The sequence below is a fragment of the Phocoena phocoena genome, chromosome 9 (genome assembly GCF_963924675.1).
Source record: "Phocoena phocoena chromosome 9, mPhoPho1.1, whole genome shotgun sequence".
Taxonomy (NCBI): Eukaryota; Metazoa; Chordata; class Mammalia; order Artiodactyla; family Phocoenidae; genus Phocoena; species Phocoena phocoena.
This window is the reverse complement of record NC_089227.1, coordinates 83,818,166-83,885,247: the sequence shown is the minus strand read 5'-3', so window position 1 is coordinate 83,885,247 and position 67,082 is coordinate 83,818,166. Positions and strand designations below refer to the sequence as shown.

Here is a 67,082-nt window from a genome sequence, read left to right as displayed (position 1 = left end):
GCTTAATGACTAAACTACTATTATTTGGTCTCCTTTGACTATTTTCCTTTGTTCCTGCATGTTCTCACTTCTCTGATTAAACTTATTTTTTGGCTAAAGTTTTTCCACAGACAAAAGGCAGGCAGAGGACCGGGGGGGACAAAGACCAAAGGGTCCTGCTCCGTTTCACTCAGTGTCAAATTCTTTATCTGCACACGCTCTAAATCCCTGGGTTAAAATTTTCAAGTACCTACTTTACGGGTGTTTCTGGTTTTTTCATTCTCTTGGGTGTTGGGGAGAAGAAAGAAACCAAGAGGCAGAGACCATAATTCATCCTCATGTCCCCAGCACCTATCAAGTAGACAGTAGTCATATGAATTGAAATTAACATACTTCTGGAGAGGGCCTGTGCACAAAGACCCAACACAGCCAAAAATAAATAAATAAAATAATTTTTTAGAAAAAAGAAAGAAAGAAATTAAGGTACTTGCAGAATCAGTAAAAGCTTCTCGGAAAAGACAGGCAGATAGGATTTGCTGAGGAGAGTGTGGATTTCTGGTGGTTTGGAAACATGAGAAAGGTAGAGAACTGGGGGAAAATGGTACACGATAGAGTTGGGAGGAAATTCGCCCCACTTGGGCAGACCTGACCCTGGGCATGGTGGAGAAGGTAGAATATGAAAAGAAGATACGAGAAGGTGATAGAGGGCCTCACAGTTCAAGCAGAAGACTTTACACCTGATGAAAGGAGCAAATGTAGAGCCTCAGAAGGTTTCTGAGCTGGTAAGTGACTGCAGTCTTGAGAATGGTGAATCATGCACAACCGATGCTTTAAGCAGGAAGCCAAGCAAGGAGCTTCCTGGAGAAATCCAGATTTTTAAACGATGCATCTGGGCTGGATGGTGGCTGGGAATGCATGAGAAGGGCTCCAAGAGGCATTTCAGTGGAAGAATCAGAGTCCCTGGTAAGTGACTGGTGCCTGACTGGGCATAGGAGAAGTCAGGAAAAGGGTATATACCAGTGGGTTGGAAAGGAGGGGCAGATAGCCACCTCCACAGCAGCCTCTGAGCATTTCCTCACCCAATTGTCACAGTGTGTGAAGTTCCACTGTAGGAATTTGTTTTATCTCCCTTACAATATGCTTTCAAAGAGGAATTTTTGCTGAGAGTTACTACCCAACGAGTTGAGTTCACTGTAAGTGTTAGGGACATGACAGCTCTCTTCTCTTCCTGAAAAAGATAGTGGGGATGAGCCTAGAGCCACATTGGGGATCCAACTGAAGCTTAGACCCCTTGCTCCTGAACCTCGGGCATTCCAAAAATGAGTGAGGACTCAAGGATGATGCCTGAGATGAACAAAATGAACATTTCCTGGAATGGATGAAATCAGTAATTTTTTTTAATGAATAGAAGAAGTTGGAGGAGGAGAAAGCACAAGCCTTAGTAGGAAGCTGTAGGGAAAACTCCAGAAATCACTTGTTTCTCTCTGCTACTGACAATATAAACAGATGCTTATCAGAAAAGAGTATCATCCTTTCTACTGCCTCATCATTCTGAAAGCTGGATAAAATGTTCTTTTAGATAGCTATATCGAGATATACATGACATACAATAAACTGCATATACTTAAAATATGCCATCTGAAAAGCTTTGACATATGTATATACCCATGAAACCATCACCACAATCCACATCATGAACCTATCCATCAACTGCAATAAAATCTGTTTTTGAGACTCACTGAGAAATCTCCAGATGGAAAGAAACCACTGAAGACCCCTTGCTTTGCAGATGAGGAAATGAGGCCCCAAAAGGGGAAGTGACTTACACAAATCCCCAGGAGTGATCAGGGGTAGAACAGGCATCCTCAGACCCTGGGTCACTGCTCCAATACTCTTGGCTGTCCAGTCATCCAAGGTATTTCCACTCAGTTCTAGGAAAAGACCATTTTAGACCAAACACCTCTTTATCAACCTATCCCTGGGGAATCTGTAATTCAGAAAGAGAAAGATGATAGCTGTCTTTAGAAAAGTGTTCTTGGGACTTCCCTGGTGGCGCAGTGGTTAAGAATCCGCCTGCCAATGCAGGGGACACAGGTTCAAGCCCTGGTCCGGGAAGATCCTACATGCTGAGGAGCAACTAAGCCCATGCATCACAGCTACTGAGCCTGTGCTCTAGAGCCCACGAGGCACAACTGCTGAGGCCGTGTGCCACAACTACTAAGCCCACGTGCCACAACTACTTAAGCCCACGCGCCTAGAGCCCATGGTCCATGACAAGAGAAGCCACTGCAATGAGAAGCCCACACACAGCAACAAAGAGTAGCCCCTGCTTGCTGCAACTAAAGAAAGCCCACCCACAGCAATGTAGACCCAACACAGCCATAAACAAATAAATAAATAAATAAATAAATAAATAAATAATTTTTTTAATGATGTATAAGAATACTAAGAATATGATGTTTACAGAATATTAAGGTGGTTTTTTTTTTGAATCCACTTACAAAGCAAAACATGCATTCAAAATAATGAATAGGAAGGAAATACACCAAAAATTTAAACGAGTGATTTGGCTATACACTTCTGTGTGGTTAACAGTAACTTTAATTTTCTTCAATTTGCTTATAATTTACATAAAAATAAAGAAAGAAAAGACCAAACCTCCCTCTAAGGTGGGATGGGAAACCACAGGTCCTGGCATCTTTCCTTATACCTTGGTCCCAACTGGGTTTGGCATCCTTCCTGATGCTGTGCTTTGTAGCCTTGGCTTTCCTTTTGGTCTGTGAGTTCCTGATTTGGGTTCACCTTAATACTTCATTTTCCCACCTACCCATACCTCGGGGCTCCTCAAAGCTCACGACCCTGGTGGTTCTCTGCTGCCCTCACCTGCCACCAGCAATCACCGTGTTAATCCAGTGGGACCCAGTTTACACTGGGCCCTGGCCTTCTTCCAAAGACAGCCTCTATGCTTGCTTAGGTCTAAAAGTCCATTACACAAATTCTTGTTTCTATTAAGTCAGTTGGGAAGAACAAATAAAATTCATAGATCATTTGCTGTTTGCAACACCAAGCTCAAAAAAACTCCAGTACAATAACTATTTGTCCTTCCTCAACTGGAAGATAACCACCCAACACCATATTGTGAAGATCTGTCTTCTCATCCTTCTCTGTCTGCATCAGGTTCCCATTTATGATCACCCCAGCTCAGCTTCCATGAATGGATCCCTCATTTATGGAATACCTACTATGTGACAGGCACTGTTAAGTTGTAGGACTCCAAAGATGAACAAGATTTTATCAGTCAAGAGCTCAATGTCTAGACTAGCACTGTCCAACAGAACTTTCTGCAGTGATGGAAATGTTCTATATCTGCACTGTTTCAAGAATGTAGCCACCAGCCACATGCGGCTATTGACCACTTGAAATATGACTAGTGTGACTGGGGAATTGAATTTTTTAAATTAATTTTAACTCAAATTTAAAAACTGAAGCAGTGTAAAATATTCTTCCTTTAAAAACAATGTAATGTTTTGGTAGGACATTTTAACTGTTGAAATTTAGCATCCAAATTGAGATATACTGCAAGTATAAAAATACACACTAGGGCTTCCCTGGTGGCGCAGTGGTTGAGAGTCTGCCTGCCGATGCAGGGGACACGGGTTCGTGCCCCGGTCCGGGAAGATCCCACATGCCGCGGAGCGGCTGGTCCCGTGAGCCATGGCCGCTGAGCCTGTGCGTCCAGAACCTGTGCTCCGCAACGGGAGAGGCCACAGCAGTGAGAGGCCCGCGTACCACAAAAAAAAAAAAAAAAAACAAAAACAAAAATACACACTAGATTTCAAAGACTTAGTATGAAAATTAGAATGTAAAACATGTCATTAATAATTTTTATATTCATTACACGTCAAAATGATAGTATTTTAGATATATTGGGTTAATAAATTATATTATTAAAATTAATTGCACCTGTTTCCTTTTACTTTTTTAAATGTAGTTATTAGATAATTTAAAATGACACATGTGGCTTGCATTAAATTTCTATTGGATAGCACTGATCTAGAGAAAAAAAAGTGATATCTAAATAAATAGTCTTCAACTAAAATACATTATACATTCCTGGAAATGTATACAAAAGTCTAATGCATAAAAGTTAAACAATAGATTTACCTGATATAACAGGGTGGGGTAGTTAATTCTTAAGAGCTAAAATATATTATAAAATTCCTAATTTCAATATGCATTAAATAATAGTCCTTTATTCCAATTGCAAAAATAATTCATGTTGCTCATTAAGAATTGACACATTACAGAAATAACTCAGAAAGTTAAGGTATCCCTAGAGATAATTAACAGTTTGAGCTATATAAAAACATACTGTTATTATTGGTTACTTCTGTAAGTGTGAGATGATACTATATTTGGGCGAGAGCTAAATTATATTCCATGATATGGATATATTATAATTTATTTAACCAATCCCTTGTATATGACATCCAATTTTTCACTATTTCAAAGCATATTATAAGGAACACTCCTATATTGCCTTTGTATACTTTTAACATATTTTTCTGCTTCTAAAATAATATTCTCATAGTAAAAACATTCAAATATTGCTGAAAATTATAGCAAAAATATGACTACCTCTCATGTTGCCCCCTGCCCTGTCCCAATCTGTATCTCTGATGATTATTACCAGTTGGGTATATACATCTTATCAGAAATTTTTTTTCTGTGTATATATTAATCAGCTTATTTTTTTCTTTTCCAAAATTTTAGACAGACTATACATACTGTCGAACTTACTTTTTAACTTAAACATATATTTAGTAAGCAACAAGGATATACTGTATAGCACAGGCAATTATACCCATTATGTTGTAATAACTTATAATGGAGTATAATCTGCAAAAATACAGAATCACTATGCTGTACACATGAAACAAACACAATATTGTAAATCAACTATACTTCAATTAAAAAATGAGAAAAAAACACATAAATTTGCACACACACAAAGGCGAAATCATTATTTTTCTCAACTCATAAGGAATATCAAGGGTTGAAACCTCAGAGCGCAGGCTTGGCCTTTATAAGTCCCTGGGCTTAGTGTCCAATCTAGCCTCAGACATAAGTTCTAAAGGTTTCACTAAAACAAATACTTGCTACATTTACTTTTCCACACTTATTCCTATCATATGTGGAGAAGACCAGGCTCAGGGGAGATGCCATATATGCTCAAACAAAACATGCAGTGTTGTGGGCTATTTCCCCTGAGAAAATCCAAATCCAAAAAGATGTGTTTTTAATTTTTTGGCTAAGCTCTCATCTATATTCTCTTGATGAAATTGTCAAACGATGGTAATAGGTATGTAATTTTTAAAGCTGTAGAATTTAGTGGTTGCTTCATTTGTATATAAAGTTTACAGAATCAAAAATTTTAAAAAGATGACACTGACATTACTTGCAATTAGAAATTTCCTTTCAAGATCTTCATCAAGATTTTTTTTTAAATGTCAAGAAACTTTTTTTCGAAGAATAAAAAACCTCCTGATTTGCTAAAAAAAATTATTACTTGGGCAAAGGGGGCCAAAAGGTAAAAAGAAAAAAACTATAGTTGACGTAAAAGAGACAGAAATTTTGAATCATATTCAAAATTTAATGAATTAAGTAAGTAAAAGAGTGGATTGCTGGGGCAGAGGGTAACTCTTATGTTTAACTTTTTTAGGATCTGCTAAATTGTTTTCCCAAGTGAGTGCCAAACGTTTTTATAGGCGTTTTGGAAAACACAGAAGTGAAGATAACCCCTCATTCCAAAGAGCTTACAATTTACAGTAGATGGAGAGATGCAATTAACATGTATACATTAAAAGTATAATTATAATATAGCTTATAATTCAGAGCCAAACCATGCAACTCTAAATTAAAAGTGGATCTACACACAGTCATACATTTTTAGAGCTGGAAAGGAAAAGAAATATATATACATTCTATATATATATATAATTTGGACACCTTTCCGTGTCCGTACATATACTTAGGTTACCAATAAATGCTCATTGATAAGAAACTCATTCAACAAATTATGATAGAACTATACAATGGAATACTATGCAACCATTAAAAAGATATGATATAGGTCTTTATGAACTTACATTGAATGATGTCAAAGTATATTTATAAGCAAAAAAGGCAAGTTGTTGAATAGTGTATATTAATTTTTTTTTTTTGGCCGCACTGCATGGCATGTGGGATCTTAGTTCCCCGACCAGGGATCAAACCCTCGCCCCCTGCATTGGAAACCTAGAGTCTTAACCGATGGACCACCAGGGAAGTCCCAATGTTCCCCTTATCTTTGGTTGGTGTGGATTTGTTCTGTTTAACCAGTTGACAATTAGAAGACACTAGGATTTTTCTAATTTTTCATCATTTGAAACAATATAAATACTAGGTAAATCTTTGTGTATATCCATGATGATCTCCTTAGAATAAATTCCTAGAAGTAGAATAGTAGGTGAGAGGGTCATATCTGTAAGTTTTTGGATTTGAATTGCTAAATCCTTCTCTTGAAGGTTCTAACAGTGTACACTCTTCCACTAGTGCCCAGGTTTCTGGATTTTATTTGTACTGTGCTTGGAAAAGTCTTCCCTACTTGAGATTAGGATACTTTCTACTAGTGCATTTTTCTAGTACTTTTATGGTTTCCTTGTTTTATCTTTCAATTTTGTTCCATCTGGAATTAATTTTTATATAAGGAATTAGTTCACATCACCTTTCAGATATATTCTTCAGGAATATATTTTCCAGCATTTTATATGTGTTCTTTAATTTTGATCTTTTTTTTTCTACAAATGAGCAGAGTCAACAGGCTTAAGTCCAAATATGTAATTGATGCTAAAATGCACCCCTTCCAGCATGTCTAATGATTTCCAGCTTTGTCTCAAGTGAACTAAATCTATAAAATCTATTCTTCTTATCACTAACATCGACACATTCATTTTTCCATGCATAAATGTCAAGGACTAACTATTCAAATAGATGTACAAACACCAGTGAACAAAGATATTGATGCCATTGAAACTAAACAATACAGTCATGTGAAATGCTCATTCATGAGCTCAAGTACAAAAATCCAAGTTCTGGGGTTTAGGAGTGTCAATGCATAATGTCCAAAAATCCAGTTTTTGAACATCAAACCTAAGAGAGGAAAGATTGGGGGTTCATGATAGCAAGATATGATGGGCTACAACAGGGATCTCAACTGTGGGAACCCAACTTTCCTGGGAGATCCACAGAAAATGTTAGAGGGGTGATCTTTGAGATTGGTCTTAAAATTGAGGAGTGGTTCAACATTTGAAGAGTCCAACATTTGAAGGTTTGGTGACTGGTGTTTCAGGCAGAGGAATCAAGTGTGGGAAGGTGGCAAGGCTTGGAAGGGGCTTCTTAAAGTCCTGATACCATCTTTCTCCACCCCTCCCAACTTCCCCTCTTCAAAAGGAGGGAAGGATATGATGCCAGACCTACTGATTGATTATTTGACCTCATTCGCAATAAATGTATTACTCCAACCCTGCATATACATTTTATACCTTCTTATCTTATCTTTAATTGTGTAATAAAAGGTTTTTCCCTCTTTAAAGGAACTTCAGACAAAAGCAAATCAGGTCAGGAGATTTTACAGATGATAGCCAAATGACCTAATTTAGTCCTTTGTTGGTGTGGTGGCCTGGGGTACCAGGTAGCCTTGGCTTCTCACCCCTAGAATGCCTGTCTTCACCTGCAGAAGGTGATATTCTCCTTTTTGTCAAGGCCTGGACCCTGCCCTCACAAAGGCCACCTTCTTCCCCATCTTTCCAGCTACACTCCCAGCCTCTTTCCCTTCCTCAGTCCAAGCTCCCTACCTCCCACCTAGTCCCAATACACCCAAATCACTATAATACTTTTTAAAGTTTTTTTTCAATATTTAAGAACTTAATCCTACTTCCTCTATTCCCTGAGTCCCAAGACTCTGCACATTTAAAATTAATTAAAAGATTTTAATACCGGAATTCCCAGCTTAGCAGCCATCAGTGTATATCCTTGAACCTCCCACTTAACACAGATTTTCTGAAAAGCATGTTGTGTGTTGTATTCTTTTTGTGTGTGTGTGTGTGTGGTACGCGGGCCTCTCACTGTTGTGGCCTCTCCCGTTGCGGAGCACAGGCTCGGGACACGCAGACTCAGTAGCCATGGCTCATGGTCCCAGGCCGCTCTGTGGCATGTGGGATCTTCCCGGACTGGGGCACGAACCCGTGTCCTCTGCATCGGCAGGCGGACTCTCAACCACTGCGCCACCAGGGAAGCCCTGTGTGTTGTATTCTTTAGGCAGTGCTGGAGCTGTCACAGACCAGCTCACCAGAGCCACTATGCTCATTTCTTCCCAACTCAACGTTCAGTGATGTCACTTTGTTAATGTGAAATAAGCAACAGTGGGAGTATTTATATCACAGAAATCAGCAAGTGCTACAAAATCAGGGCTTTTAACAATCAGAGCCGATTGTTAAACATTTACCAGCACACCACTGTTTTAAGGATTCTTTTGGTTTCCAGTAATAGATATTCACTTGAGTTAGCATAAGCAAAAAGGGGAACTTACTATAAGAGCCAGCGAGTGAAGTGTCATGATGCCTATGAGAGGGTAAACAGATTGGCCTTAGGAATTAACTGGAACGAGGGACTTGAAAACCATCAGAACTTTCCATTGCATCTCTCTGCCCTTCTTTGCTTCATTCTTTTGTTCTTGTTACAACTTGCTTTCCCTGGTTTCCAAATCTATATGAAGGGAAACGTGAAAACCTACTCTGCTCTAAGTCCAGTCACCTCAGGAGACTGATCTCTTTCCTGGTCCCAATTCCAAATTCTCAGGAAGGAACTTTGATTGGAAGAAAGTCTTACTGAAATCAATGACTGGACAGGGTGAAGGGATGGAAACAGGCGGGATCACACTGTAACAACATGCATGAGAATCAGGGAAAAAAAGAGGCTCCTAGAAAAGAAAAGAGATGAGGCAGTCAACCCAAAAAGTCCACGACATTTATAAAGACCTTTTCTCAGCTATTAACAGCTCTCACCATCACCACCACAGGCTCCATCAAAGGAGTACATGTACTTACTTAGTATTTATTTAACGTCTGAGCACCTTATAATAGGCAAAAGGAGCTGCTCTAGAAATTATAGAGGATAAAAGATGATTAAGACTCCATAACGGCTGCAAGTAAAAGAAAAGCCAACTTAAAATGATTAATAAGGGAAATTTTCTTGCCTAACAAAAAGTCCAAAAGTAGGATGATTCCAGAATTTCTTAATTTAGCAGCTCAGGACCCAGACGTTTCCATATTTTCACTTTGATATGTTTAGACTAATGTTCTATGGACACAGGTACCTGTCACAGTTGAAGTCATCAACATCACCCGCCAAATGAAAAGGGACAATTTCGTCCCAGTGCAGGTCTTTTTTAAGACTGAAGAGACTTTTCTCAGAATGCCCCCACCAGCAAACTTCCCTTTCCAGAATTAGATTACATGCCCATGCATGAACCACTCACTGACAAGGGGAATGGCACCACCCTGGTTGCCTTAGACTGACTGGGACCTAATTCCTATAAGGGAAGGAGAACAGTGGAACAAAATGGGGAGCTGGAACAGAAGGAAAACAATTGATGGAGGCTACCACAGACGCTTGCTGCATCTGAAGGGGTGCAATCAAAGAAAAGAGACAAAAAGACTCTGGCCCTAAGTTGCATTTCTCCAAGCGCTTTTGTCTCATTCAACTCTCTGACCTGCCACGTCACTTTTACTAACCCTGGCTGCAGACCCTTCCACTGGGACCTGGTTTTTATCTCCCTGCTTCCCTCTTTTGGTTTACACTAATTAGTAGCAGAGTTGGCTCCCTGCCTGATATTCTCACTGCTAAAGCAAGATTTTGAACACATGAAACTTCATAGTGACAGAGAGCCCTAATAAACAAAGACAATTATAGACTACAGGCCCCTGTAATCAGGCAGCTTGAGGGTCTGCCTGTGAAAGAGGCCAAGCTCAGAAGATAAAAGATAAGAACTAGAAAACAGTACTGTCTGGGATTATAACATTTTTGTTTTTGTTTTTAAGTATTTCATGCACTTCCTTTTGTTCACTGAGTAGAGATCTGCAGTGAGAAATGTTATGCAAAAGAGGACAAGTATAATTTTTTTTTTGGAATACGTCTTTTTTTTGTCAGCTTCTCTGGGCCTCTCTAATAACTTCCAGTCTCATACAAAAAAGTTCGGTTTTCTATTTCCATCTGTAGCTTTGTGAAATTTAAAGTGCAACTCTTCTTTACAGTAAAAAGTGCCTATAAATGTACACTTCAGTTGGTATTAGATACTAAAAAAAAGAGGAGGGACATTTTCTCCCTTTTGTCTCCTTCACTACCCCTGCATGTTTGTGCCTGATTTGTATTTCCTCTTACCCTCCAATGCACCTCTGTGGCCATATGTTCCTGACAGATAGAGAATATCCAGGTGGCCTGGTACTTGGAAACTTGTCAGATGTTATTCAAAGCAATAAAGAACACATCATACAAGTCTTTGGTATATTGTTACAGGGAAACCCTGTTTAGAATTCACTAATTGGGAATTTGTGATAATTTGAGGAAGGGCTGGCTGAAGGTAACCTTTGTACTATCTATGGAAAAAAAAAAAGAATTCACTGCAGTTCTGAATAGTGTAAACAAGATTGGAAAGGGAATAATTATCTACTTAAAAGAACCAGTTGTTTTGAAAAGCTTTAGAAGTATCCTTTTACATACAAACAGGGTAATTATGATTTAAACAAAGGCTGGCCTGTTTCTAAGTCTTCTTTGAAATGTCAATTACAAATTACTCTTGTTTATTCACCAAGGCAAAACCCACCCCTGTGTACCAGGCAACAGTTGGTTAGCTTGCTTTCACTTACTCTATTTGAAAATAATAAATCTAAAGTTGTTTTAAAGTTGTATAATTTAATTCAAGCTTTTCACAAATCTAGACAGTTGGTCCATCCTTTAGTCTCTGAGTGACGATTTACTAATTACTAGCATACAACAATCACGAATGCATAGAGTGACACCTGCCTTCACTAACGTGGTGGAATAGCTGGCGAAAACAGAAAATCGACAAAGAAAACTCCTCCAGAGCGGTGGCTCCTATTTTCTATCCTACCGTAGTAAGAAACACATTTTGCATTGATTGCAACTCAGTACACACACACTAAAACAAAAACAATACTTACCTTTATTATGTGCAACACTGTTATTTTCTATTCATTTGTTACTAAATGCTAGTCACCCACTAAATTGATTGCACAGTCTATTAATGGGTCACTGTTTTGAAAACACTACCCTGGAATCTGTTGGGAGATAGTATTCTTTTGTGAGAGAAAGGGATGGTGGTGGTGTCACCAGCAAAGCCCATTAAAAATTCCCAGGAAATAAAAATAGAATCTGGTTAATAAAGTCTAACCTTTTTTTTTCTTTTCCTTTGTGCTTCGCCTAGTTTCAGTTGCTCATGGCGTACTGCGCTCAGAGGCCTCGCACGCGGCACTGCAGCCCAGAGCTGCTAGTGCAAAATGGCCGCTTGGACACCTCAGCTCAGTGGGCCGTGTGCAGAAGCTCTGCAAACGGCACTGCAATTCAAGATGGCGGCGGCGGCAGGCCGTGTGCAGAGGCACTGCTGCCCAGCACTGCAATCTGGAGCCTTGAGCAGAGCAGCTGTGCCCACCCTGCAAGATCTCTCCCTCCCTCCGTGCTGACAAGATCCCTATACAGAAGCCCTGCCCAGAGCCTGTTGGGAAGAGTGTGGACTCTAGAGCAAGAGGTCACACCTCCCCATTCTTTGATCAAAGAATAAAGCTTTCCTTTCCTTTTGAACCAAACTCAGTCTCATTCTGTTGGCTCCAATGACACCAGGCAGGAGGACCCTTTTGGAGGCCCTAGGCAGGAGGGTCAGTAACAGTGGAAGGAGCTGTAGCTATGTGGTTTTCTTGATGGTGTCCTCCCCCAATTCTCTCAAAACTTTGGCCATCAACCTCACTGCTCTAGTCACTACTGCCTCCTATTCCTCAACATTCAGTACAAAGCTCATTCTTACCTTCACCAACCCTTTCAGCTAAGTTTCCATTTCCCTTCTTTTTTCAAAAGCCCACCCTGAGTTTCTGCCTGATCTACTGATAGTTGTCCAGCCTTACTCACTGCAAATGAGGTAAGATGATGCTATAAGGCCTCTCCACTGAACAGTGTCAGCCCTCCCCTGCTTTACTTAACTGCTCCCATCTCTGCTCAGCTTCTGACCCTTGGCTCCATTCTCCATGAACAGTCCTTCTCTAGCCTCTGGACTCGGTTTGGTATTTGGGGTCTGGTCTCTCAAGTTCTTATCTAATCACTGTTCATTAAGAACATGGATAATGTGTTATCATCACGGTAAAAACAAAATCTTTGTGATCAGACAAAACCCAAGACCCAACTCCCCAACTCACCAGCTCTATGACCTTGGGTATATCATTTAATTTCCCTGAGCCTCAGTTTCATCATCCATAAAATTGGATGCAAGCTTGTAAAGGGTAAATTAATCCTTATAAAATGCTTACTTTGGTGTCTGGCATATAGCAAGCACTCTCTAAATGTCATCTATTATCAGTATTATTATTGTTGCTGTTATTGCTACTGGCTTGCCTCTCCTTCCACCAAAACCACACCACCCAATCTTGGAGGGCAGAGGTTCAGAGTTTGAGACTATCTACCGTGTAGCTATAGTTTCCAGTTCCCCTATTCCCCAACCCCTCTCCAAACACCTATGTGTATACTCTCATTTTTTGCCACATCCATCTCAGTTAAAAACTTCCCTGGGCTTCCCTGGTGGTGCAGTGGTTAAGAATCCACCTGCCAACGCAGGGGACACAGGTTCGAGCCCTGGTCAAGGAAGCTCCCACATGCCGCAGAGCAACTAAGCCCGTGTGCCACAACTACTGAGCCTGCGCTCTAGAGCCCATGAGCCACAACTACTGAGGCCCGCGCGCCTAGAGCCCATGCTCTGCAACAAGAGAAGCCACTGCAATGAGACACCCGCACACCACAACACAGAGTAGCCCCCACTCGCCGCAACTAGACAAAGCCCGTGCAGCAATGAAGACCCAACACAGCCAAAAATAAATAAATTAAATAAATTTTAAAGAGAAAAGAATATATTGTTTAAAAAAAAAAAAAAAACTTCCCTGCATCCCATAGTTCCCACCCTCACAGTTCCTGACAAGAGTTGTGAGGCTTGATGTAGGTGGACATTGCTACACAGGTCAGTTCTGACCATTTAGTTGCATGGATGGACCACAGATAGGAAGCAAGCCCAAGAATTCCATGCCTCCCCACAAGCAAGCTACCCAAACAGGTTACAACCTTCTACCATAAAAACCACAGGTGCCCGTTTTTCCCATTCAGCAAGGACAGACTGAAGAAGGGACTGTTATGAAGCCCAGGGGCCCCACCTTGACAGCTCACACAGGCTCTGAATACAATGAACACCAAGCCACAACTGATGTTTGCAGCCCTAGTTTCACGAACTATCTTCCACTTCACGTGTTCTGTACCTTGCTCATTCATTCAGTTCCAATGAGCCTGGCCATGCTTTTGCTCCTCATCTTACAATGCCCTTGCCTTATTCCTCTGATTCAGTGTATTTCTTTCTTTGGCTTTGGCTGTCCTCCCAGCTGTGTTTGGTCTGTTTTTCGATTAACGTACTTACAAATTACCCTAATTAATCCCTTCATATTTATAGCCCCTGGTTTAACTCATCCATGATTCCTTTTTCCAGTGGACAGCTATCTCCCACCCCCCAACTCTGACCTGTGCTAGCCCCATAGATGAGACCATGAAAAGTAGTAGTCTTTGACATACATGACTTTTCGGATAATAGTTCATTGCTTATATTTTAGATCCACAAGCAACACATTTGGGGCATGGACCCATCGTACTCTGTTATCTAGAATATAGTCATTGTCCTCCTCTTCCTGATGAGATTGTATCAGCTTGGATATCACTTATGGCTGTGTGGGAGGTGGCAACTGACTTACCTTGAAATCAGGATTTTTCCATCTTCAGAGAATAATGGCTAAGATTACAGTAATTAAGAGCCCAAACTCTGAAGTCAGATGACTTGGGTCTAAATCCTGCCCCTGCAACTTACTACTATATTTTGAGTTTGTGTTTTTGGCTTTTGGTATTTGGGTTTTGTTTTGGTGCTATTTAAATAAACAAGATAACAAGCACCTTGATCATATAAAGTTAGAAGTATCAGAATCATTCACTAAATTTTAGATATTGGCCCCTGCCCTGCTTTCTCTGCCTCTGCTTTCCTCAGCTCCTCCCTTTTGCATTCATGAACCCCTCTGCATATTGATTCAACTGCATTATTTATCTGCCATGTTTTCTGGCCCTGTGCTGGGTCACAGAGATACAGATAAGTCATGGACTCTAAGGGTGGAGATATAGATATATATATATATATATATATATATATATATATATACACACACAAATACATGCATTAAAATGTTAAGGGTGCTGAGATAGAGAACTTTTCAAGGTACATTGGAGCATAAGGGAGGGCACAGTGAGTTCTGCCTGAGGGGACAAAGTGGAGGAGGGTAAAATCAAGAAGTAAAGGAAGTCTTTGTGGAAAAGGTTGATGCTTGAAGTCGAAACCTGAAGTTGTCCTCTTTTCACTTGCAGCCTCAGACCTGTTCCAATCCTGAGGAAATCTGAATAAGACAGTCTCCACAAATAAGCTCAGAAATGTCACCCCATGTCCTGGATTCTAGCGGCCTAGTTCCAATGGCTGGGACTTCCACATTGCCTCCCGGGTCTCTTTGTTGCCGTTAGTTAAGGAACTTGAAATTATCAGGAGTAACTCCCAAGCCCACAGTCATAGCTCTGTAGTATTTCTCCCAATACCCCATAAAAGGCTCAGTTCTTAGTATTAAGCTGCAGTCTTTATTAATGTAGTATCCAAATTCGTCCCTAACACTTAAACCCTTCTTTGAACTCCAGCACAGAGCCCCTGCTGCTTATCTTGTCCTTGTCAGCCCTCTTCTCTGGGATCTGGGTCTTGTTTGATATCCCACTTGGGGTTCTGCCATCCTCCAGAATAGCCACCCATCTACTAGGCCTGCTTGAATTCCCCACCACTGGGGTCCCCGCCTAACTGGAAAACTCAGCCCCAACTATGTCTGGATTGCGGCTAACTTTCAATAAAGACTCTTTCTTTGACAAATTTGAGTTAGGCTCCTCTGAGCCCTCTTCTCATCCAGATCTCAACCTTGGTGCCCATCCTGTCTTTGGCTGCCCAGTCCAGTTTTAGCAAGAATTCTGCTAAGTAAGTTTAGTGACAGTCCCCCACCCTTGATAGCTGAGCACCCTTGACATCTGATCAAGTTCCTCATCCTCTACCTTTGCTGTATAAGCCCTTGGTCTGCCTTTAGCAAGAAGCATGCCAGGTCAGTTTAGTAGAAATCCCCCTACCCTTGATGGCTCCTCTTAGTAATTTTCCATCCACTGACACCCTTACCCTGCTCCTTGGTTATAAATCCCCACTTGAACTTGCTGTATTTGGAGTTGAGCTTGATTTCTCTCCCCAGTTGCAATAGACTGGACCCCTATTACAAATAGTCTTGAATAAAGTCTTCCTTATCATTTTAACACATGTCAGAATAATTTTTTCTTTAATACTTCTCATGCCCTTTGGACAATAACCACGGACAGCCCATGGCCCAGCTGTCCTTCTGGTCTACTCTAGGAATCCGGTCTCATTCCAGCTCCTCCTCACCAGCCCCAAGCTGACACATGTGCATCAATACAGCTTAGGTAGGGAATTCCCTGGCGGTCCAGTGGTTAAGACTCCACGCTGTCGCTGCCGAGGGCCTGGGTTCAATCCCTGATGGCGGAACTAAGATCCCACAGCCTCGCAGCCAAAAAAAAAAAAAAAACAATACAGCTCAGGTAGAGCCACCTGTAAATATGGATCTGGAGAATATGAGCCAATTCTATTCCAACCAACATTACCTAATTCATTCAGTCAATCAGATAATCAAAACATATGAATAAATTTAAATAGTTTCTAAACATAAATATATTTTCAAAGAGGTTCCTTACTTGTATTACAGATATAAACAAAATACATACACTCAAGGCATAAAGTATCTGTCTTGTGCTCTTTTGAATAAAAAAACCACAGTGGATACAGATCTTTGATACTCCAATGGTGCCATAAACAAATTCACTGGTCTGTTTTTGGACAAAGAATTACCTGAAATTTTTTTTTTTTTTTTTTTTTTGCGGTACGCGGGCCTCTCACTGCCGCAGCCTCTCCCACTGCAGAGCACAGGCTCCGGACGCGCAGGCCCAGCGGCCATGGCTCACAGGCCCAGCAGCTCCGCGGCACGTGGGATCCTCCCAGACCGAGGCACGAACCGTATCCCCTGCATTGGCAGGCGGACTCTCAACCACTGCGCCACCAGGGAAGCCCTATCTGAAATTTTATCTCTTGCATTCCAAGAATGTTTTTGTTGTTAGTAGAGAGACTTTATTGTAAAAGCCTCCTCACCTAGAGCTCTGGTCATTTTTTGTGTTTCATTCATCTCTTTCATTTGGCTTCAAGTAAGGTAAGGACTAGATAAAATTCAAAATTTACTGAATTTTATGTTAATACCAGGTCCAGAATTTCATTCTTGAATACCTCCCTGCATTGGGGTTGTTAGCGTTTTTTAAGGAAATGGCGGGTCAGCCATTCATTGGTTCTCATGGCTTTGCAGTGGAGGCAGGGCCTTTCCCTGATTTGGCAACCTCCCACATTCCTTTGCCTCTGAGCTATTTTTCTCTTCTTAATACTGGCTGGTGATTGGTGGTGTTCACTTTCACTCTCCTTCCAAGAGGAGGCTCCCGAGTTAGATACTTCACTCTCACACTCAGTAGTATCACTGTCAGGTTGTGTCTGATTCACCCGGCTGAATTCAGAATGGTGCCTCGCTCGTCTTTGTTCAAGATATGCATTGACCAAAGCCACTTCTGAGTCAGTTACAAGAGGAAGTTGGTTCTGCTTTGGTTTTGTCATCATTTGCAAAGAATCCCTGGCACCATCTTTGTTTTGCCGCTTATAGGAAGTATCTTTGCTTGCTAACAACAATGAAACAAATCAACAAGTTAGGCACATTGCTGGTTACTATAATCTCATCTTACCTAAAAAGGAAGCCTATCGCGTGGGCTCACTCTTTGCTGCCATTTGCCAAGCCACCACTTTTCCCCACTCATTTGCAAGTGTTGGCAGCTGACTTCATTTTCCAGTACCATACCAAAACTCCTAAAAACCAAAAGGGTCAGATAGATGCTTGACATATTACTTTTGAAGTTTCATGGACCCTTGATATAATATCAAGGGAAAGGTCTCCAAACTTTTCCAGAGAAGGACCTTTTTACCTTTGCCTTGACGGCTTAAAGATGCAAGCGTGTATATGAATGTGATTTGGGTAGCAGAAAACTAAAAAGGATCTTCTCTTTATACACTAGTGTGCTGGAGTTGGCTCACACCAGCCAGTTCACAAGAACTGATAAACTTTCAGGAATTTTGCAAGATGGCTGTTAAACACAGTTATTGGTAAAAATTAAATTGTATAAACTTACCACTAAATCAATTTGTTACAAATAAATGTAATAAATACTCAAAACTCATCACTTCCTAAATTATTTTACTAGATTTTATTGTGAGGTTTGCTCTTGAAGCTACTATTTATGTCTGTTGTCTCTGGATATCAGAAATACTATGCAATGATGTGCTACTGTGCATCTCTTCCTAACTCCTATGTTCAGTGACATCATGTTGGTAACCTGAAATTAGTTTTGGTGGGAATAAAAATCAACAAGCACTAAGAATCAGGTCTTCACTTATGGTTTTCTTGATTGTCTAGACTTAAAGTAATGGAGAACATGTTACTGACATAGATTACATTTAAAGGTGTCATGCCTATAGCCGCTATATTGTGAATAGCACCCAAAAATGAGGAAATATTCTTCCAGAGTATTCTAAAACTATTATCCAGCTCAACAAAGATGTCATACACATCATTAACAACCAAGTTCAGTTCCAACGTACATCTTTCTGTTTCTTTCATCTTACTCCTTAACTTAAAGGAAAGTATCAATAACATGCATATTAGAACTACACTCGTTCATCTATTGCAGCTATAGGTTGGCTAAGGCTATAATCAAAGAAAGTATTTTGTGAGAATCAGTGGCCTATATGGAATTTACCATAAAGTGTATTATATGTTTTATTATTTGTAAATTGTCTGATATACATCCTTTATGTATATCATGTATGTATGTATTTAAATGATATATACACACATTTTTGGAGAGCCAGTTGTTAGACATTTATCAGCACACCACTATTTATAGGTTATTGAAAAAGATGTCATATATAGCTCATAGTTCTGTGGTAACACTAGCAATAAATGTGTGTGAAAGGCAAGCTGTGTGACGGGAGAATGCTGAGGAATGAAAAGACAGCTTGAACTCTACCTACCAGTAATTTATAGCCTCTAGCAGCTTTGCTGAAGTAGCTAAGCAGTCCTTCTGCACCAAAGCAAGGTGTTCATCCAGTGGGCCACCACAGGTCTGGGGAGGCTCTATAACACTCTTCGCTATTTACCTGTGTTGTTCGCTTTCCACACACAACACATATTTCTCTCATCATAGTCCAATATCAAATATGCACTGGCTCTCACCTTTACTTATCGAACTGCTTGTTCCATTGTCTTCATTCTCTTTCTTCTCAGACATCTGTTTCAGAAATATCGATTAGTAATAGTGATCTCAGTTGGTTGTTTTTCCCTCGTATTTACTTGTTAAGAAACACTATTGCCTTGGGCCCTTTGACAATGTCTAATTTTAAACAGTGCAGTTCAATAAATACTTACTGAGTTCCTATTATTGTGATCCTACTTCTGCTGCCCATTAAGAAGACCATGCTTTGATAGCAGGATCTACCAAAATGTTTTGAACCCAGCAAAATGGAACAAAGATTGAGAGAAAATAATACTGATGAGAAGCTATTAGTTACAAAGTTTTCTTATACTCACTGATTTTATAGAGAAATATCGTTTAAATGTCATTTAAAAACAGATATGATAGTACTAGGATTAGTTTTAAATTACTTTTTTTTTAATTTTTGGCCATAATGTACAGCTTGTGGGATCTTAATTCCCCGACCAGGGATCAAACCCATGCCCCCTGCAGTGGAAGCACGGAGTCTTAACCACTGGACCGCCAGGGAAGTCCCAGTTTTAAATTACTTTTTAAAGGACATTTTATCAGGTCATGTTATGATAATTCTTTAAGATCTTTATATGAATTCATAGACTTATATCTCCTAAATCCTTCCGAAACTTTCCTCCACAATGCAACCATAATATATTACCTGTGAATATGGCAACTAGAAGAAATTGATTTCTTTGAATAGTTCTAATTTCAAATATTCTGCCCCAATATTCCATAAATATATTTGTCCCATTTTTCACGTGTCCCACTTTTTGATGCTGAAAATGGTTTTGCTAAAAGATACGCATACAAAGCAACTCTTTCAAAATATATCAAGTATGTTAGAAATACTCATAACACTTTTGGCACATAATAATTCTGGGAATCTATCACTGGGAAATAAACTCCAAAAGAGAGAAAGATTTATGTACAGAAATATTTATCCCAATGTAATTAGGGTAATATAAATACAAAATTCAAAAGTAGGCTCAGACTTCCCAGGTGGCGCAGTGGTTAAGAATCCGCCTGCCAATACAGAGGACAAGGGTTCGATCCCTGGTCTGGGAAGATCCCACATGCTGTGGAGCAACAAAGCCTACGTGCCACAACTACTGAGCCTGCGCCCTAGAGCCCCCAAGCCACAACTACTGAGCCCACGTGCCACAACTACTGAAGCTTTCATGCCTAGAGTCTGTGCTCCACAACAAGAGAAGCCACTGCGATGAGAAGCCCACGCACCGCAACAGAGTAGCCCCCACTCACCGCAACTAGAGAAAGCCTACACGCAGCAACGAAGACACAATGCATCCAAAAATAAATTTTTAAAAAAGGAGGCAATAGTTAAATAAATTATGATGTAATCATACAATATATAGTTGTAAAAATTATAATAAAAGTATGTTCTAACATGAGGAAATAAATGTTATAATATTAAGTTAAAAATCAAGATGCAAATTTATATATGCCGTATGATCACAAGTTAGCTAAAAATATGAAAAGAAAAAAGACTAAGGGATGTACGCAAGTGTTAGCAATAGTGGCTTTGAGTGTTGAAACTGATTTGTTTTCCTTCTAATTCTTCAAATTGTCTACAATTAGGGAAAAAATGAATTTATGTAGAAAGTCATACTGCCTCTGGGTTGAAAAGTACCACACTTGGTTATTCATAACTGCAATCTAAGATCTTTGGTCCACTCCTTTCTTAATACCTGATCTCCACAATGGCAGGCAAGTTTCTCTAACGAGGTACCTCTTTGCTTTTTGGGTTACTGAAATCATTCTCTGAAAGCTTTCAGTGAAATCCTCTTTTAAGATAACTGTTTTTTAAAAATGTTTTTGGGTGGCCTTATTTTAAATTTAAAATGTATACAGATGATTATTAAAATATTAGAAGTTTATGAATCTTAAAAAGTTAACAGTAGTTGATTATTTCTATATAATCTGGAGTGGTTTTTATTTCATTTTTTCTACTTTCCTATAATGTCCACATTTTCTATAATGGGTACTTTTGTAATTCAGGGGGGAAAGTGTTTTAAAACACTTATTAGGTTTATATCTTTTTCATGGAAAGCTTCCATATTTGACTTGATGTCAAATCAAAATGTAATCACAGAATCAAAAGAAAGATTTTACATCAAGCTAAGTGGAATCATATGAACTGTGGTTACCAAAAGCATTTTATTAAGTGTCTTTGTGTGTGACTCAGCTGAGTGAAAACAGCAGAAGTGCCTGCCCTGAAGTGTAGGGTAGGACAGTGGTGAGATCTGGGCTATGGCTCTGCCTTTCTTCCATTGTGATTTTACCAAGCCACTTAACATATGCAAAAAGAAGAGCCTGGACTGGTTTTGTTTGGAAAAATTCCAGCACTAGCTGTCTGAATAAACACTAAAAATATATATAAACTAAATATAGTATATATAATCTCTGAGAGCAAAAGGGTACATGCATCTTAGATAGTGGCAAATCCAGAGGAAATCAGTGTGCTTCATGTTTGAGGATAATTACCACCACATTTCCATCACGCTTTTACCATTACTTCAAGGTTTGTAAATAAATGTTCATAATTTAGCAGAGAAAATGAAGTTCAAAGTGAAGGAAAAATTCCATCCTTTTTGACTAGCTCTCATGTGGTTCTCAGATTTCAAATCTGGGACCCTTTAGAAGAAGCAGTTGAGTGGATTATAGTTGCCATAAGGGTACAAAGTGAAAGACAAAACCTCTAAGATAATTAAGGTTTTAATCAGCACTGAATAGATATAATTCAACATTTCAACTATGCTATGAAACAAACAAATGATATGACAGGAAACCTGGGTCTATTCTCCTCTCTGTCATAACCACTCATGTGTCATTGGACAAGTCACTTAATTTCTTTGGGCTTTATCAATAAAAATACAAAGGATAGATACTGATATCTTACTTGCCTACAAGCAGGAGGCTGGACCATAAGCTCTCTTGAGGTCCTTGAAGCTCAGGGCTCTATGACTCCAAAAGCTGATGCAAGCAAGGGAGCAGAGAAAGAACTTAGACCTCTCAAGGGGGTCTTCATGATGAAATTGCCAAGAATCAATTTCAATTTTTTGTTAATTTTCTAAAGTAGCTTTTCTTGCCAGGCTAGACAAATTCAATGTACTTAGCTAGGGAGTCTAAGACATGTATAAGCTATCACTATTCTAAATATTCTTTTGGCAAAGTATCTATCTTAAGCATTTAGACTTTAGATGAAACTTCTTTTTAGGGGGAGGAGGTGATGAGGGGAAGAGTCCTTGATTATTACAATGGAATCCAGCTGGCATAGACATAACAAACCTCCTCCTCTCCATCTAGAGTTGATAACAGCATTCAGCCTAGCTGACCATTGCCAGCCTAGTGCTCTGGCTGTAATGCTAAATGGTGGTGGTTTTATTTTTTGAGTTTTTTTTTGCGGTACGCGGGCCTCTCACTGTTGCGGCCTCTTCCGTTGCGGAGCACAGGCTCGGGACGCGCAGGCTCAGCGGCCATGGCTCACGAGCCCAGCCACTCCGCAGCATGTGGGATCTTCCCGGACCGGGGCACGAACCCGTGTCCCCTGCATCGGCAGGCGGACTCTCAACCACTGCGCCGCCACCAGGGAAACCCAGTGGTGGTTTTATTAATCATCAGCCTGGTATTAATGGTCAGCAAGGATTCCACATCAGCAATTTATAAGACCTCAGTTACTCATAATATGTGGGAGCATCACAGCCCTGATTAAGTGGGCTATCTCACTCCTTAGGATGGCATTTTTTCCCCAGTAGGTGGTCTAGAGTGGTGACTTTAGCTCTGTTTAGTTTAGTTCTGTATCTTTTTCTATGTGGAGAATGTAATGCCTCATTCTAAAAACTCAAAATCCTACAACATGTATCCTATATATATGACAAATTCTGTATCTTTGATTAGAATTACACAGCTACAAAAGGAATTTGGAGGTCATTAACCAGTAGGGAAGTTTATCCCAGTATTACTTAGCATTTGGACAAACTGAGAACAACCTAAATATCTCAAAATTGCAGATTTGTTACGGTGCAACCATAAGACAAAATTATGTAGTCGTTAAGAGTGCTGCTATGTAAATATAATTTGAGGAATGATTACAATATAATATTAAGTTTAAAAAAGCAGGTTATAAAAATATATAAAATATAATGCCAACCATCTAAGATCAAAGACAGACAGATGAAGAGAGATATACTGTGATGCAGAAAAAGAAAAAAACTAGAAGAACATACTCCAAAATGTTAACAGTGGTTATATCTAGGAAATAGGATTACAGTAGTTTAAATTTTCTTCTTCATCCTTTTCTATATTCTTGGGTTCTCTAGAATGATACTGCATTATTTTTAAAACTAGAAGACAAACTTTTAAAAAGTAGTTTCACCAATGTAAAATAAATTTATTTTATGGAAAATCCCCTAGTATACAGTAAATATATTATTTAAAATGAAAAAGGATATCCTACCCAGACAGAAGCCCGAGAGAAGAACCAATATAATGGTTGGGAGAAGACCAATATAATGACAAAATACCAAAGCAGGAAGTTCCCTATTGTCTCACAAGAGTCACCCTTCTGGCATTCATAATCTTGATTTGGAATGGTAAAACTTGTAGGTATGGGGGGAGGATCCACCTCCCAAAATAAAGAAAAAAGGTCTCCCATGATGGCTTCTTGAACATATTCCCCTCAAAGGGATGAAGAAGACTGGGAAGTACTTCACTCCATGTGTACGACAACTTCCTTGGCAACCTATTATGACATATTCTTCAGTAACTATGACAGGAACTGACAAACATTTCTTGGATTACTAAGTTTTTGGAAGATCTGTCTAAATCACTTCCATGAAAGTTTAAGGTATATGCCCCATATCTCAATACGGTGCATTCTGCCATAATCTTTTTCTTTTTTTTTTGTCCTGAAACTTGTATATACAGTATTTTCTTTAAATACAGTATTTTAATGTCTTTTTTTTTTTTTTTTTGGCTGTACCACATGGCATGCAGAACTTGCCCGACCAGGGATCGAACCCATGCCCCCTGCATTGGAAGCGCAGACCACCAGGGACCACCAGGGAAGTACTTTAATGTCTTTAAAATCTAAGTCTCTGGGGTATCCATTCATTTTTTTCAGTCTCTTTGATATATATCATATCATTGTAAATTAACATACAGAGTCCTAATGTATTATTGACTGAATTGTGTTCCCCAAAATGCCTATGTTGAAGCCCCAAGCCCCAATTTGGCTATAACTGGAGATAGGGACTTTAAAGAGGTAATTAAGGTTAAATGAAGTCATAAGGATGGGGACCTAATCCAAAATGACTCTTGTTCTTATGAGAAAAGGAAGAGACATAAGGGATGTGCAAGCACAGGAAAAAAAGGCCATGTGAGGACACAGAGAGAAAGGGGCCATCTGCAAGCCAAAGGACACAAGGCTCAGGAGAAACCAATCCTGCTGGCACCTTGATCTCAGATTTTCCACCTCTACAACTGTGAAAAAATTAATTTCTGTGGTTTAAGCCACGCAGTCTGTGGTATTTTGCCATGGCAACACTAGCAAACTAATACATAATGCCAACAATACATCTAATTTAGGTAGTAGTCGTGTTCCTTTTTAAGCCTTGAATAAATGCACAGTAATTCATAGATTACATTAAGAGGGAAAACATAGATGTACCTGTTGTGAATTACATCAAACATGCACAATTTCTTCTTATGAAAGAGTCAGACATGGGTTGGGGACGAAACTCGTATTCTAATTTTGACTGTACATTTGCACAATTTTCAAGTTAGTTCATCTCTATATCTAAAACTAGAGCAAAACACCATTGCTGCTAAGGCAATCTAAAAAATATAAAACTCCACTTCAAAGAAATTGGTTAGATCTTTAAGAGCACAGCATACCTGCAGATTTTCATTAACATGCAATACCACGAGGAAACTTCATTTTCTTCTATTGGACCTTAGGAGCATTTTAGGAAAAAATTTTGGTCACTGGGACGTACAAGATGTAACAATCCGTTAGCTTATTATGACACGGCATGATGTTTTTATTAGAGGCACACTTTGCATCCCCACGAGCAAGTCTCCAGACCCTGCGCACGCATCCTGGACCATGCCGGTCTGCTTTAGGCCCTCGTCGCCTCCTCCAGGAAGCTCGCGGGGATCCAGGGCTGGGCCCGCCGCGACTCCTCGGGGCTCACTGCGCCCCACCTCACCTGCCTTTCTAGAGAACCTACCGGCCTCCCCCGGGTTAAGCTCCTCCAAGTGGTAACCAGGGAAGATTTTATTTTCACATCCTCGCGCGGCTCAGCGGCACATTGTGGGCGTTTGTATTTGTTAGATAAAAGCAAACTGTAAGACAGGAATAAAGACGCAGACCTACTGGAGAACGGACTTGAGGATATGGGGAGGGGGAAGGGTGAGCTGTGACAGGGCGAGAGAGAGTCATGGACATATACACACTAACAAACGTAGTAAGGTAGATAGCTAGTGGGAAGCAGCCGCATGGCACAGGGATATCGGCTCGGTGCTTTGTGACAGCCTGGAGGGGTGGGATAGGGAGGGTGGGAGGGAGGGAGACGCAAGAGGGAAGACATATGGGAACATGTATATGTATAGCTGATTCACTTTGTTATAAAGCAGAAACTAACACACCATTGTAAAGCAATTATACCCCAATAAAGATGTTAAAAAAAAAGCAAACTGAACTCCCTGATGAACCTTTTCCTCAGGATTAGAAATTCTTCCAAAGAATATGCAGGAAAAGTAAAGAGTGGTTTTTTTTAGGAAAAAAACCCTCAAAACCACTAACAACTTTAACAAAACAATTTGGTTTTTCTTGTTACTGCTGCACCCTCGTTACACGGATATTTTAGAATTTACATCGGGTCAGAACACTTAATTTTTTTTTTTTTTTTTAAACACAGAGGTATGAGAAATGCTTTGTCATTGCTGATGGTGTCTGGACCCATCATCAAGTACTCTGTATCCTACACTTGGCCACCCTGCTTAATAAAATCTGCTTTAAAATGTGCCCATAGGGCTTCCCTGGTGGCGCAGTAGTTGAGAGTCCGCCTGCCGATGCAGGGTACGCGGGTTCGTGCCCCGGTCCGGGAAGATACCACATGGGAGCGGCTGGGCCCGTGAGCCATGGCCGCTGAGCCTGCGCGTCCCGAGCCTGTGCTCCGCAACGGGAGAGGCCCGCGTACCGAAAACAAAAAAAAATGCGTCCATAAGCGCCCTAAGGAAGCTAAAGTTATATTAATATATAGAAATTCAGCTTCTTATAGTTATTACTTTTTACTGCGGGCTCAGAAACTGGTCTGAATTTTTCCGGCTCAGCTTTCTCCCCTCACCTGAGCTGGCGCCACAAATCCAACGGCTGTTTCCCTGGTAACGCTCCTAGCCCCTGTCCCTCCCCCACTCCCCTCTTCTCGCGAGAAGAGAGAGTCTCGTACTTCCTGTAACTGTAGCTCCACAAGCCGGTCGCTTTCGCGTTAATACTTGGCTTCGCGCATGTGCAGTGGAGAGTGGCGCGAGCCGGCCGTTTCCGGGCGAAGAACGCGGTGCGTTTTCGGAATTATCTTTGTGGTGTTTGGACTCTTGAGTCCACGCGGGCCGTGGGAGTTAACGTGCGTGTGGACCTGCCGAGGGTTCAGCCAAAGGGGAGTGTGGCCAGACCTTCCACTACCCGTGGTGGAAGGGAGGAAAGAAGCCGTAAAGTTTGTGCTGCGAGAGCCAGGGAGCGAAGCTCTCCGTATTGGGTAGTGTTGACTCGGGGGCAGGGTGGCGGGAAGGGTACTGCTCTTACTCTGTGGGAGACCACTCCATATATCTGGAACAAGTCTTAACACTTGTCTGCAAGAGATGAGGCCTAGGAAAACAGAGGAAATAAATCCTAATGTGGACCAAAACTGCGCACTCTCCCCAACTCACCCGTATCTCCTTCACACCATGAGTACTCGCCCTTCTCAAACTTAAATCCCTGTGTTTTATCAGCAACACGAATCAGAGATCTCTGGCGTGTGTCGGTCGTGTGCAGAGTTGTTAAATAAAGATCATAGGCAGTTAATGACTTATGCACGAGCATGTGGGAGGAGAGTAATGACATATCTTATTTGGAATACTTTCTCCCAAAACTTGGTATTTTGAATTTCTTATAGCCCTTGGCCTAGTCCTTGTGACATATTCCAAAAACACAACAGGGCGTAATTGGAAACATAACCACTAACCCTTAAATTACAAAATAAGATATTTTTCTTTATTGGAAGTGTTAAATTATTCTCTGAAGGAAACAGCCAGTTCTCTGTTGATTACAGTGTGGTGCCAATGAAGCTGTAATTTAGGGTTCCCTTTTCATATACTAATATTAAAATTAGAAAAAGTTAGGAAAGACATTTGAAGATGAGGAAAAGTAGATGCAACTTTTAGTTACCTTATAACAAGTTTGATTTCTTAAATGGAGAAGTAGTTTATTTTAATTAATTCTGCTTTTTGATTTTGAACAGATGCAAGGGGAGCCAAACCCTAGTGCTTCCCTTATTGACAGAACCATCAAGATGAGAAAAGAAACAGAAGCTAGGAAAGTGGTTTTAGCCTGGGGACTCCTAAATGTATCTATGGCTGGAATGATATATACTGAAATGTAAGTTAATTAGCCAAAAAGGGAGGGAAAAGTGAAAATTTAAGAGGCCAATGGTTGGTTCCACGGGTTTTGTGTTTGTTTTGATTTTTGGTGTGGTTTTGTTTTGTTTTGTTACTATTAAAAAGCCTTTTTAATTTTTTCAGGACTGGAAGAATGTATAGTTTATATTATAATGTGAGATACTGGCCCCTCTGGTATATAGGTAAGTAATTAATTTTCACTGCAATGTAGTTACTCCCAGTGAAAAACTGTGTTCCAGTTTAATTCAGCTTAGTATTCATTCCTTTATTCAACAAATATTTGAGTGCCTCCTGTGTTCCCAAAACTGGGAATACACCAGGAAGGGAACAAGGAATATTCTAGTAGAAGAGACAATCAAATTAATAATACGATTCCGGATAATCATGAAAAATAAAGTTTGGAGCTGGTAAGATTTGTGTTTGTATTTGTCTCCCTGAATTGCCTTCCCTACTTCTCTACTTTTTCACCTTTCAAGATCAACCCGATTTCTACTCCATTGATGGCTTCCTCAGTTTCCTCATCCTTCCTCTCTGTCTGCTCTTCAGTAGTCCTTGGGTATAAAGGGTCCTTATGGCCATTGAAGTAAATTCCAAAGTCTAATACATACATTAAGCTAAAGTCTGATAGGGAAGTGGTGTGGCAAGTGGAAGAGCAAGAGTTTTGGAATCTGCATACCTGAGTTAGAATCATGGCTTCAATAACTAGCTGTGAGCTACTGCAAAAGTCACTTGACTTCTTTACAACTGGTGGTTGATCTTTAAAACAAAGGTGAAAATGTTTACTGTAAAAGCTTGTAAGGATTAGTGATAATATTTTGAAACTCACTGGTAAATGCCCTACACATAATAGACATTCATTAAGTGAAGTGGTAACTCTTAGGAATAAGAAGATAGTTTTCAATTTTGTTGTTAATCTGCTAAAGTATGCATGGTTTTGTTTCCCCCCTTTAAATGTTCCACCCCCCTTTTAAAAAATAAATAAATTGTTCTCTTCCAGAGCTTGCCCTTGGATTTCTCTTCAGCCTAAATGCTTTATTTGATTTTTGGAGATATTTCAAGTACACTGTGGCACCAACAAGTCTGGTTGTTAGCCCTGGACAGCAAACACTTTTAGGGTTGAAAACAGCTGGTAAGTGTTTCATATCTTTTGCAAAGGTGGGTGAAAGGTTGGCAATAAATCTTTCTCAATTTAATTTTCTCTTCTCATAGACTCAGCTAGAAGGGACTTCTAAGGCCATCTGGTTCAACTGTATTAAACAGTTCTACAATAAATGGTCTTAAGATCAATGATTATCTTTCCTATTTATATAAATTGAGTAACATTCACAGTCTCATGGAAGTTTGTTCCATTGTTTAATTACTGTTAAAATTAAATGACTAACTTTTGCTACATTAAAGCCAATTTCTTATTTTGAACTCTATGGAAATGGTAAACAACCATTTGTGTCCTTTGGTAGTAATACTTTATGTAATTTAACAACCAGGTCACTCTTACTTGCCCTTTTCCTGAAGGAAAAGATTCAGTTCATTAAATCTGTTTTCATAGAAATTTTATTTATACTTACACATAATTATTTGTTTGTTCCTTCTAGTTGTACAGACTACTCCTCCACGTGATCTGGCAGCACCCCAAATCCCTCCCTCTCCACCTTCTCCTTCAATTCAGGGTCAGAGTGTATTAAGTTATAGCCCATCTCGCTCACCCAGTACCAGCCCCAAGTTCACCACCAGCTGTATAACTGGATACAGCCCTCAGCTACAAGGTCTGTCATCAGGTGGCAGTGGTTCTTATAGCCCTGGAGTGACCTACTCACCCATCAGTGGTTATAACAAGGTAATGACTCTTTTCTCTTGGCCAATCGCATTACCATTTTAGAATTGGGAGGTTTGAATTGAAAATCATCTGGTGAGTCGAAACTCCTTCTTTTATCAATGAAGAAACCCAGGACCAGTGGATAATTGACTTGCCCAAATTGCCCATTTAAGAGCTAAGAATAGAAGCCAGATTTCCTGACAGCAGTTAGAAGTTCTTTATATCACATCTTAAAACAAAAGAGAAGATTTAGCTTTTGAAAAGATAACGAACTGAGGTTCACCATCTAGGATCTTTCTGCAGTCTTTAAAACAAGTTGAAATTATGATGATTTTCTACTTTAGTTTCCTTTACTCATGTTTTCCCCCTTTCTTTGCTTCTTTATGTGAAACTTTTATATATCCTTATAGAATATTAATGCTTTTCATCATACTGGAGTATCTTCTAAGCTAGAAACTGAGATTGTCATGTAACTTGACTCTTGAGTATGAATACTCTCCATAGGATGATTAGAAACCTTCATACCATCTCCCACAGTAAAGTGGACTTTAGTTTTAATTTTTAGGCTTGATAGAAACAAAATTGACAAATTTGAAATTGTGACTCCTGCCTGATGCATAAGGCTATAAAATAGGCGTTAAAAGAGGGATGGTCACATTTTCAAGTCCTTTTTTTGGCCACACCACGTGGCTTGCAGGATCTTACTTCCCTGACCAGGGATTGAACCCGTGTTCCCTGCAGTGGAAGCATGGAGTCCTAACCACTGGACCGCCAGGGAATTCCTGGGATGGTAACATATTCAGATGCTGACACTAGTTAGACTAATATCTCTATAGTTAAATGAGAAATATCTGGAAATGAAATCAACACACTGTCTACCCTCACCCTTTTACATAATATTTCTTTGTAATGAAATTCCATACTACTGGTTACCTAATAATAATTTTGGCAGGAGACTGAACCCACCTACCCACTAGTGTTGGAGGGTCTCCTGCAGAGGTGGGGGGTGGCTGAGGCTTACAGTGGGGACAGGGGCACTGGCAGCAGCAGTTCTGGGAAGTACTCATTGGCGTGAGCCCTCCTGGAGGCCGCCCCACCATATATCCTGCAGGCTCCAGTGCTGGGTCACCTTGGGCCAAACAGCTAACAGGGAGGGAACACAGCCCCACCCATCAGCAGACAAGTTTTATTGAGCATGGCCCTGCCCACCAGAGAAAGACCCAGTCCCTCTTAGATAGCCTCATCCACCAGAGGGCAGACAGCAGAAGCAAGAGCTACAGTCTTTCAGCCTGCAGAACGAAAACCACAATCACAGAAAGTTAGACAAAATGAAAAAGCAGAGGATTATGTCCCAGATAAAACCCCAGAAAAACAACTAAATGAAGTGGAAACAGGCAACCCTCCAGAAAAAGAATTCAGAATAATGATAGTGAAGATGATCCAGGATCTTGGAAAAAGAATGGAGGCAAAGATTAAGATGCAGGAAATGTTTAACAAAGACCTAGAAGAACTAAAGAACAAACAGATGAACAATACAATAACTGAAATGAAAAATACACTAGAAGGAATAATAGAATAACTGAGGCAGAAGAATGGATAAGTGACCTGGAAGACAGAATGGTGGAAATCACTGCCTTCGAACAGAATAGAGTCAGAAAACTGGAATGGTGTCCTGGTATGATCTTGAGAAGTTACCTAACCTCTTATACCTAAAATTAATACAGTAATAATATTTACCACTTAGTGAGAAGATGAAATAAGGTAATGTAAATGAATCATAAAATATTGTGCCCCTTGAGCAAGATAAAACCAGTTAATGAAACAGTAACCCAAATACAGTCACAATATATATAAGGATTTAACATGTTAATTGAAATAAAAGAAAAATCAATGTGGAAGAGGATTAACATTTTTATTTGTAAACAGCATTAAATATTATAAAATTTGTTAATCCTTAATTTATTACAAACTAATATAAATTGATCATGAAACCCCAGTAGAAAAAAAATTGTCAATGTACTGGAGTAAGTAGTTAATATAATAGGTAATACTACTGACAAGTAATTGTATTTTTAAGGTGTTTAACTTAATAAGGAAAATGCAAATTAAATATACATTTTTTTAAAATTTTATATATCGTAAATATTTTTAAATAGTAATGCTGATGGACACATACCAAAATAGGTATTCCTATCTATTCTCTTCTGATAGGAGTATAACTTAGTACAACATTTTCATTTAATAGAATGGAAATGTGTATTAAAAATGTTCATATGCTTTGGTCAAGTCATTTCAGTTCTAGGGATCTCCTAAAGGAAGTCATCAGAAATTCAGCTAAGATTTATGCACAAAGATGCTGATCATAACATTATTCACAGTAACCAAAAATTTTAGACAATCCAAATGTCTAGAATATAAGAATGTAAAAATAAATTATGATAGATTTGTATTACGAAGTATTATATAGCTAGTAAGAATATTTACAAAGGATTTTTATAGAAAAATTCTTGTTAACTTTAAAAAAACAATATAATGCTAAAGGGTATTATCTCAATTATATAAAAACAAAAATATATTAACATATATGTACATTTAAAGAGTTGAAAATACATGAAATGTGAAAAAGGATTATAGTATCTCTAGGTGGTAGAGTTACAAGTATGGCTTATTTTCTTCATGCTTTTCATTTTTTAAAATATACATATAGGGCTTCCCTGGTGGCACAGTGGTTGAGAGTCCGCCTGCCGATGCAGGGGACACGGGTTCGTGCCCCTGGTCCGGGAAGATCCCACGTGCCGCAGAGTGGCTGGGCCCGTGAGCCATGGCCGCTGGGCCTGCGCGTCCGGAGCCTGTGCTCCGCAACGGGAGAGACCACGGCAGTGAGAGGCCCGCATACCGCAAAAAAATAAAATATACATATATTACTTTTTTGGAAAATAGACTATTTTTAGAACAGTTTCACGTTCACAGCAGAATTGAGAGGAATAGAAAAGAGATTTTCTGTGTACCCCTGCCCCCGGCACAGGCACAGCTTCCCCCGCTATCAACATCTTGCTGCAGAGTTGTATGAATAGAAGAGCCTGCACTGACACATCATTATCACCCAGAATCCGTAGTTTACATTAGCATTCACTCTTGGTGGTGTACAGTCTATGTGTCTGGACAAACAAATGACATGTATCCACCATTATGGTTTCATACAGAGTAATTTCATTGCCCTAAAAATCCTTTGTGCTCTGCTTATACATCCTCCCCCTACCCCAACCTTTTCCACAATCATACAATATGTAGCCTTTTCAGATTGGCTTCTTTCACTTAGTAATATGCATTTAAGTTTCCTCCACGTCTTTTCATGGCTTGCTAGCTCATTTCCTTTAGTGCTGAATAACATTCCATCATCTGGATGTACCACAGTTTATCCACTGACCTACTGAAGGACATCTTGGTTGCTTCCAAGTTTTGACAGTTACGGATAAAGTTTCTTATAAACATCTGTGTGCAGGTCTTTGTATGGACATAAATTTTCAGCTTTGGGGGGTAAATGCCAAGGAGGAGGATGTTTGTTATGGTAATAGTACGTTTAGTTTTGTAAGAAACTGCCAAACTGTCTTCCAAAGTGACTGTTTTGCATTCTCACCAGCAATGAATCCAAGTTCCTGTTACTCTACATCCTCGCCAGCATTTGGTGTTGTCAGTGCTCTGGATTTTGGCCATTCTAATTGGTGTGTGCTCTTTGAAAGTCAAAAACCAAAGAAATTTCAGTTAAAGAAAAATAAAATAAAGTTCTTTTATTTTGTATAGTTGGCCAGCTATAGTCCCTCTCCATCTTCTCCATACCCTACCACTGTTGGACCAGTGGAGAACAGTGGATTGAGATCTCGCTACCGTTCTTCACCCACCGTCTACAACTCCCCTACTGACAAAGAAGACTACATGACAGACCTACGAACCTTGGATACTTTTCTTAGAAGTGAAGAAGAGAAACAGCATAGAGTTAAGCTGGGTACATATATATTTTATTTAGATCTAATGTACGTATTTTTGTGTCATTTTACATTATCTTCAACCTTTACTTTGATCCCATACATAAATGTTTAAGTCCTTTAGTAATACACCTTGTGTAGCTTAGGAGAGAAATACATTTTGGTTTTGTATTTTGTTCAGTTAGAAGAATTAAGTTCACCAAAATTTAAGATGTAAAATATACCTGAGTTAACAGAAATCTTGAACCTTTTGTCTACATTACTATTGAAAGCTTTTTCGTATAATGTAAGTTATAATTTGTTTAAAAGTTGAGGTCATAAAACTGTTTTTGATCCGGTCCACAGCAGAGCTTCGTGAAGTGATAGTTGTCTCCTTTCAGGTAGTCCTTGGGAAGGTTGGTGTGGCAGGGAGGCTGGAGAGAGCATGGATTTACTCCAGAAGTGCTGTTGTTTTTGGAACATTTTTTAACTTGTCTCTAGTTTGCCTTGGGAAGCAGTGTTAGCAAATCTTAATCTATTTGGGGTGGATTTGATTATTACAAAGTCTATTATTGAAACCAAGTTAGGCTATTGAGCCGAGTAATGATTTTTCCCCCTCAGGAACTTTCACAGAAAGCACATTAGGTGCTAAAGCATGGCCACAGTGAGGAAGCCAATTATTGGACCATGGCTCTTTGTGTCACTTGAAATCTCTCTATTGATTTTTAATTTAATTTTGCCTGAAAGTGCCACAAATGTCAAAGAAACAAATCAATATTATCTTGTTATTTGTTGATACATGCTTTTTTTTCTTTTTAAATTTTGAAATATTTCAAGGATACCGAAAATTATAGAGTGGAATACAAAGAACCCTATGTACCCTCTACATATTTTTGTCATATCCAGGTATTTTCTGACTTGCATTTTTATTTCTTCGTTGACATATAGGAGTTATTTAGAAATATTGTTTGGAAGTATTATTGGTGATTGGTGTTGCTTTTAATTTCCAAGTATGTGAAATGAAAGGCTTTGTTATCTGTTTTTTCCTAAGTTAATTGTACTCTGGCTAGAGATTTTGATCTGTACCCTATTAATTTTTTAATATTTTTTTTATTTTTATTTTTTTTCGGTACATGGGCCTCTCACTGTTGTGGCCTCTCCCGTTGCGGAGCACAGGCTCCAGACGCACAGGCCCAGCAGCCATGGCTCACGGGCCCAGCCGCTCCACGGCACATGGGATCCTCCTGGACCGGGGCACGAACCCGTGTCCCCTGCATTGGCAGGCGGACTCCCAATCACTGCGCCACCAGGGAAGCCCCCCCACAGTTTGTTTTAGCCAGTTTGGACTGATAGTTCTTTCTTCAGTGGTGTCTGAACTGCTGTTTAACTCATTGAGCTCTTTGTCTTTTTTTCTTTTTTCAGTTTTCAGAGTTTCATTTGGTTCTCTTTCAGATATGCCTGATTTAGAGTATCTTGTTTTGTTCTTATATTTTCAGTTCTTTTTCCTATCTCAGTCACTTTAAACATGCTTTTTAAAAGTCTCTGTCAAGTAGTTCAGTTATCTAAAGTTCTTGGAGATTACATGCTAACATTTTTTTCTTGTTGACTCATTTGCTTGGAGACATGTTTCCCTGTGATTTATGTAATTTTTGTTTGTTTTTGGTAAGCTCATCTTCAGAAGAGTTTTATCTGTGCTTTTTCTGTCCTAGGCAGGCTGGATGGAAGCGTTGTTTCCTGCTAGCAGTTTTATATTTGCCTCTACCAGGTGCCTAAGGAACATCATTGACCTTGAACTAACTTAAGTAATTTGGGGGCTTGGAGGTTCCTGGACCTCACAGGGAGTGTAAACGGGCACTATAAACCCATGTGAAGATAGATCTGTAATTTTTAAATCTCTGGGGGTTTCTTTTTAAACAGCCTAAGAGAGACAAGCTTCCTTGTTATTTCCTGGTGTCGGTGGACAGATGTTTTTTCCTTATCCACTGAGAATGTGGCCCTTTGAGGTTCCTGGCTCTATGCAGGGTGCAGGGAATAGAGACAGGAAGAAGGTCTCAGTCCAGCTGTCTACCTCTCCTGGACCTGTATCCACATTTCCAGTTCCCAGGCACTGAAATCCAAGCTGATAGGTTTCCCAAAGCCTACAAAATGCTCCAGAGCAGCCACGGCATCAGCTCACATGCAGGCCACTGGCCACTCTGACTTTCAATTTCCTCTTCATTTTTAGCTGCTGACTCTTCCTCTTACATTATTGCAAGCTCCATTATTCATTTAAATTATATATTTTATTTGATAAGCATATATATATATATGGAGATGTTTCAGGTTACCTGATTTATTATGTTGCCAGACTTCCAAATCTCTGTGCTTTGATTCTTTGGTCTTTTTGGTTCTCCAGCTACAGGTTTTGTGCTGTTTTGGTGGTGGTGGTGATTACAGAGAAGCCCTATTGTGTCGCTTGCTATATATATTTTCCTTGTACTTTGGCTAATGTACAACAGATATAAAAACATATTTCTGTCATCTGTATAAAACTTTTGTCATCTAAAGCCACACTTTATTGAAATTTTAGTTCAAGTTTTCTCTCAGAAAGCTTGATTATCATTTTCAAAGTTAATAGTCAAAATAATTAATCAAAATAGGATAAACTTTGTGCTCTATCATGACCATGTCTCTTACCTTCCTTTTTTATTCCCTATTAAATCATTTGTGCTTGTTTAAAACTTTTTTCCTTGACATTAATTCATTCCTCTAAGTCAGTGTTACCAGAAGTCCTACTTGAAATTTTTTTACCCCAAGTGTGGTATTTATTATATGTAATTATTTATTTTCATGCCAGCATGAAACTACTTTCACCAGTGCTACTAGCACAAGACTGGCTAACCTTCAAGGTTTTGATGCTGTGACTTGAAATACTGCCGCATATCCCTTTCATGATTTCTTGTCTTTTGTGCCTGTAAACATCACTAGAAAACCAGTTTTATTATTTTACAGTCATTCCTTTTAAAAATTCTGCTAAGATAAAAAAAACTAGTTTGTATTTGTGACTTTTGTGTGAGGGTATGAAATATTAATTGATACTTTTGATATCAGGTAAACTCTGAAAAAATTAATTCTTCATAAGTATCATATAGTTGTCGTTGAAAATTCGCTCTTTATTCAGGTACTGGGCTAGATGCTCGGGAAAAAAATACTCCCTGCCCTCAAAGAGCTCAAATTTTATTTGGAAAAAGAAACAGACCTTAAAGTGTGATAAGTACTGTGGTAGATTCTTCTGTAGTATTAAGTCCCTAAATTTGAGTATTTACATTTCCTAAAAGTAAATTTATAAATTTAAAAGTGTAATCAGCAGATGGTCTCTTAATACAAGGCAGGAATTACTACAGACTATAAATAGAACACAGTGTAGTACAGGGAAGAGTGAGTTTAGCTGCTAGCCAAAAGACTAGTTTATTAATAAGAGGCTGTAATTATCCCATTCAGAAAGAGCTTCCAAAAATTCAAGCAAGAACTCCTTAGCCTATTTATTTCCTGAAGAAATTTGTCTTTTGTTTCTCTCTGAATCATTTGAAAGTCTTAGAGAATGAAACAGGCTTAATTTTACAACAAAAATAAACAGACACTTTCAGCCACTTAGAGAGCATATGGCTCTTAAAGTGATACTGCTCAGAAAATGTTCTTCTTAATTTTCCATTTCTCTGAAGAAGAGAGAACGTTGGGAGCAGGGAGGAGAGGAGGCTTTGTCTTTTTTTTTTTTTTTTTTTTTTTTTTTTTGCGGTACACGGGCCTCTCACTGTTGTGGTCTCTCCCGTTGCGGAGCACAGGCTCCAGACACGCAGGCTCAGCGGCCATGGCTCACGGGCCCAGCTGCTCCACGGCATGTGGGATCTTCTCGGACTGGGACACGAACCCGTGTACCCTGCATCGGTAGGCGGACTCTCAACCGCTGCACCACCAGGGAAGCCCGAGGCTTTGTCTTTGATTGCCATTGCCTAGGTTCCTGGATACCCAGAGTTCATATACCAGCTCCAGATATCAAAATTACTACAACACACTGATAATCTTTAAATTAATCATTGTAGGAAGCCCAGATTCTACTTCGCCTTCCACCAGTCCTACTTTCTGGAACCACAGTCGTTTTATGGGGGATTATGCACAAACTTTAAAGAAGTTTCAGTATCAGCTTGCCTGTAGGTCTCAGGCCCCATGTGCTAACAAAGATGAAGCTGATCTCAGTTCTAAACAAGCTGCAGAGGAGGTAAATGGAAAATAAAAATGACTTGATGTTTATGATTTACAGATTGGTAGAAAGTCTTTTCTTCTTCTGGAACTTTGTTTTCTGTAACCTCCACTTCTACTGGCTAGAAACATAAATCTGGCACACATTAAACGGTAGAAAGACTCCTTAAGTTTGTGTACCCAAAACTGAATTATGTACGTTTTACTCTTTATGACACATAGTTAACATTACTTTCCTGCCTAAAACATTTTTCTGCATTCATTTATATTGAAAAGGTATCTCAGGTATCTACTTATACTTATTAGCATATACAAGACTCTTGCTCTTGAAATACATTTAGATTAGAACATTTGATATTCTGTAACTTCTTCAGTTTAAAAGCAAATAAAGGATTTAAATTTTGTTCTTAAAAGCAAGAAGAATGTTCTTCAAACATATCAATGTAAGGAATTTTAAATATATATGTGTGCATGAATAGTAACTACTGCATATTAATTAGATCAGTATTGATATTCATGAAGTTTTTTCCAAGGTATTCCAAATATTTCTGAGGATTCCAAATATTTCTGAGGGTGGGGGAAGGAACGATTGATAACTGGCATTTTATTTGATTGTTCATTTTAAACATTTTTAATAGGTCTGGGCAAGAGTGACTATGAATAGACAACTTCTTGATCATATGGATTCATGGACAGCCAAGTTCAGAAATGTAAGTTCTGACATTACTCTTTGGACAATATTAGTGCCTCTTAATGTACAAAGTATGTTGTTAGAATATCAGTTAGAGGTGTTAATTATTAGAATATCAGAATTAAGTATTATTAAAAGTACAATATGTGTGGCACATATATAAGAATAAACATGACATTTACCATATAGTGTCCGTATTCTTGGGGATTTTTTTTCCCTCTGTATTTAGCAAATCAGTGTATTTTGAGTGGATAAAGGAACAGTGTATTTAGTTGCTAAGATTTTCCCTTTCCCAACATCTCAATTTTACTTTTCAAAGAGCTTTCCTGTCAGAGTCTGTTATGTGTCTAGAAATGTGAGGGGAGCAAAAATGAGGTCCTTAATGTCAGAAAACTTCAGAGTTAGAGAACATAACATATGCTTGAAGCTACTTCAGAGTATATCAATTTCTTCGATTTTTCTAAAGAACCTTCTAATCTTTGGCCTAGAGGTTGGCAAGGCCAGCTCTTGCATATACAGAGTGAGTTAGTTCCCTGGTTTCAACCCTGCCTCTTTCTGTTGTTCTCTGTAATACCCATTTGTCCCGATTCCAGGGGGGCGAATTGGCCCCTCCTCCACTGCGGGAAGCCCCTCCACTTAGATTCTGTAGAGGCTGCCGCTTCTTCCACTGTTTGATCCTTCAACACTCATCCACCCACTGTATAGCTTCTAGAAATGTGTTGAAATCACTTGTTCTTTTTTATTCTTTTTTTTTTTTTGCGGTACACGGGCCTCTCACTGTTGTGGCCTCTCCCGTTGTGGAGCACAGGCTCCAGACACGCAGGCTCAGCGGCCATGGCTCACGGGCCCAGCCGCTCCACGGCATGTGGGATCTTCCCAGACTGGGGCATGAACCCTTGTCCCCTGCATCGGCAGGCAGACTCTCAACCACTGTGCCACCAGGGAAGCCCCTTTTTTATTCTTTTACTATAATTTAAATAGGGTATCAAGAAGGAGTGCTGAAAGTAGTAGCCTACTTTCTTGAACCAGAAGCCTGATTGGCTTTTTTGAATAAGAATTCCAGAGCCAGCCCTAGAACTACTCAATCAGGTTTTCTGGGAATGAGGCCTAGATCTCTCTCCTCGAGCTAGTAGATAATTTTGTTGCCGCCTAGGAGTGGCTGGCAAGTAGGATACACTTAATAAATGTTGGAAGAATGAACAAGTGAAATGATGTCCTAGAACTGTACTTTCTTTTATTTCCACTCATAGGCTTATCTAAAAATGTTAATATATTTATAAAGTCTTGGTCAGAAGTATTAGCTTAGAAGAAATACAAACACAGTCCTTTATCTGAATTCCTTAGGCTACAATGTTCTGAAATTTAGGGTTTTTTGTAGTTTTTTTTTAAAAAGCAGTATATGCATATACCATATATTTTGTAATACACTAGCAGGGTCTTGTTAGTACTCAGTAATCAACCACATTAATGTTTCTGCAGCAGAGCATAAGAACTGTCACGCTAGGTAGGATAAAGTCTAATAATAGCTTCACATGAATTCAGTTCAGGTCTTGCCAGTATATCAAATTTTCTTGCTAAATAGATTATAAAAACACTTCATTTTCAGAGGCTTTTTAATTCAAAAATTTTATAATGAATTGTATAGACTTGTATTTGATCTGAAGCTTGTTTTCATCCTTCTACTTTATGGTTAAACAGAAGTGTGGAAACAGAAATAGCGGTTGAAGTTGCTGTGAACAAACACAAAACACATAACACAAAAACTAGATGGGGTATTTCCTTGGGCAGTCTTTTCACATCCCAGAATGAGTTTGATATCAGCCATGCAAAGTGGAATTTGAAATTCCTAGTCCTAAAGTGAATATTCACAAACTAGTTTCAAATACAGTAAAATCTGTTTTCCACATGGTTAGGGGATTGAGTGAGCCTGCTGAGAGCTAATCTATGTTATGTTATGTTAATCTAAGTTACGTTTAGTTTTAAAAACTATTCTACTAACCACAAACCAGTATAAATGCTACATGTGTAAATGTGTGAATAATTACCCTAGAAATGTAAACTGAAGATGATCCTTTTAGCTAAGTATAATGATCCTAGAAAGAAGAATTTAAGAAAAACTTAACATGTAGCTGAAAGTTTTATATCTTTAAAAAATAGGCATATGTGATTTAAGAATAAATCTTAGTCAAGTTATACTCTGTTAGCATATTTACTTATCTCTCTCTAGACTTCAGGTAGCTGCTACTTCCATTCTCTTTCACTATACTCTGTTAATATTCAAGTACAAGACAGCAAAAATAGTTTCATGAAAATAATTATTTGAGAAATGCTTTAAAATTGCGTGTGTAAAATCATTACCTCATTTCTTCCTAGTGGATCAATGAGACAATATTAGTGCCACTTGTACAAGAGATTGAGTCTGTCAGCACACAAATGAGGCGAATGGGTTGTCCAGAGCTGCAAATAGGAGGTATGTGAAAATAGAGCCCAGCGTTTGAGTTCCTTCAGTGAATCTGCCAAGTGGAAAATTTCTTCTTGTAATGGGCTATTTAACACCACCTTTTGTTATCTTGAGGTGAAGAAAAAAACTAAATGTCTATAATATCACTTTTTTAAAAATATAACAGTTTTATTGAGATATATGCAGTTCACCCATTTAAAGTCTACAATTCAAAGGTTTGGGTTGTGCAAACCATCCCCACAGTCAAGTTTGAATAGTTCATCACCCCAAAAGGAAACCCCATAGACCCGTTTCCAACCACCACCCATCCTCCAGCCCTAGGCAACTACCAGCCTACTTTCTGTCTCATTATATAGGCCTGTTTTGGATATTTCATCTAAATGGGATCATACAATATGTTGTCCTTTGTGACTGGCTTCTCTCACTTAACAATGTTTTCAGGGTTCATCCATGTTGTAGTGTTTATCAGTACTTCATTTCTTTTTATTGCCAAATAATATCCCATTGTTTGGATCTACCACATTTTGTTTACCTGTTCATCATTTGATTGACATTTGGGTTGTTTTCACTTTTTTGGTTATTATGAATAATGCTGCTCTGAACACATACATACAAATGTTTGTGTGAATATATTTTAATTTCTCTTGGGTATTACCTAGAAGTGGAATTGCTAAGCCATATGGTAAATCCATGTTTAACCTTTTGAGGAATTGCCAGACTGTTTTCTAAAGCAGCTGCACCATTTTATGTCCCCACCTACAGTGTATAAGGGCTCCAGTTTCTCACATCCTTGCCAATACTTGTTATTATGTGTCTTTTTCAGTTATCCTAATGGATATGAAATGGTATCACATTGTGTTTTTAGTTTGCATTTCCCTGATGGCTAATGATGTTGAGCATCTTTTCGTGTGCTGGTCCATTCATATATCTTCATAAGCAAAATATCTTTTCAGATCCTTTACCCAGTTTTTTTTCCCCTTTACCTATTTTTAAATTGGGTTACTTGTCTCTTTATTATTGAGTTGTAGGTGTTCTTTATATATTCAAGATACAAGTCTCTTATTAGATATTAATTTAAAATTGTACAAAGCATAAAAAATGTGTACAGTGCTAATTTAAAGTCCCCTATTTTCAATATAAGAAAAATACATTTTTCTTATCTGCTAAAAATAAAATTGTTAAGGTTTTGTGTAATATAATTTGCCTAAAGTATATATATACTATAACTTATTTAGTGTTAAATAATTAGGTTTCAAAATAAATAAGGAATATTTTAGTCAATCAGCTTTCTAGAGAATAAATTTCTTTCTCTTTGAAATATGTAAGGGCTTTGGATTGCACATTAACACTTTCCACTTGCTTTTGGGTATCTTTTTAATCAGTCTTTATTCTCTGGAATAAGTATAGTGTTGTGCATCACTAAAGTACCCACGTGTTGAGTATCTGTATATTTTGTATATAATGTATACAACACTCACATTAACCTTGAAAGCTAGCTTTTAGTGCCACATTTTATGGATCAGGCTACTAAGACTCAGAGAGGTTAAGTAACTTGCCCAGTGTCACAGAGCAGTGATTTGAGGCCAGAGCTTTCTGACTCCAAAGTCAGAGGGTTACTTTCTTGGTAATGTTATTTGAACCTATGCTTATCCTTTTTGAGCTTTTTTATAAGCTATAAAAATATGTTACCTTTCACAACATTTTTACCAGTGTGATGTGCTTTTTAAAAAAGAATAACATTGTTTTATCACTATGAAAGCAACATGCATATGTTCATTGTAGAAAATTTGGAAAGTACAGAAATACACAAAGAATATTACCCATGATTGCGCTTCAGTAGATAACCACAATCAATCAGTTTTAAATCACAATCACTTATTCCTTTTGGAGAAAAATACTATGATACTATATATATCAATGGTAAGTTATACCATAATTTAACAACATTAAAATATGAAAAGTGTATACTTAGGAGTTGAGCAAATAGTACATATGTATGTATATATTTTTAATTAAATTGGGGTCATATTGTTTTGTTACCTGCTTTTTTCCCTCCACTTTTTCTACTTTGTTAAATATTCTCCAGTACTATTTTTATGGCTAGTTTGTATTTCTTTTTTATGTATGTAATATATTGTATTTAACTGATCTTTATTATTTAAAATTTAGAAGATTTTCCCTTTGATGTTATTAATAATGCTGTAAGTAAATGTCCTTTTACCTAAATATTTGTGTACATTTATAATTATTTCCTTAGGATAATTTCTTAGGAGTGAAGTTGTAAGTTCAATAGGTATAAATATATTAAGGCTTTTAATATACATAACCCTTCAAAAAGCTTATACCAATTTATATTCTAGCAATAATGTCACATATAAGAAAGCCTTTTTCCCAACATTGGGTATTACTAGTATGGTTGTACATTTTGAAACTTTTTGTTGGTTTATTCCTTCAAAAAGCTTATACCAATTTATATTCTAGCAATAATGTCACATATAAGAAAGCCTTTTTCCCAACATTGGGTATTACTAGTATGGTTGTACATTTTGAAACTTTTTGTTGGTTTATTCATTTCTTTGGATAGTTGTCTTTCATGAAGTGATGAGAGAAATCACTCATAAAAAGTGTTCACTTGTCACTGGCATAATGGGTAACTTTTAATTCAACCTGATTTTGAAAGCTCTCATGTGTCTTTTTATATATACCCCACAAAACTCTTCTGTGTATTAGTTGTTTATAGATCTGGCAAAATGGATTTGGCTGTTTTTGGAGTATGCATGTGTTTGTTTAAATCTGGCCACCTTGCCAGAAATGATCAAATATTTTGTAGGTAAAGTAGATAATGCAGCTTGTTAAGATAAACTATCGTTGCTTTCCTTTATTCTTTCAACATCTATTGAAGGAAGAGCATTTGAAGTTTTTTCAAAGATCCACATGAGGAATAATCTGTTTTCTGTGTGTTTTAATTTTAACAGAGGCTAGTATTACTAGCTTGAAGCAGGCTGCTCTGGTCAAAGCTCCACTCATTCCAACTCTAAATACAATCGTGCAGTATCTAGACCTCACGCCAAATCAGGAATACTTGTTTGAAAGGATCAAAGGTAATTATTGATTTGAAGAGGGAAAAAATGAGAGCTTTTTCACTAGTTTGAAATTTTATACAGGTAACATGGGAAAAAATTTTTTTAATTATAAGTATCACTGAAGTATGATCTTATTTTATAAATACGTATTTAATAATGGTTTTATTAAGGCTTATACTTGAACAACTTTTGAGTTTTATATTCTGTATGCTTAAAAATGGTCAAAATAATGTAGTTAGCCTTGAATACATTAATTACTAATTTTGTTCTAAATAGGGAAACTTAAATATGAGCTAAATGGGCTCACATGAATATTTCACTCATTTTCTATTCTTAAGCTACCAAGAATGGATGCCACAATGACATTCTTTATAATTTCAGCATGCCGATCCTATTTCTTTCGATTTTTATAAGTCATATGTAATATGTTGCTTCTTTATATTTCTGTTATATTCTGATTATTTGGGGGAAATATGATCTTCTGAGGAGACTGACTTGAGACTCAGGAAATTTAGCCTCCCTGGTACTCCCACATACTCTCTTTATGCCTCCCTACATTTATTTGGATAAACTCTGTAAAATGTTCTCATCACTAAAACAAGTTTTAGAAATAGTATTTCACTCTAGATTTATCATAAATCTTAATTTGAAAATGTAATGTTGCCCCTTCTCTAGTCTAGGTTTGGACTGAGGTTTAGGAATAAACATTTATCATGACTTACTTAGGAATAAACATTTATCATGACTTACTTACGTACTTACTTACTTATTTATTTATGGCTGCGTTGGGTCTTCTTTGCTGCGCGTGGGCTTTCTTTAGTTGTGGCGAGTGGGGGCTACTCTTCGTTGTAGTGCACGGGCTTCTCATTGCAGTGGCTTCTCTTGTTGCGGAGCACGGGGTCTAAGCAAAAGGACTTCAGTAGTTGTGGCACGCAGGCTCAGTAGTTGTAGCTCGTGGGCTCTAGAGCACAGGCTCAGTAGTTGTGGCGCACGGGCTTAGTTGCTCCAAAGCATGTGGGATTTTCCTGGACCAGGGCTCAAACCTGTGTCCCCTGCATTGGCAGGTTGATTCTTAACCACTGTAACACCAGGGAAGTCCCCATGGTGCTATTTAATCTTTTATATCTTGTATTTCTTTGTCTGCATGTTTTGATCAGGTTTTTAGATGTTATACTTTCCTTACTGTAACCCCTTAGCCTTTTTTTTTTTTTTTTTTTTGCGGTACGCGGGCCTCTCACTGTTGTGGCCTCTCCCGTTGCAGAGCACAGGACCGGGGCACGAACCCGTGTCCCCTGCATTGGCAGGTGGACTCTCAACCACTGCGCCACCAGGGAAGCCCCCCCTTAGCCTTTTTTTTTCCTTCTTGTATATTCTTAGCTTATTTTATTTTACCTTTGTTGCTACAGAACTTTCCCAAGGAGGCTGTATGAGCTCATTTCGATGGAATAGAGGTGGAGACTTCAAAGGCCGCAAGTGGGATACAGACCTGCCCACTGATTCTGCTGTAAGTCCCCAGTTTTTTCAGTTTGACATTTTTGTTATTGGGTTTATTTTTCCATTATAAAAATGAATATTGAAAAGAACTTAGAGGGAATTCCCTGGCAGTCCAGTGGTTGGGACTCAGCACTGGCTGTCACTGCCGTGGGCCCGGGTTCAATCCCCAGTCAGGGAACTAAAATCCTGCAAGCCACACAGTGAAGCCAAAAAATAAAATAAATAAATAAATGAATAAATAAATAAAAATGAAAATAAAATAAATAAAAAGAACTTAGAAACTAAGTAGAAATACAAAATTTTTGTACCAGCATCTTAACCCAACCACTGTTAATATTTTGGTTTATTTTCTTCTTTTTTTTTCTTTACTTATATTGTGCTATTTTTAGTGTTTTTATCGATACAGATATAATAATCCCATATGTAAAATTATGTCTCCTGCTTTTTTTCACTTTTCAGTGTTATTTGCACTATTACACACTGTCATTTAACTGTTCTCCTATATTGGACCTAAAAGTTTGGAAAACATGTAGTGAGGGAGGGATTTTTGTTTTTCTGTCTTAAATAATACTGCCAGGAGTAACATAATGCATGTTTCTTTCTTATTTAGGATTATGATTTTAAGAAAGATTCCTAGAATTAGATTTATGAAATCAGAGTATAAAGTTTTTGAGCATTTAAGAGTTTTTCAAAATTATGTTTGTTCTGTTTTTTATAGTGACTGTTATGTGTGAAAATGAAGTTTAAATGCTGATACTCAAATTCAGAATTGAATGTATGTGTATTTTATTTTGATTTTGCTGTTAATTACCTATATGGGTGTGAATGATCCCCTTAACAGAAAACTAGGAATGTCTTGCTCTAATCTTTTCATTTCATAGATTTCATCTTACAGATATAACCACTTGAAAACATTTTTGCTAATTCTTTCTTTGGAGAAAACTTAAAAATTGGAGTCATTATAAACATGTTTTAAAAGTACCACATACATACTTGATCGATTTTCATGCTGACTTTGAAAAATTGTTTCCTCGTCTTCAGATCATCATGCATGTGCTTTGCACCTACCTTGATTCCAGACTACCTCCACATCCTAAATACCCTGATGGAAAAACATTTACTTCTCAGCACTTTGTTCAGACACCAAATAAACCAGGTATAAACAACCTCTCCTAAGAGGATGAATTGAGTTTTTCACATGAAATACATCTAGTGGTTTTGTTTTGTTTTTTTAATGTAGCATATTTCCTTTACAGACGTGACAAATGAGAATGTTTTTTGCATTTATCAGAGTGCTATCAACCCTCCCCATTATGAGCTAATCTACCAGCGTCATTTCTACAGTCTTCCAAAGGTACTTCTAAACGTAGCAGTTGCTATTACTAATGTCATGGATGACTTGCTTTGTTAATATTTTTAAAATTAGATTCTCTTGTTTATGGAATAGGTAAACTTTTTAAATTAGGGAAAAAGTGCTAGTTTTGTATCCCTTTTTTTAAAACTCTAAAAGTAATATGTGCTTAATTTGGAGAATTATGCAGAAAAGGAAGAAAAGTTCATTATTCCATTATTTACAGGAAGCTCTTGTTAACATTTGGTATAATTTTTTTGGTAAATTTCATTTTGGTCTTTTTCTGTACTTATTTATGGGTTGAAATCATATTATTTATGTAGTTTTATATCCTTTTTAAAATTAATGTTATAATTTTCCATGCCTTTAAGAATCTTCGTTAAAACACTTTTTAATGGCTATTTTAAAACTTCACAATAAAATTATAACATAATTTATTTAACCACTCCCCTACAGTTAGATATTTTGGATGTTTCTAAGTCTTCATTATCATAAATACCTTTATGCATATAGCTGTCTGCATTTTGGGTAGTTTTTTAGCCTGAAGTCCAAAAATGGAATTCTAGGTTATAGAATATTTTCAAGGCTGTTAAAATATGTTATCAAAAAGATGATTGTACCAGTTTACACTTCTATCCAGGTATTTTACCTTTGATTACAAACATCAGTTCTGTTGATGACCTTTGCAGTTATTTTTGTTACCAGCATCTATACTAAGAAATTTTACATAGACTATAATCATAAATTGTATCCTTCACTTCATCAGATACCCAGGAGAGAATTTTTTTTTTTTTAAGTTTAATATTTCAACTTTGTAAGTGTAAATATTTTGGGCCATTCAAGTTCCATGCAAATCCTTTTTTTTTTTTAAAGAAACACTTGTCTTTAAAAATCATATATCCTAAGATTTTTTAGTAAAAACACTAAATCAGAATAAGCAGGTATAAGTTAATCAGTAAATTGAAAATCGAAATCAGGAGCTATTTCACAGACCAGAAATTACATATAATAGTTTGATTTTAGTGCTGGCAAAATGCTGCCTCATAGTCCCTTGTAGATAAAATAAATTTACATTTAATATGTTACTTACACTGTTAACATATATCATAATGTATTTTGAAGTGTGATTAAAGGTTTTTTAATTCCAACACTGTTGTTTATGCTGTTAATTTGGGGGATAGAGTATTTTTTGTGTGTAGGATACAGGGGTACCAGCTTCAGAATAACTCCCATCCAGACCTTCATAAATGCTGCTCCCCGTGTATGGGAACTTCCCAATGTGTTTATTTCTGCTCATCTTTCAGGTCTCAACTTAAAAATTTCTCTCTCAGGGAGGCATTGCTTGCCTCACCACTCTGGGTTTAATGCATATGTTCCCATGGCACCCTACACCTTCTTCTTTCTCATAACATTCATCACACTTTATTGTAATTCTGAGTTTCCTGTCTGCCTTTCCTACTAGACCTTAAGCTCCTCAATTACATGGATCCTCTCTGTTTTATTCACCACAGTATTCCCACTTCCTAGCACAAAGTGGGCACTTTGTTTAATGAATGAATGAAAGGCTGAATTACATGGAATTCCGAGTTAGTAGAATATAAATTGATAGGATCGCATTTACCTATCAGGCTGAATGGTTTGGTTTCGTTAGGTTTAAAACTTGCTGTATTTTTTGTCTTTGTTCCAGGGCCGAAATAATATGTTTCATACATTATTAATGTTCCTCTATATCATAAAGACCAAAGAGTCAGGAATGCTTGGGTAAGTACTTATGCTTTAAAAATACAAGTACTTAACTTATATACTGTTTTCCTTATGTTCAGATTCTGCAGCAGGCAGCATCATACACTGAAGATTTGTGGACTGAACAGTAAGAGATATGGCTTCTAGTACTAGCTCAGCCCTGTCACTAACCAGCTCAGCCATCTTGAGCAAGTCCATTACAGTAATTCCTTGGAACCTCCATTTCCCCATTGATAAAAAGGCAATTTGACCACATCATTGGCTTTACAGCTGTGTCCCCCAGAGGAACAACCCTGATATATCAGGCTCTTGCCACTTTAAAATTTAAAAACAAAAACAAAACTGGAGTCCTATTTATTCAAGCTATCCCACTTCAGACACAAAGCCTTCTGCAAAATGTTTACACTTTCAGAGAGACTAAGTCAGCACCAGTTCCATAATATTGTTAATTGGGATGGAAAAATGGTCAGTTGAAATTGTTTACTTTGTTTATTCTAAATACTTAGTAATGAAGCTCACATACTGTTACAATAAACTCAAAATTGCTGTCTTGTTATTTAGGTGATTTGAAATTTTAGTCCTTCAAATAATATTTGAAGTAAATGGACCTCAGCTAATGCTGGGTAAATCTGGTAATGCAAGGACTGGAAGTCTGAAAATCTGGGTTCTGGGTCCATCTCTGCCTGCACTGTGTAACTTGAGGTTAAAAAAATGTAAAGGGAAGGGCTGAGTAGAAAACATCAGGGGTCTGTTCCAGTTTTGTATGCATGCTTCTTTTCAGTTTTATAGGTGCCCTGTTTTATACAGGTTCTGGAACTCCACTGTCCAATAAAGCAGCCGCCAGCCACATGTGGCATTGAGCATTTGAAACATGATTAGTCCAAATTGAGATGGGCTGTCAGTGTAAACTACATAGACTAGAATTTGAAGACCTAGTACCAAAAAAGAAAAAGTAAAATATATCTAATAATTTTGTATATTGATGACATGTTGAAATAATGTGTTGGATATACTGAGTTAAAGAATATTTATGCTACCATGGCTCTTTTTTCTTTATTTTTTAATTACAAAAATAATGCATGCTCAGTATAGAAATATTTAAACAATATAGCAGTGTATAAACTAGACATTGAAAACTCCCCTCTGATCAACTCTCTCTTCTGATCAACTCTCCCTCGAGGTATCCATTGTGTTAACAGTTTCAGGTGTACATTTTCAGACTCCTTTCTGGGGAAAGTTGATTTTTTTTTAGTTTTCATTTTGTTTAAAAATATATTGTACCCAAACATATTACTCTGTGACCTGCCTTTTAATCTTATGGTATATCTTGGATATTCTTCTGTGTCAGTAAATACAGACTTTTTTCCTAAATTTTCTAGCAGTATTTAGAAAGATATACATGTATTAGAAAGATGGAACGTGCTATAAATATATTGTTTTGTAATTCTTAACAGTGTTTCTGGAAGACTATTTTGAAGTGAGGAATTAACTTAGAAGTATTTTAAATAAATAATGAATTTTTGGTTTTAATTGAAAATTTATCTTTTCTCTAAAAATCTAAATTGACACATAAGTGATTTGTCATGATAACATGAAGCTTGTGTTGAGTACCATATATAGTTTGTCATGTACATAAAAATGTAAAATCTTTAAAAGTATTGGATTGGCCAAAAAGTTCATTTGGGTTTTCTGTAACATCTTAGTGGGGCAGTAATTTACACAGAGGCCCAAAAGAATTGGTATAATATTTAAAGTGCTTATCTTCTCTGAATGAGGAACTTACATGTGGAAAATGAAACATTTTAGACTAAAACTAATCTGTGTTTTATTTATTTGGGATTTTTTTTTTTTAACCAAGGGAAAAGTCTTTGAAATTAACTTAAAATATGATTAATCTTTTTAATACATTTTGGAACAATCAAATGTTAAAAACTGCTCTCCTATACCTTAAAGGAAGGAAATTTCCTTTGCTTAAAGGAAATAAGCAAGTGGCTCAAATATAGACCATTTGGAATCATGCCCATAACACAGCAGTTTAATACAAATCCATTATCAGTTCAATGCCACATATTTGTGCGGTAGTGGAATGAGATGAAAGTTTTACATCCAAAAGGGAAAAAAATCTAGACAGAATTGACTGCACAGTAATTTGTGTCCTGTTTAGTAAAAGACACCATAAATAAAGTTTAAAACTAAATGACAAACTGAGACAAAGACTTATAATTTCAACATTTAGAGCAAAGCCAAGTTGATATCCATCATGTATAAGGAGCATATATGTTAATTAGAAAAGAAAAATATAGGAAATGGTCAAAGACACGAGAGACTTTCATAGAAGAGTGTCGTGCAGATGGTTAATGAACATGAAAAGATGCTTAGTCTCATATACAATCAAGCCAGAATTAAAACATTTTTTCTATCAAATTGAAATTTATCATTTGCAGTGTTGGTGAGGGTATGGAGAAATGGGAAAATATAGTTGATGAAATGACCTTTTTTGAACAGGTAAAATTCTCTAAGAGGCCTAGCATCTCTAACTCCTCAATTTTTAAAAATTTAATTGACACTTACTTAAATCCTACTTGCTAAAATTGTCCTGTTTAACTCTATCTGTTGTAATAATTCTTGAGGTCCACTGAAAAATTAATTTTCAACACTTCATAAGTCCATTTATTCTAAATTTGGGTTTTAAGCACAGTTAAGAAAGTAATTACTGTTTCTGGAATTCACCTGATAAACCATGTGTAACATAACTTATTTCAGAAAAGCACTAAATGTTAATTAAACATGTATCCCTTGTAAAGACTCCTATTTTAGTTATTTGAAAAAAGACCTTAAATGCTGGGCAGTCAATTCCACTAAAACTTTTTTTTTTCTCTTTATAGGAGAGTTAATCTTGGTCTATCCGGTGTGAATATTTTGTGGATTTTTGGCGAGTAGTGGGTCATTTAATCCCAAACTTTTGGACTTCATTTGACTGAATCAGAAGTTGAATCTAAGTATCTCTGAGTCACTGCCTCTTCTGAAATAAGATACATATGTGTATGTTACAGACTTTAGATTTAACAAAAAATTAGCTATTATGAAACTTCTTTGTAAAAGTATGCCCTATATCTTCTACACCAAGAAACATTACTTTATCATTTCAGAAAAAAACTGCAATCCTTCAGATTTTTGTTGGCCAAAACAGTGCAGCTCCCCCTTAATTGAGTCCTTCTTCACTGTAACACCCCAAATAAGAATCATCTGCCTGATTCCTCCCCACAAAAATTGTTTTTTCAGTTGAGTTATTTAGTATAAATAATTTTTTAAAAAAAGCAAATTGAGGGCTTCCCTGGTGGCGCAGTGGTTGAGAGTCCGCCTGCCGATGCAGGGGACGTGGGTTCGTGCCCCGGTCCGGGAAGATCCCACATGCCGCAGAGCGGCTGGCCCCGTGAGCCATGGCCACTGAGCCTGTGCGTCCGGAGCCTGTGCTCCGCAACGGGAGAGGCCACAACAGTGAGAGGCCCACATACGGCAAAAAAAAAAAAAAAAAAAAAAAAAAAAAAAAGCAAATTGCTTATTTTTTTTAGTGTTTATATTACCCCAGTGTTCAACAAATTAGCCCAAGGCCCATATTTAAAGAAATGAGATAAACTTTTAAGTAATAGTTCATGTGCATTTAAAAATATTATTGGAAGAGGTTTGACAGTATTAATGTTTAAAAAGTCAACTCTTGATGAAGTTCACAGTCTTGAACATGGTTTGAAAGATGCTGCCTGATCTTCCCTCTGCCCCCCTTGCCCCTGCCTCCACTCCAGTCTTGCCTTGCCCCTCTCCTTCCATGCCCCAGCCACACTGGCCCTCTCTCAGCTCTCATCCCAGGGCCTCCATGCACTCCCGCTGCCTGAGACACTCCGGCCCCACTCTAGCCAACCCTCCTCAGCACCCTTCTAGGCTCTGCCTAAAAGTTGCTTTCCCAAAGAAGCTCTCCCTCCCCCCACTCCTTCCATTCCCACCTCCCACAGATCCCCTGACTGTTTTCTCTCTTGGTACCTTTCACCTTTGCTTCATATCACCGACCATGGTTTGAAATCACTTAGGCACGTGCATTTCTTTATATGTCTCTCTAAACCTGTGCTGTTCAATACAGCAACTATCTGAGGCTGTGAAGCACTTGAAACACGCCTAGTCCAAATTGCGATGCGCCATAAGTGTAAAATCACACCGGTTTCAAAGACTTGATAGGAATAAAAGACTGTAAACTAAGAAATAAACAACTATAAAAAGTCAGCTCTTGGGTTAAATTTAGCTGATAGAATTAAACTATTTAGGTCTTAGTTAAGAGGCTGAAGACATCAAGAAAACAACTGCCTTGGTTTTAATAACTCAGTTTCACTGTTCCATAATATTGTATTGAGTTCCCTTTAAAATCATATGATATCTTATCTGTTTAAATTTTTTAGATATGTTCAAAATATCTGGAAAGTATGAAATAACCAAGTTTGTAAGTTTTGCTTAACTCTCCATCTTTATTTTCTTACATGTATATGTAGTATATCTAAGGCTAGTTAGCAATTGCATGTATTTTTTGGGTTGACATGTTACTAGAGACTGCTTTACCTGGAAACAACTAAAACTAGTATTTTCTCAATAACTCCGTGTCAATATTACATATGCAGCTCATTTTGTATAATTTGTAAATCTTGTTCCTGTTTTTTAAAAGTCAGATGTCCAAAGGAAAGGAAGTTTCTATCCTTTAACTGCTTTTGATGTATGTTAAATTTGTTTGTTATGATAAAATACCAATTAGACATGTTAAATATAAGAACATGTAAAAATCGAAGTCTCCTGTTTCAGAAGTTGGTGTGTCTACTTCACAATTACAAAGAATAAAAACTGATGTGTCATTTCTTATATTTAAAAAAGTTTATGTGTCAGAAATGCAATATACAGTAAATATTTCACGTAAAAAGACTAGGGGTACACATTAAAAAGAAAAGATATTTTGTTTGCATACTAAGGGTGGTGTGGGTTACTATACTCTGGGTAGCTTTCATTTATTAACTTGTCTTCACAAATGTTTGAGCCAGCCTATACTTACTATAGCTTTTATTAAAAATACTTTGATGAATTTGAATTCATACTTCAGGAAGACAGTGCACTGCAAACATGGTAACTTTTTTGGTCCTTGTGTTAAAATTAGTAAATATTTCTCACAAGTTTTTATTTTCTTTGCTTGACTCATCCTTGTAGGATCAAATCCACTAATCTTCTAGATGATGTTCACTGTATCACTTATTCTTTTTTTCTCTGAATATCAGCCTTTTCTTCAGCCAGATTTGTTTAGAGGCATGTTTGTAATTTGGTTCCTACTGTAACATAAAAATGCTGTGTTGCTTGACTTTCTCAGATACACACTTTAAACTGATATTTAGTGGTGAAGACATGCAGCATGTAGGTGGCACTTCTAAACTCAGCTTTGTGATTATAAATCCTTTGAATGCGGGCATTCCTCAAAGGTCATGCTTTGGTCCTCTGTCTCACGGCTTATGCTTTTCCTTAGAGATCTCATTCATTCTGTGGCTTCATTTATCACCTCTGCATTTGATTCCCAAGTTCATCACCAACCATACTGTCTCTCCTGAGCTCTAGTGTTAAATTTCCTGTGACCTGTCAGACATTTCCACTTGGATATCATGCACATTCTCCATGTGTGGAACTGAATTCACATCTGCTGAAACAGCTCCCTCTCTAACATCCCTTTTTCTGTTCATTGTACTACCAGTCGCCCACACTCAAAACTGCTGTCATCTTGACTCCTTGAGCTCCCTGGGTCCCCAATCCAATCAGGCAGCAATCTCATCCATTCTTTCTTAACAATGTCTCTTGCAGCTGTCCCTTTCCATTTCTACTGCCACTATGCTCATTTACACCCTTATCAACTCACACAGGACTACAACAGCCTAATTAATCTCACAGCTTCCTAATTGTTGCCATGCTTCCAGATTTTCCAATTCATCCTGCACACACTCTTGAAATTCATCTTCCTAAAACACTTGTTTGATCATTTCATTCTCCTGATAAATTCCTTGGCCTGACATTTAAAACCCTTCATAATCTGGCCCCAAGCTAGCCTTATCCACCTGGATCCTTGGCTTCAGCCATTGTAGGCTGCTCCTTGCTGGGCTGTCTGCATGTATCTCCTGCCCATCCTGATCACTCCCTGGGGATGTCCCCTCCCCCTCTACAGTCTACCCTTCCCTTGAGACTTTGCTCTAATTAAACCCGCTATTTTTTGGAGCTGATCCTGACCACTGCAGCTGGCAGTCATTTCTCCCCCAGGGTGATTAGATCTGTGCCCCTTTTTTGGCACTCAGCCGCCATATGAATGAATTCAGAAGTGACTTTTAGTCTCTAAGGATGGGTACTCATAGCTTGTCTCATCTTCATGAAAGACATGAGTTTTTTACTACTCTGAGCTGTGCTACTGTTCAGGAAGACTTTGATGATGGCTAAAGCTACCTTTTGGGAAAGGCTTGAGTTCTTGTCAAAGGACACCTTTTGAGCAGCCAGGCGCACTGACTTTCCTTTTGTGTCTAGGCCTAAGGAGGAGGAAACATTCCCAGGCCTGAAGAGCTGCAGCAGGGACATTGCCTAAAATGTGTAGGCATTAGGAAAATACACAACCAATTCCCGGTACTCTTGGGGGTCTTCCTTAGTGACCTGAGGTGAGGCCGTTAAACTTACCAGCAGCACATTGTCCCAGATCTTGCAGGGTCCACTGTGAGGGGCCAGGAGAGGCTAGCTGGCCCACCCTTCCGTCCAGGTGGCTTCAGTGACAGCACTCCCCTGCTTGTAGGTAGGGCCAACAATACCTGAGGATAAGCAACAGAGGGCTGGAATCTCTGGCAAGAAGGCCTTGGGGAAGGATCCTTGCAGGGGTGGGAGGGGTGGTAATCTGCCCACTTAGAGTGAGAGGGGTTTGCACATCAGCACCTGTGCTTCTTAGGCCCCAGTGACATTGCCACATCTCATTGTGTATGCCAGTGGCTTTGTGCTGAGCCTGCTGGATTGTTAGGCATTAGCTCTGAGCCACATCTCTAATTTGACCGCTGAGTGGTCATCCGTAATTCCATTTCCACACTGAATGAGCTGCACTGACCTGGGGGACAGGTTATGGATTCTACAGAGGGTGGCACCTCAGTCAGGGTTAGGGAGAAGAGTCCAATAGAGCACGATGGGTATGAAGAACAGCCTCATGGGTGCCCAGAATTCTGTCCACCTAGGACAACAGTGACCCCAAAGATATTCCCTAGCAAAGTCACATGCAAACAATCTCAGGCACTGCTGTGGATGAAATGTAAACTATAACTAAATCCTTTCATGCCCCCAAAACGAACATTCCACAGTCAGTCTAGCTAGACGAGCCACTGGCCTGAATGGGCTGAGACTTTGGAGGACTGAGCTCTGTCACTATTGGGGCAGGGCAATTAACTTTTTACACTGTGATTTCTGGGCATAAGAAAGATACTATTCATACCTCAGAGATCATTGAGAAGCTGAATGAAAATAATGGATGACAGTGCTTTTGGGTAAGGAAAAAATGGCTTTAAAAAGTCTTTCAGAATAACATTAGGATAAAACTAGGAAATGGCCCTTTTTAGCATTGTAAAGCAACTCTGTCGTTCCTGGATCATGCTGAGACGTATACAGATCTTCATGCCTTGACACACACCCACCCCAACTGTCCTAGCCCAGCTGTATCTGCCTCTTGCTCCCTCTTTCCTTCCCCCACCCCAGACCTGGCCATTTCCCAATCAGAGACAGTACCACCCTTGTATCTTGAAGGCTGGGCTTGCTGGTCTACCAAGAAAACACTGTCTCCTTCCTTTCCCATTTCTAAACTAGAAGGAAAAAAAATAACAATCCTGAATCAGACTGCTTTCATGAATTGCATCCCATAGGAGGAAAGTCAGAAGGTGGTGATCGGCTCTGTTGGGGGCAAAACTTGTTTTTTCAGGAGCCGCAGCCAGGCATGATTCTTCCTCAAACACATGGTACGTAGACTGGAATCAGGCAACTCTGTGATAGTTTTGGCCCAGAATACAGGCATTAGCTTACTGAGCTCCAACTCCAAAGAAAGGCCCCTTTTGTTCCTAATGGGGAGGGTATCATCCACTGGACAGCGTGAGGAGAAGAGTAGTCCTGCTAACTCGTGAAAGTGAGACTTGACAGAATGAAGTCTGAACTAAAGTCATCAGCCCCAAAACCTGGTGGTTTGAAAAGGTGTTATATGGCTTCCATCTCAAGTTAGCTAACCACCCTTAAGAATAAATTCAGTACAATGCTCTGCTTCCAGTTAAATGTTCTGCATGCATTCTTTAAAGTTTTTTTAATGCCATCTTGAAAATTCCTGGAGTTAACTACCTTAAAGCGGTGGTTAGACTCCACTTAGACCAAGTGCCTTGGATAGAACCTGGAGGCAAAGTCCATATCCTAGAATACAGTGTCTCTTAAATAAAACACAGATATTTTTTCTGTGTAGCCAGAGAAATGATCTTTCATTTAAACTACTGTATCTCTCTGAGTAAGTTGCTACTTTCTCCTACCACAACTCTATTTCACCACACATACCCCTCTCCACTCAACCACCCCCAGGCTGGCTTGCCCTCCTGACCCTATCCTGGCAGGTATAATAATAGGGCCATGCTACAACAAATACCCAAGGAAAACTGCAGGCCTCTCAGATGAACAGAACTCCTATAAATGATGGAGCTTCTGTTAGACTGCGGCTTCCTTAAGGTCCTTGAGAGCAGGTGCATGTTAGGTGTTCAGTAAATATTTGTTAAATTAATAATTGGGTTAAGCAGACAGAATTCACTTGAAAAGCAATCCTTTTCTTTTTTTGGACTGTAATTTTCGACGAGTGTGCTTTCCATGCTGAAGACCATGGAGAGTTCTCTGGCCGGTGAGTGGAAGCGTGGCAGAGAAGAAAAGAAGCAAGGAACTGGCAACAGGCAGTGGATCTAAACTTGTAGAAGGAAAGGCCAGAGGGCCCGCTCTACATTTCCATGCATTCCTCTTTGTTGGGCTGTATGAAAATTGATTCAATAGTAAAGAGTGTGTACATGGCTGGGGGAGAAACCCCATCTAGATACATATCTGCCAGTAGTTTCTCAGTAGAATGCAAAATTGGAGGCATTTTGCAATCTCTCAAAGCTGGAGCTGTATTGGGGGTGGATGCAAGGTATGAGGGCTAGGAACACTCTGATCCAGTTATAGGATACCATTATCCTGTTCCCTAACACACCGTACAGTTTCCTCCAAGTTTCTGTATAATCGGACTAGAGGATGTGTTTTCCGAGCTGCTTCTCTGAAATCTGCTTTCTCTGATGAGGAAACCAAGATAGCTTCAATCTACTAGGCGGTCAGAGTCTGTGCTTCCTGGCCAGGACAATGTATACCCTAGTTATGCACACTTTTAACAAATGTACAAATGCATAAGCATTTACCAAGTGCCAGCTAAGAACTGTGAACAAAAATGCAGTGATGTATCCCCTCAAGGAGCTTACAGTTGAGAAGCAGAGATGAGATTTTAAGACTTTGGGGTAAATGCCCACAAAGAGGCCACACTCCAGGGCTCATGAGGTTGTGGTGAATCTGCCATAGTCCTCCACTGCTGATGGCAGTGCAAATTGGTACAGCCCTTTCGGAACACAACATGGGACTGACTACGTGTGTGTTTCAGTCACTCCTGCTGCACAGGTTGCCCCCAAAACAATAATCATTTAGTATCTCTCTCCATGGGTCAGGAATTCAGGTTGGGTACAGTGGGGATGACCTCTCTCTGCTCCACAACGTGTGGGGCTGAACGGCTGAATAAATTTAAGGCTGTTCATTCCCATGTCTAGTGGTTGATGCTGGCTATTGACTGGGGACCTAACTGGGAATGTGGGCAGAAGGCCCACATTTGGCCTCCACATGTGGCCTGGGCTTCCTCATAATATAGTGGCTGAATTCCAAGGACACGTATCTTGAGAAAGAGGGGGAGGTGGAGACAGAGCATATTACCTTTTATAACCTGGGCTTGAAAGTACCATGTTTTTTCCACTGCATTCTGTTGATCAAGACAGCTACAAAGAATTGACCAGTTTCAAAGGGAGAGAACATAGACCCCACCTCTCAATGGAGGGATGTCCCACATCACAGCACGTGGGATGGGACATATATTGATGTGGGCATTTTTGAAAAATATAATCTGCCACAATGTGAAAAGCCCACCAAAATGTTAATTTTTATATTAATATTTTATATAAAATATTAATGCTCTTTTAATACTCCTTGGCTAGGAAAATATTCATCAGGAAAAACATTATGTCTAAGGATGTTTATTATGTGCATTTGTTCATTTATGTATCCATCCATCCAATAAATATTGATTGAAGTGTTTGCTAGGTGCTAGGAATATAGAGAAGGCTTAAGATATCCTTTTTTCTCTCAAATACCTTCTAGTCTATCATAGCTAGACTATAACAAAACCCATCAAGTGTTCAGTGATAGATGGTCTAATAAATTATAGTACATCAACTCTGTGAGATACATCCTTGAATGAGACACTTATAGACTTATTTTGACCTCTTTTAAAAACTCCTACAACTTTGAAAAGACTGTGGAAAGATGGGGGAAATGTTGGGTGGAAGTAAAAACAAATCAAAGTTTTATGTCTACTGTGATAACAGTTATGTAAAAATATGCATGAAGATTGCCAAGGACTAGAAAAACTATCAAATGTGAACTCACTTGTTGAAATAGGAATATGGATTGTTTTTCCATTTTCAACTCTTTTCTCAATGCTGTATTCCTTTTACAGTTGAAAAGGTACAGAAAGAAAAGTGATGCAAATAGGATTTTATAGGTTAAAGGATAGAAAGCTCTGCTGAGACGTAGAGAATGGACTTGAGGACACGGGGAGGGGGAAGGGTAAGCTGGGACAAAGTGAGAGAGTGGCGCGGACTTATATATAAATGTAAAATAGACAGCCAAATGTAAAATAGATAGCTAGTGGGAAGCAGCCGCATAGCACAGGGAGATCAGCTCCGTGCTTTGTGACCACCTAGAGGGGTGGGATAGGGAGGGTGGGAGGGAGACGCAAGAGGGAGGGGATATGGGGATATATGTATGTGTATAGCTGATTTACTTTGTTATAAAGCAGAAACTAACACACCACTGTAGAGCAATTATACTCCAATAAAGATGTTAAAAAAAACACAAAAAAACAAAAACTCTGCTGAGCAAGAAGCTGAGGAGAGACTTCATGGGAGAGGTGGCAATCAAAGTTCAGTAGGAGGAGAGGCAGCAGGAATCAAGACATGAAGACAGAGGAGGAAGAGCTGTCTTTGGAAAACTGCAAAGAATCCAAACCAAGATGTATTTAGAAGAGCATGGGAAGGTGGGACCAGAAGGAAAGGTGGACCTTAGTTACTGGGCTAAGGACTGCAGACTTTATTTGTAGAGACTCTGAAGCTTTTTGAGCAGAGGAAGTCAAAGCAGTACTTAAGGAAGATGACCGACCACAGTCCTGAAGATGGACAGAAGCTGGAGCAGCTGCAGGCACGGAGACCTGTGAGAAGGCTGCTGCAGTAATCCAGGGCCTGGACTGCAGAGGTGGCAGAAAAGACTGGAGAGCATTTGTAGAAGAAAACTGGTCATAACTTGGTAATTTGGTGCACACAACTCCAATGTTTCAGTTTAGGTCATTATTATATGAAGAGAGTGGCAGTAACAGAAATAGAGGAAGAGGAACTGGTTTGGAGCAGAAGAGAAATTTTAAACACATTAGGTTTGAGCTGCTCTTGGGACATCCAGATGGAGATGACAACAGATAGTTGGAAATAAAAGTCTGAATCGTCTAAGAGATCCCCACTTTTGGCAAAACAATTTGACTGTATCCCTCTTCCCTGAATGTTCTTCCCCCAGCTATCTGCAACGGGTCCTTCCTGTCTTCACCAAGCTCTCTGCTCAAACATCACCTCCTTGGACCCTTTCATGCTACCCTTAAAATGGCACCCCTGTCACTCACCATCCCCCATCCCCCACCTGCTCAGTTCTTCTTCATTGCCCATGCCTGAGATTTTACTTATTACCTGCTCCCCTCACCAGCATCCCCTTTAGAGATGGGATGCTAGCCTCATCTTCCTGTTTGAAGAACTAAACATTAAAGGGTACCTATGTGTCAATTCACTCTTAAATAAATTTCTACTGTGAAATGATAACAACTAATAGCATATGTTTTTCTGACTCCATCAGATCCTAGTCTAAAGGCTTAAAACTCTTCTGCTATGTTATAGATCAAAAATACAACTCAGAAGAAAGGGCACACACCAGTGGGGTGGTGGCAGACACTTCCAGGTACATCCCACTGGCCAGCAATTAATCACAAGGACACATCTAGCTGCATAGGAACCTGGGAAAAGTTGTTTTGGGGCCATGGCCAGCTAATAACCCTAGTACTACAGAAGCAGCAGAGAATGGATATTAGGCAACAGCAGTAGTATTTCCCTGCAGGAGATGTCTGAATCAATCTGCAGAGCCCTGGATGTGCTGGACTCCAAGAACAGTAACTGTGCATACAGAACTCCCAGTCCCCTTGAACAATTTAACTTTCTCCAAGTGCTTCCATAATTGGCTCACCTTCTCCCCCTTCCCCAGGCACTGAAAATGAGGAAATGTTCAACATTTCTGTATTCCAGATGCCAAAATTCTATAGAGCAAAACACTGCAGACATGTCCATGCTGCTTCTCCTTGACCAACATCCTAAGTACCTGTGGCCGGCACCAGCTTCACATCTGCAGGACCCAGTGCAAAATGAAGGTGTGGGGGCCCTTGTGCAAAAATTATCAAGACTTTTAAGGCAGCCACAGCAGAGCATTAAACTCAACACAGGGCCCTTCTAAGCGTGGGGTTCTGTGTGATTACCCAGCTCACAGGCCTGGGAAGCCGTTTCTGTATTTAGCCTTAAAAAAAAAAAAAAAAAAAGAAAAGAAAAAAAAAAGAAAAGGAAGAAAGGAGCTGTTACATATCGTGAAACCCACAGGCAAGTAATGTTGGCTTTTCAGCCTGCTTCAGCTTTTAGGTGTGATCTTTTTTTTTTCCTCACCATGGCTCAGAAAACATAGAAGTGGTCTGGGGGAGCAAACAGCTGGACTGTCTCATTTTACAGAAGACCCAGAAGCCCAGAGTGGGCCTGTGAGTGTCCAGGGTCTGGCTTGGTGCTGGTACCAGAGTCCACTCTAGAAGTCTGGCCTCTACACTGTGCCCCCTGGGAGCCCTGGCTGCACTGCAGGAGGGGGTCATTTTCCCCATCAGACAGGCTCTGTGATGTCAGGTCCCAGGCATCCTGGACAGTCTTGGGACCTCCCATTGCTTACTCTGTCCAGACTCTTCTTTGGGCCTCTAGTCAAAGAAGAGACAAAACCAGAAGTCACCCTGTTCTCGGCTCCCTTTGGGGGAGGTGCCACTGGTCACGGAAAGGCTGAGTGGTGGCCTGAGAAGGAAGAGCTTGGCCACTGCGCTCTGATGCTCCCTTGTCCGACGCCTCCAGGCTACGGGTCTGTGCCCCTCTGTGTGGAGGTGGGCAGAGAGGTTACAGGACGGCTGCTGGACACAGCTTGCCTGCCAGGTGCCTGAGGCTCACCATGAGGGACACTTACCAGAGTGACGGATGGGCACACAGTCATCCTGGCGGAGGTTGCAGCAGGAGGCCGCAGGCTGGGGAGTGCCGTGTGGGGATTGCACAGAGCAGGGGCAGCGGCAAGGACAGGTGAATGCGTCACCGGGAGCAGGCAGGCGAGGTGTCAGATGGGCACGCTTTTCCCCAGGGGAGGGAAGGCTGTGTGAGACGCGAGGCAGAGAAGAAGGGAGTGATTAGCAAGCAAGGAGTGAGTCGCATCCAGTCCCCACGGGCTGCGGGCTCTCCTGGGTGCAGACTTGGTGGCAAGTGGCACAGCCGGCACCAGGAAAGGTGCCAGGCTTCCTGCGGGGGCCTCAGGAGGTGGGGTCGGGAGCCTGGGGTCTGATGGCCGCCTGCTCCGGCTGGAATCCAGAGTTCGCGGGCATCTCTGCCTCTGGGCCTCGCTGGCCTCAGATACCCTCCCGGCGAGCAGGCCTGATGTCCCCACCGCCCCGTGCCCTCCAGCCCTCCCCCCCCGTCCCCTCCCCCTCTCCCACCACACAGTGAGGACTTGGGGTTTCTGAAGAGCCGGAGGGAAGCAGAAAGCCCCCCAGTCTCCCTCCCAGCACCGCTCTCGCCCGGAGGACAGAACCGGGGGCCCCGCAGGGAAGGAAAGGGCCCTGAGGCGCGGGCTGTCCCGTCCTCTCCAGGACTCCTAGGCTGCTGCCCACTAGTTTTCTGGCGCCCTGGGGAGTTGTGGGCAAAAGAAACCCGATTGTTTCTCCTCCCCCGCCGTAGGCTGGAGAGCTGTGCGCGGCTCCCCGCGCCGCCAGGCCCTCGTCCCTCAGGCTCCTGGGTCCCTGCATCCCTGGAAGATGCACACCCTGCGGCCCTGTTTCTAGAAGACCCTTTTCAGAGCCGACGGCCCCGCACTGTCCCTCCCCCTCGTGGCACTTCGTTGGCACCTCTTCCCTGGGCTCTGCTTCTCGGTGGCTCGTCAGCGCTGTGGCGGTGGGAGGCGGGACGGAGGGCCGAGGCCGGGGATGACAGGGAGCCCGCGGGAAGGACTGTTCAGAAAAGCAGGCCGGCGCCGCACTTCTGCGGCCGCGGGAGGCCCAGCTCGAGCTGGGGCCCGGGGAGCGTCTGTCCCTGAATTCTGCCCTCCACTCGGGCCGTCGCTGCCGCCCGGCCCGGGCACGGGGAGGGGGGAAGGTCGGCAGCGGCCTCTCTCCCGTCTCGGGCCCTGGAGTTATTCAAGCACCAGCTCCTCCCTGGATCCAGGAGGTCACCCGGCGGCCACGCACCAGATGTTAGCCCTCCCACAGCTGTGCCAATGGCTCCCGAGGACGAGGGAGTTTTTCACACCCTGTGCTGGTCACTGATGCTTGCCCGTCTCCTGCCAGAAGCTTCTCTGCCCTAGCTGGGGGGTGGCGCGGACAGGCGTCCAGGAGGAGGAGGCCGCTCGGCTCCGGCCCTGGGCCAGGCTTGCCGGCCTCTGTCCCCCGCCCGACCCCGCACAAGGCCGTCAGTGTCCTCTCCCTCCTCCCATGCCTCCGCGGAGGTATGGACACTTCAGAGGCTCAGCGCCTCGCTGCTTTCGCCTTCCGATCACTTTCCTTACCCGCCTCCATCTTCTCCGTCTGCAAAATGAGACCAATACCTCTCGGCGCTGAGGGAAGAGGCTCTCTCACGGCAGAGCTGGGGAGGGAACAATAGCCAGGACCTTCGCCCCACCTCGAAGCCCGGTAAGGCGGTGACGCATTTTCTCTCTAAGTGCAAGAGCGAGCTGAACGAGCGTCGTCCTGACGCTACCCTGCGTCACCGCCGCCCTGCGTCACCGCGTGGGCGGCCAACTCACCCTACCTCGCGTCACAGATTAGAGGCGCGGGACAGGGGTGAATGGCCCCTGGTATATTTTCCGGGTGTGCCTGCGCGTGTGTGTGGTATTTTGTGTGGTGGGTGTGGTGTGTATTTTGTGTGGTGTGTGTGGGTGTGTGTGGTGTATGTGGGTGTGTGGTGGGTGTGGGTGTGTGTGGTGTATTTTGTGTGGTGTGTGTGGTGTATGTGGGTGTGTGTGGTATGTGGGGGGGTGTGGTGTGTGGGGGGGTGTGGTGTGTGGTGGGTGTGGGTGTGTGTGGTTTGTGGTGTATGTGGGGGGGGTGTGGTGTGTTGTGTATGTGGAGGTGTATGGTGTGTGGTGTATGTGGGGGTGTGTGGTGGTTGTGGGTGTGTGTGGTGTGTATTTTGTGTGGTGTGTGTGGTGTGGTGTGTGACTTGTCTGTCATGTGGCGTGTGTGGCTTGTGTGCGGTGGCGAGGTCAGCACTGGGGGTGAAGGCGCTGCGTGCAGAGGAGGTTTGAACAGAGGACAGGCCCTTAATGTTTCCTTCCAGAGGCTGTTACAGGGAAGGGCCTCGGTTTGAGCTCCTAAAAGAATGATTCTCAAAGTGTGGTTCACAGTGGATCCTACAGCTGACCCCCAATTTACTGAAGCAGAACCTCTAGGGTTGAGGCCTCATAATCTGCACTTTTTCACCAAGCCTCAAATAGTCTTTTCAGGCCCCTCAAGCCTAAAAGCCGCTGATCCGGCCAGGAGGGGGCGCAGAACCCCAGCCTGCAGGCGGCGCTGGTGTGCAGGTTTCGTCCACGCCTGCGGGGCGCTGGCAGGTGTGGCCCATCCTTAGCATGGTAGCAAACAGCTCCCTGGGTCTCCGTCATTCCCTGCGCACAAATGTTCTTCAACTTTTTAAAAAGTCCTTCCGACTAGCCCCCTCGGCCCCATCTTTTGAAACCTCCTGGTTTCATAAGTATGTACTGCCCCTGGTTTGGTTTTGTTCTCAGGCCCTTTGGTGGGTAGATTTGTGTTTCTTGACCTAAATTAGATATCCTTGAAAACAGATGCGTTTCTGTCTCTTTTGTTTCTTTTTTGCTCCCTGGGGTCTAATGTGGGGTTCTGTACACAGCTGGTGCTAAAAACCGTTTGTAAAATAAAATGGTGACAATGTAGAGAGGGTTGGAGAGACTAAGAGGCCGGTGGGAGTTACTGCGGCTTGGCAGGCACCTCTCTGCAAAGCCCTCTTCCCTGCAGCTGCCTCCTCAGCACCCTGGCCTGGCCGGCCCTCCCTCACCCCCTTCATTAGATGAACGTTGGTATGAAGCAACTCTTGGCAGACGTAGAGCAGATGTGGGTGCAGCTGGGACAGCGTAGCAGGTGGCCGTCCTTATCCAGCATCCTCTCGGTGGAGAGCTGGGTTGGGTGGGCTCAGGCCCTTCCAGCCCAGCAGGACTGCGAGTGCCCCGCCACTGGTGGGCTGCTTGAAGCTCTTCTGCGGGGAGCAGGACCTGAAGCTGCACCCCACCGTTAGTCCCCAGGCAGCAGGATCTGGGGGAGGGCGCAGCACATCCTCAATGCCCCCTCCAAGATCATATGCCAAGCAGCCCGGGGGTGGAACAGGAGGAATTCCGGGCTTTCAGGGTCAAGTGTCTTGACAGGTCTCTTAGCCTCCCACTCCCCAAGCTGAGTCAAATTTTAATTGAAGCCTGTGAAGGGCAAAGTCCTACAGAAACTATTATGAGAGTTTTCTGGAAAATAGAGACTGACAACACTCCCTGTAGGGAAGAAGATGAAAGTAATTCACGGCTCACCAAGCCCTCTGGGCCACGAGCCCCAGGGCACCCAGCAGAAGTCTTCTCCATCTCTGTCCTATCCCAGTCCTCTCCCAATCCTGATCTCATTAAAAGGAAACCGAAAGGGCAATATTACTTGGCTTCCATCTGGGCTCTTGAGATTTAAGGACTTTAATCAGTAGAACGTTAAAGAATAAAATAACTCTACAATAACAAGAAAGCTGCCAGCTGGCCCTTCCAGTGACCTTGCCAGAGTGCATGGGAAATGGATCGCACCATCTGGGCTTGACTTCCCTCCGGGGGGAAAAGTGAGTGATTGCAACACTTTAGGATCCAAGTTTACCCAAATTAAGAAAAGCTGTGCCCAGAAACAGCTTATATGCAGTATCATCTGCTTCCTGCATCCCACTGCCTTCACCCCAACCCAGCCCTCCTCTGTGCCCTATTCCAGGTCCACAGTTCCAACATGGCATTTTCGGGAAGGGTTAACAGCACCACAGAAAGCTCCCAGGGAAGAAATGTGGAAAAGACTTTAAAAGCAGGAAATAAATGACACTGGTTGAAGAGACAAGAAAAGGTGTGGAATTCTTCCCTCAAGTCCAAGTCTAGGATTTCCCAGTCCTCCTCCGGAGGCCATCCTGCTCTCACCGGGGGAACTTACACCTAAATCTGTGAAGGAAAGCCAGAGCAAGCAAACTGCCCAGTGGTGACTGTCGAGGAGGGAGGAGGGAGGAGTACTGGCGGTTCATGCTGACCTTCCCTTCTTCGAGGAGACATTGAGAGGAAGCCTGAGTTTCTAGACTGGGAGGCAGCCCCTAAATTCCCACACACACCCCTCTGGCAATGGCTGACTAGCCCCACCTGATGAGTCCCTGGGAAAAAGAGGCTAAGAGAGCAGGAAGACACCTCAGGAGGCAGGACTGAAAACTGGGGCTGAGGCTCGGGCTCAGCTCTCTGAAGCGCCACCGTGAGGAAGGGGCTGGGCTCTTCTTCCCCAAAAGGGCTGTAGCAGATGAGGCCGTTCGGGGTAAATCTCCCCACTGAAGGACACACTGCAGCCTTGAGCCACTTGGCCAGCTCCCCCTCTCACCTCGCTGCCCCTCAGACTCCTTTCCACAACCTGTGGAAGCTTTGTCCCCCTTTGGCGGGTAGGACACCACAAGCAGGCCCCAGAGGTCGTCGGCGTCTTGGCCACGGGTGCCCTTTCTGAAGGAAGTGGCCATCCGCCATCCTCCCAGGGAGCACCCTGGGCTACAAAGGTTAGGGTGGCCAGACCATGGTGGGAAGAAGTGGTGGTGAAGAAGAAGTCGCTTCCTGAAGCACAAGAAGCAGACCCTGGAGAGAGATCCTCATGAGGTCAGCAAGGGCTTGAGGTGGGAATAGGGGCTGGTGGGTGGCACCGGGGTGGCTGGTGTGGATCCCAAGGCTGGGACCAGAGCTTCTCCCAGGCTGTAAAGTGTGACATCAATC

General features: G+C 40.4%; 2 protein-coding genes across 3 annotated transcripts; one reads left to right on the top strand and one right to left on the bottom strand.

The window, feature by feature from the left end:
- Positions 1-16,765: 16,765 nt before the first annotated feature.
- Positions 16,766-23,497, bottom strand: SSMEM1 (serine rich single-pass membrane protein 1). Its single transcript, XM_065884379.1, has 3 exons — positions 23,300-23,497; positions 18,792-18,846; positions 16,766-17,184 (listed from the first exon to the last, which is right to left on the bottom strand). The coding sequence occupies exons 1-3, from the start codon at positions 23,495-23,497 to the stop codon at positions 16,766-16,768; spliced, it is 672 nt and encodes a 223-aa protein (XP_065740451.1).
- Positions 23,498-27,344: 3,847 nt separating this feature from the next.
- TMEM209 (transmembrane protein 209) lies at positions 27,345-51,275 on the top strand. 2 transcript variants are annotated; one of them, XM_065884176.1, is made up of 14 exons: positions 27,345-27,481; positions 27,625-27,683; positions 28,499-28,630; positions 29,094-29,335; positions 33,116-33,317; positions 37,356-37,531; positions 38,151-38,222; positions 40,577-40,673; positions 43,640-43,765; positions 45,154-45,251; positions 46,283-46,397; positions 46,498-46,595; positions 48,280-48,353; positions 51,221-51,275. In XM_065884176.1, the coding sequence occupies exons 1-14, from the start codon at positions 27,345-27,347 to the stop codon at positions 51,273-51,275; spliced, it is 1,683 nt and encodes a 560-aa protein (XP_065740248.1). The 2 variants fall into 2 exon arrangements, with proteins under 2 accessions (XP_065740248.1, XP_065740249.1); XM_065884177.1 differs by lacking the exon at positions 43,640-43,765.
- The last annotated feature ends 15,807 nt before the right edge of the window (positions 51,276-67,082 follow it).

Coding starts and splice junctions, on each gene's coding strand:
- SSMEM1 (XM_065884379.1), bottom strand. CDS start 23,497: ATGGGAGACCTTTTTTCTTTATTTTGGGAGGTGGATCCTCCCCCCATA. Junction 18,847..23,299: donor TCTCTCGGGCTTCTGTCTGG/GTAGGATATCCT, acceptor TTTCTGAAACAG/ATGTCTGAGAAGAAAGAGAA. Junction 17,185..18,791: donor AAGCAGTTCGATAAGTAAAG/GTGAGAGCCAGT, acceptor CATTGTTGTTAG/CAAGCAAAGATACTTCCTAT.
- TMEM209 (XM_065884176.1), top strand. CDS start 27,345: ATGCAAGGGGAGCCAAACCCTAGTGCTTCCCTTATTGACAGAACCATC. Junction 40,674..43,639: donor TCCAGAGCTGCAAATAGGAG/GTATGTGAAAAT, acceptor TAATTTTAACAG/AGGCTAGTATTACTAGCTTG. Junction 48,354..51,220: donor AAAGAGTCAGGAATGCTTGG/GTAAGTACTTAT, acceptor TTCTCTTTATAG/GAGAGTTAATCTTGGTCTAT.